The sequence below is a fragment of the Carettochelys insculpta genome, chromosome 1 (assembly GCF_033958435.1).
Source record: "Carettochelys insculpta isolate YL-2023 chromosome 1, ASM3395843v1, whole genome shotgun sequence".
Classification (NCBI taxonomy): domain Eukaryota; kingdom Metazoa; phylum Chordata; order Testudines; family Carettochelyidae; genus Carettochelys; species Carettochelys insculpta.
The window spans coordinates 32,271,324-32,339,335 of record NC_134137.1 but is presented as its reverse complement, the minus strand read 5'-3'; the positions used below and the strand labels follow the sequence as shown (position 1 = coordinate 32,339,335).

Genomic DNA, 68,012 nt, shown 5'->3' with positions numbered 1-68,012 from the left:
GGCTGGCAGGATGGGGACCCACCGGCAGGGCCCAGAGGCAGGGAGCAATGGGGAGGGGGTGGGGCCGTGACCTGCTGGCTGGGCACGTGGGTGTTTGTGGTAAGATTGGGACCCATTAGCTGGGCACACTGCAGAGCAGTGGCAGGATTGGGACCTGCTGGCTGCGCACACTGGGCAGGGAGGCAAGGCAACAAGATTGGCATTGGCTGGCCAGACAGAGCATGGGGCGGGGTTGTGGGAGAAATGGGACCCACTGGCTAGGCACAGGGGCAGGGAATGGTGGCAGGATTGGGACCTGCTGGCTGAGCGCAGGGGGGATGAGGGGTTGTGGCAGGATTGGGACCTGTTGGCTGGGCACACAGAGGAGAGTGGTGGCTGGATTGGGATCTGCTGGCTGAGCATGCAAGTGGGAATGCCGACAGCAGTGGTCCCACATAGGAGTGTCTGAGGCCAATATCTGACCCATATCCTAGAACATCCCCTAGAGCTCTAAATTAGATAAGAAACTTCTGGGTTGATGGTATGAGGACCTCCCAGCTCCCTGCCTCCACCCAAACCATATCGTGGAACTTTCTCCTTGTGGTTATGAGGATGAGGGCTTTTCTGTGGCTCATCTACTGGAGAAAATGTGTGCATGTAGAAAGAAGCAGCAGCAGAAGCCAATGGACATCCTCTAGCCACATTTGTTTAAACCAGTGTGTTGCCTCTGATTTCGGTGGAGTTACTCTTGACTTCTGACAATGTGAGCCGAGGAAGGAGGCAGAGATCTCATGTGACTAATCTTCCACAGATAAACTGTGGTAGCCCCCACTGTGTTTAGGCCAAAGCACTAAGCTGAGTAGAGGGGCTATTCCAGTGCTTAATTTGTTCCAGGGGTTGCTAGTGCTGAGCCCTAGCACCTCTAGGCATGGCAGTTCATGGCTCCTTCACCTCTGGACTTGCATCAGTTAGACCCAGCATCTTTCAGTACAGGTTGAACCTTTCTAGTTCAATGCCCTCGAGACCTGACTGGTGCTGAATGGGAGAATGTGTCGGACCATGGGAGGTCAATATTCTCTAGCAGCATTACCATCACTTCCACTGCTTCCTGGGCTCTCAGAAGACATTAGGGGTAAATTATGGCTAAATAACAGCACAGAACACCCAGAGAGCCAGGACTGATGACTGTGAACAAACTTTATTGGGACCACAGGAAACCTGACCATACCCATACTAAGTGGTCATCAGGCTAACTAAAATCATGGAGGATTATAGATGTTGCCAGACAACAATGTGCTGGACTAGAGAAGTTTAACCTATACAAATTAAGCCCTGGCTTACTTTCAGTGCTGCTTACAAGTTGCAACCTGTATCTGTACTGCCAACAGGCTGCTCTCTAGGCTGTAATACTAAAGGGAAACAGTCCTTGTAATGTGTGAGATAATCTGCAGATTGCCAAGGGAGATGTGTGAACTGGAGTTCATGCTCAAATTTGATACGTTAACACTTGGTCTCAATAGAGATAGCAATTATCTCACGTGCTACAAGAACTCTTTCCTTTGGTATTCATAGTGATCTCAGGCAAGCCTATTAGTATCTCTCTCCCCCCTCATCCCCCTCCGCTTCATTTCCATATATCTGATTTGTCAGTCTTTATTTCTTTTTTATTTTATTTATTTATTTTTTGAACCTCTGTGGTATACAACTGTCAGTCTGTACTGGAAATGCTATTGATCTGAAGAAGTGGGTCTGTCCCTTTGAAAGCTCATCATCTAATAATTATTTTGTTAGTCTTTAAAGTGCTACAAGACTTCTAGTTTGTTTTGTTAGAATACAGACTAACAGGGCTACCTGTCTTACTATTCAACTGAAGTGGCACACAAGAGCCTAACAAGACAGTTAACCAACTTTCCTAGTCAACATAGGATTGTAGCATCTACTAGGACTCAGAGGCAGAGATTATGTCTGATCCTGCCTTTGTTTGGAAAGAGCCTGGTACATTTTGGACTGCAGGCATTACCTCTAGCTAAACAACAAATAGGTAAATAAATATTCTCCCATTCAGCTGTTAATTATTTGGTCAGAGGGGCTTCTTGCTAGGGAGATTAGTCTGCAGTCTGACAGACCTTGTTAAGACATTTTCCTGATATTCAGCCTAAAATTGAAGGTACAGTGAAATATGTTGTCCTGGATGGCTTTTTTGGGATTTGCACCTAAAATAAGAAAACTACGCTGTTTCAACAAAGCTGCAGAAAATTGTAGCAGTAAGCTACCTGTTGCTAGATGCAGTACCAAAATTAATAAACAGACTCTGCCACAAAAAACAATATATCTAAGCATCTGGTGAGAGAGAACAAATAAGCACAGAAGAAGGCCGGGGAAGGACAAAGTAACAGTAAAATTGTTACATTTGGTATGCTAAACACCAGGAAGCTTTGCAGTGATGTTTAAGACATTTTGGAATATCCCATCTGTGTTCTACAGCCACCCAATTAAAATAAAAAGAAAAGAACAGTCAGAAGGTTCATACAAATGGTAAACTTTTTATTATTAATACATTAAATCCTTGATTCTCAGACTTTCTCAATTGGTGACCCCTTTCACACAGCAAGCCTTTGAGTGCACCCTCTCCCTTATAAATTAAAAACACAATTTTTATATTTAACATTTTAAATGCTACATTAATAGCCCTTGTGTTTAAAATGAATTTTTCTTTCCTCACCACTTTTAAACTGAGAATAAAACATTTTATTTAATTATGATGATAAGAAGAAAAATTTTAAATAGTTACTGTTTAATATGGAGGAAGCATGAAGCAATTTGGTCAATATCACCTATCACAGCAGTGAAGTGAATTACTTTCTTTTTGCTAGTCTAAGTGTTCTGATTGGTCTGCAGTTTAATGCAGCAGCTGCTGAACAATCAAGCTCTCCAATGTTGTCTCATTCCCACCTTTTTAGTCTCAAGACAACAAATCTGCATGCACAATACTACAGTCCCCAGAGTTCCATTTCCTGAAAGCAGTTGATAATTCAGTACACATTTTGTTTCAGAAGAGCTGCTGCATCATACATTCGCAGTGCTTTTTGAAGTAAACACACTACATTGCAAAGAAAAGGCACTGTAATTTTCTAAAACATTAAAGTTATATGTTTTATAGCAATTTCTCTGTTTTGTGCTTGTATTCATGACCCACACGTAATGACTGTAACCCTTTGAGAACAAGTGTATTAAAAGGCTACTATTTAGATGTTTTATTATTCTGTCTTAAACATTAAATACATATGGAAAACAGAAATCAGTTACCTAAATGATGTTGGTTTATTTATGGTGCATGATGGGTGAAAGCCGTAACTGTCGTTGTAGCAAGCATTCTGGATATGAATAGTATTTAACAAAGAACAGTAGACCTCAATGTTAGTGGATATGTAGTGGAAAGAAACTACTGTTTACAATGTCTGTGATTCCCTGAATGGTATTAAGTTTAGCCAGCTATGAAAGCAGGAGTGTTTTTGGCGCAGTGTTATTGACACCCTAATTCTGAGCCCAATTCTGCCACTCAAATTCACATAAGTTGATGTTCTTGAAGGACTTCTTGCATGAGGAATGCTTGCAAGGTGAGGCCTTTTATCTAGAATTATTTTTTAGTTTGCTTTTTAAAAAACAGAAGAAAGCAAAAGAAGCAAGGAAACACGGAGAAACACCCACACCTCAAGGATTTTGTTTTTAACATATTTTATCTTTAGGCCATCTGCATATTAATCCAGAACATCAGTAACCTACATTCAAAGTGTTTGTCAGTAAAGTTCCCTAAAGCCACAGCATGTTTTTAAATACAGAAGAGAAAAAGTGATGTTAGGCACCAACTTGAATTTACATTGAAAATCAAACTCAGATAACTTATTTCACATATGAAAGATTGCTCTAGTTTTGGAGTTCATCCACAATGTTTGCAGGTGACACGACTATCTCTCTTTCTGCCACACCACCCCCACAAACTTGATACAGTTCTGTGGCGATCTGGAAGCCTTCTTTCACCATCTACGACTCAAGGAATACTTCCAACATGACACTGAACAGTGCACTGACCCACAGGTAGCCTCCCATCTATGGTACAAGAAAAAGAATTCCTCATGGACTCCCCCTGATGGCCGAAATGACAAACTGGACCTATACGTAGAATGTTTCCACCGGCGTGCACAGGCAGAAATTGTGGAAAAGCAGCATCACTTACCCTGTAACCGCAGCTGTGCAGAACACAATGCCATCAACAGCCTCAGGAACAACTCTGACATTGTCATCCAAGAGGCCAACAAGGGAGGCACTGTTGTCATCATGAATAGGACAGACTACCAAAAGGAGGCTGCCAGGCAACTCTCCAATACCACATTCTACAGGCCTCTGTCCGAGGATCCCACTGAGGAATACACAAAAGAAACTACAGCACCTGCTCAAGACCGTCCCTATGAAAACACAGGAACAGATTTACACAGACACACCCCTTGTACCCAAACCAGGTTTATTCTACCTGCTACGCAAGATCCACAAACCTGGAAATCCCAGATGCCCCATCAGCTCAGCCACTGGCACCCTCACCACAGGATTGTCTGGGTATGTGGACTCTCTACTTAGACCCTATGGTACCAGCACCCCCAGCTTTCTTCGAGATACCACCGACTTCCTCAGGAAACTACAATTCATTGGTGACCTTCCTGAAAACACCATCCTGGCCACCATGGATGTAGAGGCCCTTTACACCAATATCCCTCATGAAGATGGACTCCAAGCTGTGAGGAACATTATTCCTGATGAGACCGAGGCACAAATGGTGGCGGAGCTTTGTGACTTTGTCCTCACCCACAACTATTTCAGATTTGGGGACAAATTATACCTTCAAATCAGTGGCACTGCTATGGGCACCCGCATGGCCCCACAGTAGGCCAACATTTTTATGGCTGACCTGGAACAACACTTTCTCAGTTCTCATCCCCTAGTGCCCCTCCTCTACCTGCGCTACACTGATGACATCTTCATCATCTGGACCCATGGGAAGGAGGCTCTTTAAGAGTTCACTGTGATTTCAACAGTTTTCACCCCACCATCAACCTTAGCCTGGACCAGTTCACACAAAAAATTCACTTCCTGGACACTACTGTGCATATAAGCAACGATCATATAAATACCACCCTATACCAGAAACCCACGGACCGCTACGCTTATCTGCACGCCTCCAGCTTCCATCCAGGGCATACTACATGATCCATTGTTTACAACCAGGCACTGTATGTGCTCTGATTCATCAGACAGAGACAAACATCTACAAGACCTTTACCAAGCTACAATACCCAGCTAAGGAAGTGAGGAAACAGATTGATAGAGCCAGACGGGTACCCAGAAGCCATCTGCTACAAGACAGGCCTCAAGAGGAACACAAGAGATCACCACTGACCATCACACACAGCTCCCACCTAAGGCCTCTCCAGCACATCATCAGTGATCCGCAACCCATCCTGAACAGTGATCTTTCACTCTCACAGACCCTGGGAGGCAGGCCTGTCCTCGCCTATAGACAGCCTGCCAACCTTAAACAAATCCTCACCAGCCACTACGAATCACAAACCAGTGCCTCTAGGCCTGCAACCAGCCCCTGCAACAGTCCTTGCTGCCAACTCTGCTCACATATCTACACCAGTGACAACATCACAGGACCTAACACCAACTATACCATCAGGGGCTCCTTTACCTGCACATCTACTAATATAATATATGCCATAATGTGCCAGAGTTTGATGTCTGTCCAAAATACAAAGCATCTGGGCATTGTTAGCCCATGATGGCATGTATGATGTTAGCTGAGGAACATGAGAATGTGCCCATGATTCTGTGAAAAACCTGGTTAGGTCCAGTGATGGTATCTCCAGAATAGATATGTGGGCAAAGTGGGCAGCGGGCTTTAATTCGACACATTAACACGTGGTTTGAACCAGGATGGGAAATTTCTGGGTCATTATAGGTTCTGATTTGCATACTGGCTTAATCTAATTCTTGACCCCCACCCCCTTCTGTCCCTCTACTCTCTGATTTGCTCACCTTGATAATTTTTTTTTCTGATTTGTCCACCTTGATTACTATTTTTGGTTCTCTGTGCCTTAAATATTGAGTCTGTTCTGGTATGGCTATGGTCTGAAGAAGTGGGTCTGTCCCACGAAAGCTCATCACCTAATAATTTTGTTAGTCTTTAAAGTGCTACTTGACTGCTTTTTTGTTTTGATAGTATATAGACTAGCACAGCTTTCTCTTTGTTACTATGTAAACATTTAAGTATCACCAAGGGCCATGCATAGGGGGCACAAAGGGTCACGTGTGCCTGCAAAGCCACGAGTGTGAGGGGTAAGTGGCTGGCCAGCAAACAGCAGTGCCAGAGTCCCCAGGCATCCAGCAGTACTAGGGGGCCAGAGGGGACTGGCACCAGCAGCAGGGGTTTGCCCTCACTCCCCCACACACCCCCATCAACATTAGTGGAGGAAGCAGCTCCATTTGCTCTCAGGGAAAGGCAGCACTGCCCCCCACACTAATCTGTGGGAAGTGGAAAAGGGCAGCTTCGGGGAGCAGAGTGAGCTGAGGTCACATTGCTCCACTTCCCCTGCTGCTTCTGGTGAGTGTGAGGGGGCCGGAGCTTTGCTGCTGGCACCAGAGCCCCAGCCTGGTTATTTCTCCTGGCAGCATAGAGGTTGGAAGGGGGCAGAGTGGGGGCAGGGAGAGGCAGGGTCTAGGGTGGAGGCGGGGTTCTCCCAGCCCTTCCCCGAGTTTGGGGGGGTGGGTAACATGGCCCATGGTCTCCTGGGTCCTGCCACACCAGTCACTCCTGAGTATCATTAATTGGGCCTGCCTGATTCTACCACCCTTAGGCACACTGAGTATGTACTTGACTTCCTGAGCAGTCTCATTGAAATCAGGGAGTAAACTACTGCTAAAGTAAGTAAGCATCACAGAATCAGACCCACAATAAGCAGTAGTTATAAAGCTAGATGGCTTTCTTTTTAGTAACCCAAGGCCAGATATTTTGCTGTATGGGCGGGGGCACAGAATTTTAAAGACATGAGGCAACTAAAGATGCAAATAGGCACTTTGGTGCCTAATTCAATAGGAATTAGGCCTCAAGGGTTTTTTTTTAAAAAAAAACATCAAAAGTGTCTATCTGCATCATTAGGTGCCTAAATACCTTTAACATTTTGGACCTCCAAACACTGCAATCTCATTTAATGGGAAAAGACAAGAACTCTTCAAACTTTTGGTAGGTTCATTGGGCCAGATTCTGTTCACAGATTGCTAATCTGAAGAAGATGCAAAATGAATCAATGGATTTTTTCCTAGATTTAAACTAGCACATGCAAAATCTGGTGCACTGAAAACAGCCCAACACGGCATTACCCATTGGAGCTTTAGTTATGCAAGTGTTTTATCACAGAAACCAAAAGGGCCAAATTCTGCCTTCATATATACCAGGGTTTGGTAACCCCAAGCACTTGTGCCACTTTTGGCATGCAAGCCAACTGAGAGTGGCACATGGGGGGAGCTGTGGCCCTGCTCCTCCTCTCCCCATGCAGCGTGGGAGGGGGCAGGAGCACAGGGCTGGGGCAGAGTCCCTGCCATGGCATGGGGCTGGGGCTGGAACCCTGCTGTGGCATAGGGCCAAAGCTGGAGCCAGGACCCCTGCTGGAGCATGGGGCAGTACCCCCAGGAGCATGGGCTCATAGCCAGACTTTAAAAAGCATCATCTGCACTTGGACCATACACAGAGGTCAAAAGGTCAAATTTCAGCATTCCAACTCAGAAGGGTTACTGACCCCTAATATACACCCACAGAAACCCACTGCACTCAGTGGAAACTATGATGTACTGAACTCAAAGGCATAATTTGGTCCTGTGTATCATCTTAGCTGCAAAATTCTGTTAAAATCCCTTTAAAGCCAATGGGTTTGTATAGTAAACTCTTTCATATCGAGCAGCCCATGAACCTGGATTGCTAGATAGTCAAGTACTCTGGATAATAAAGTGATATGCCTAGCAATGCATAAGACTAAAGAAAAGATTAGATATTAAGAAACAAACAAAAATGTATGCAAAGTACTTTACCAACAACAGTGATATTGTACATTGTAAACTTACACTGTATTTGCTGTAATCATTTGTATTTACTTTCACTATATTGTACTTATGGAAAACGTAACTAACATTTACTTATGGTTAAAATGCAGTTATCTGAGAGTTCCAGATGCTAGAATGCCAGCTATCAAAGAGTTTACTGCACACGTATTTAGAAGTGATTCACAATTAGAGCTGTGTGAAACAAAAGCTATGTAAAACTTGCCTTACCTGGTTTGGGTTCATTAAGGGTTACAGTTGTGACCTGATCCAAAGCCACTTAAGTCAATAAGAGTCTTTACATTACCTTCTGTGGGCTTTGGATCAGGGCCCTCTTCCTGTTAACTTCACAATAAAATACAGGGAAAGCCCAGTGTGCCCTACAAAGTTAACCCATGTGAGTCAACATGTTCACAGAAGAAAAGGTCTGGACACACTCTGCTGAGTTTAACATGGGCCCAGACATAACCCAAGTCAAAATCAGCAATAATATTGATTGATTACAGTATTAAAAGAACCAGAACCTAATGCGTTTTATCAGCTGTGAAAGCCAAATCTTGCTTGCCTAACTCCAGTGAGCAATCTCATTGGCATCAGTGGGGCCACATGAATATGATGGGGCCCACTCCATTGAATTTAATGGTGTAACTCCCACTGACTTCAGCAGAGCAGAATCAGGCAGTACAGATCAGCAGGATATGGTGATCAGGGCATAAGCCTGCAGCCTGCACCACACCTACATTGCCTCAATTATACCAACAATCTACAAAGAAATCCAACACAGCTCTGTATAATCCCCAAAACAGAGTTTTACAAGGAATCAGTTGGGAGTGCGCACTTGGGTTGTGCAGTCCGGTAATAATATGTCCTTTTTCTCTGGCAAGTAATGTGAATGATGAGAATTACTACTGTGCCCAGAAGAACTAATCCAATGGAAAAAAGGGCTATGAGCACTGAGCCAGCTTCTCCTGCACCCAGAGCTCTGCCTAAGAATTTGATACCTTCTTGGTCACCACCTGTCAAAAGGAGAAATGGCATATCAGAAATCTGTGTATCCATCTGCTGAAGTTTATATTACTTAAATAAAAGAGATCCATACCCTTTACAGGAGCACTGTGTTTTACAGTAATTGTGTCATATGCTGTGCTTGTTACTCCTCCTAAAGGAACTTTTTTGTCTGTGTATAAAAATAAATAAAGCTGACTTAGGCTGAAAACTGTACAAAGAAGAAGATTTCATAGTCTGAGAAAACTGTGAATGTATGATTTATTCTACCTGGGTAAATAAAAATTCTGATTAGGCCAACAAAGTTTTGTGCAGATTGCCAGGAGATCAAACATAGTTCTAAGGGCAAAATTTCCCTTTCTCATAAATGGCAGAGATCTCTTTTGCATTTGGACTTCATGCTTTCACGCATTCCATACCCAGAATAAGTGCAAGTTTCAAAACGGATTCACACTGAACAGTGAACGAGAGTTTCAGCTTATCCCTATGACTGCAATGGGTGAAATACATAATGCAGCAGGCCAGGAATGTGCTGGAGCTGCTGTGGAGCAGCTGGTCAAGGGAGGCTTTCTTTCTCTGTCCCCTGTGGATATTCCTGGAGCACAGTGCTATTACCTCAGCTGCAGGCATGGTTTGCCCGATAAACATGTTTCCATGCAAAATTGTGGCCTCTGGAAAAAAGCTTATAAACTGTCCTTTTGCCGGAAATGAAATGAAAATGTTCTCTGCATATAAAATTTCCAAAGGACTTGATGGGAAAAGCTCTCAAGCACAACACAAATTAAATGGACTTGCTTTTGCACTAGCTGTGTGCTCACAATTCCTACTGGAGCCAATGTGTGCTGTTCACTGGCAGCACTGGGTCCAATGTCAGTGTCTAATCTTCTTCACCCTCCCTAGGAGTTATCCCAACTCGTAATATAGCCTTTTGCTTCACTTTTTCTCTAATTTTCCATTGTATTAAGAAGCCTTTGAACAGCAGATAAGATTTTTTTCAGGGCTATATTTTCAGAGCAGCTCAATACTTGAGCTTGTTGGAAAATACTTGCTTTCTCCCCTTACCCTCTCTCCCCACGCCCGCCTCCCCAGTGGTGAGTTTCAATTTTGGGGCAAGTAACTTGATACTCATTTGTCCCTACACCAAAATATTTCAATTCTAAAATGCCCCTGCAATGCCTCATCTTCTTGTTGTCCATTGGCTGGCCTCCTTGGTTGGACTACATATTCCATAATGCATCTTGGCCTTCTAGGTGAGGGGAAGTAGTAACTCATGGGTCACATTGTCATGGTACAACTTGGTAGATGAAGTCTGGCAGGGGAACCAGCGCATAGAGGACATGAGTTTGAAGCACCTGCTAGAGTACTATGTCCATGAGGCAGCACAACAGCATTTCAGAATAAAAATATTTTGTGTTTGGTTGTGTTTGTCACCAGAAAAAAGAGGAAATTTCTCTATGAAGAAACTGACATTTCACAAATTAATTTAGTCAAAAGCCTAATTTTCCATCAAAAATCAGTTTTGACACTAAATTTTCAATCGCCATGGTAAACATGCAACAGATCCCATTTAGCACCTATTCTACAGTATAGTTCTCTTTGTGTTTAAACTGAAGTTCACAGTCTAGCCACAACTCTACGAGCTTAACATTTCCTAAAAGATGATTCCAAAAATCACAAATGATGCAAACAGTAAAACATCAACGTTTCTATGTGAGAAGAGCCCAGGCCAGCACCTGATGAACTGGTACCACACCTTATGGGAGCTTGATAGGATTGACATTTAGACTTCATTTTCCAGGTGTGGTCAACATTCCAGAACCATCACTTGTGTAATAAGCTGTGACAATTATTTATGAATATACGTCATTCATGTGAAGATGCACTGTACAAGAAAATGTGGCTAGAGCAGAAGTACAATGTTTGAAGCTGCGCCTCCTCCCACTTGATGTAACAATACTGCTGTGCACTTATACACATGGTCTTTCATCAGTCCCAAAAGACTTCAGTTACTAAGGACCAGATTCTGCCAGCCCTACTCCCAGGGGCTGTGGCCACACTAGCCCCGTCCTTTCAGAAGGGTCATGGTAATGAGGGATTTTGGCAGATGCTAATGAGGCGCCGCCATGAATATGCAGTGCGTCATTAGCATAATGGCAGCTTTGCATGATTCAAATGTGCCGCTTTCTAAACATATGCTGCCTGTGTAGCTAGGGGCCTTTCAAAAGGCCCCTGTGATTTCAAAAGCCCCTTTTTCCCATTTTATTTTGGGAAGAAGGGGCTTTTGAAATCGGGGTCCTTTCAAAAGGCCCCCTGCTACACAGGGGGCATGCATTTTGAAAGCGGCACTTTCGACTTAAGCATGGCCACCATTATGCTAATAAGGCACTGTATATTCATGTCAGCGCCTCATTAACATCTGCCAAAATCCCTCATTACCATACCCCCTCCAAAAGGAGCGGGCTAGTGTGGCCACAGCCAGGGAGTAGTAACTTACTCTGATAATCCTCTGCTATAGATAAAGAGCCACAGTCAAGCCAGTGTAAAATACACCCTAAGTTAAGGGCTGCTGTTGTGCTTAAATTGTTATGTGACCATTAATTTTTGGTGCCTCTGCTTGTGGGAGCCCAACATGAGACGTCTAGGCTCAGATCCATGAATGTATTTAAGATCCTCATTTCCACTTATTTCAATGGATGCTAGGCATCAAAATACCTTTTGTGCATCTGGGGCCTTGTGCCTGATTTTAGGTGCTGGCCACCCACATCTCTAGTGACTTCAGTGGAAACTGACGGAGCTCACTTGGTTATAATGGTGAATTTTAGATCTCACTTTTTCATGGCCTAATAAATCTTGTTCATCTCTAATTTATATAACTCTAGGTGCCATATTCAGTAGTTGCTTATCTGGTTTAAGCTTGCAGAAACTCGTGTGATAATTCGTGGTGGCAAGACTTTCTGAAGGAATGACAAAGCATGTACAAAACTTCAGTTCCACTGAAAGGAGAGGTAAGGACCTGCACACTCCAAAGAATGGTTCACTCCAAGCAGCACCCATTCTTGTGGCACTCCAAAACAAGACGTTTAAAATCTGCAGAGCCCAGCAGTAATCATAGTCCCTGTTTGGACTATAAGGTAGATCCACTCCCTGGCACCAGACATTGGTGGGACATGGAAGTATGAAATAATTTAAATATCCCTGCACCAGCAGCACTGACTCTACCCTTACGTTTCTTCCCATCTGCCATTTATCTGAATGGCCGTAATACAATTATACCATCATAAAATGGAATTTTCAAATACTATACCTGATCTGGTGATGGTGAAAGTTGTTTCCATGCCAGCATGAATGTGGTCAGCTACGTGACAATGCAGAAGCCAAGTTCCAGGATTATCTGCTATAAGTTCGATTGTTTGAAACGTTCCAGGAAAAAGATCATACACATCTGCTCTGTGATTGTTATCTGTCTGGGGTAGGACAAAACAGCATCCTGAAGACTTCCATTATGACCTGAGAACAACTCATTCATGTTCCTACTAAGCTGTAAGCTTTTCGGACCAGGGCCTTTTCCTTGTTAGATGCTTGTATAATGCCTAGTCCAACAGGGATGAGGTCGTGGGTCTATACAAATTAAAACAGATGATTTTAGGTGCTACATCTGCGATGTCAACAATGCCCTAAAACACCACTCAGTGTTATTTGTTTTAAACCAACCTCTTTCAACATAAAGGTATAGAAAATGGGGTTTAATTGGAGCCTAGAGTAAGCAGGTGAAATTCCCACTGACTTCAATTTGTGTAAGCAATTGTTTAATTGCCCTGCAGTACAAATACACCTTAGCTATTAATATTCACTTATATTTCAGCCTACAAAGTCAGATGAAACATGAGCTTTACAAAATTCTAACTAATTCTGCAACATTCACAAGCACAACTCCCCTTGATGACAGTATATGCAGGTTTTGAAAGGCTGTGAGATCATACTGAAAACTAGATGTCTTACCAAAAATTTCCCATCAAAATGTGAAGATATTACTTTGTTTTCACCAACCTTGAAGATGAATGTCTCTCCATGAAAATGGACTGTGTGGATGTCAATTTCATTTCCCATTCCTATCAAGTACCAGTTTGTATTTGCACCTTCTTTCATCGTTAGCCCCTGGAGATTGTCATAGACCCTCCCATTAATTGCTGAAAGAATTACAAAGTGACAGTGATTCACACTAGTGAACTACATGCACGCAGTAAAGAAATAGGATGCTGAGGATAAACACCACAGCCAGTGACCTTTGTTTTCACTTTCTCTATACAGTGACCAAGGACTACATTTTGCATTGCCATGGCTACGTCTACATGAGCCCCAAACTTCAAAATGGCCACGCAAATGGCCATTTCGAAGTTTACTAATGAAGCGCTGAAATGCATATTCAGCGCTTCATTAGCATGCGGGCGGCAGCGGCACTTCGAAATTGGTGCGGCTCGCCGCCGCGCGTCTCATCCAGACGGGGCTCCTTTTCGAAAGGACCCCACCTACTTCGAAGTCCCCTTATTCCCATGGGGAATAAGTCCCATGGGATAAGGGGACTTCGAAGTAGGCGGGGTCCTTTCGAAAAGGAGCCCCGTCTGGAGAAGACGTGCGGCGGCGAGCCGCACCAATTTCGAAGTGCCGCTGCCGCCCGCATGCTAATGAAGCGCTGAATATGCATTTCAGCGCTTCATTAGTAAACTTCGAAATGGCCATTTCGAAGTTTGGGGCTCGTGTAGACATGGCCCATGTGTCATTATTTACGTCTATGCAAAATGAATAAAAACTGGAAGAAAAACATTACCAAATCAGACTCCTACCCTGGTTTAGGTCTCTGGCAGAGTTTGACACCCACTTTCCATTCTCTGGGCCTAGTTCACCACTGCATCGCTCCAGTGTTATACCAATATAAGTTTATGATTTAGTTGGGATTGGTCCTGCTTTGAGAAGAGGGTTGAACTTGATGACTTCCTGAGGTCTCCTCCAATCCTATGGTTCTATTAAGAACATTAATATGGCCATACTGAGTCAGACCAAAGGTCCATCTAGCCCAGTGTCTTGTCTTCCAACAGTGGCCAAAGCCAGAGGCCCCAGAGGAAATCAACAAAACAGGTGATCTCTTGCCCGTCATCCATAGGGCGACCATATCTCCCTGTCGCATACATGAGACAGGAAGATATGTGGGGGGAGGGTCGGCTGCTCCTGGCTCCACCAAGCCCCGGGGAGCTGGGAAGGAGACGGCAGCCCCCAGCCCCAGGGAAGCCACAGCCCCCAACACTCAGGAAGGGGCAACTGCTGGCCCTGCCCCAGAGCCCTGGGGAAGCGGCAGCCGTCAGCCTTCCCCCAGAGCCCCAGGGAAGCATCAGCTGCCGGCCTTCCCCCAGAGCCCTGGGGAAGCAGCAGCCCCCGCCGTTCCCTGGGCCCCAGGGACATGGCAGGGACACAGAAGGCACCCACACTTCCCCCGCTTCCCCGAGGCTCAGGTAAGTGACTCCAGTCAGCAGGTGCGCCTGCGCAGCAGCTGGCAGAAAAGGTCGGGGAGGGAGGGCCCAAATATGGCACAATTTGTTCTCTGCTCCACCCCAAGCTTTGACCAGTGTGTTCTTGCCCTTTGGCTCCCATTCCTAAGTTTCATAATTACACAAAGTGTGCCAACATGCAGCACAATTCTGCAGTGACAAGAGGTTGTAGAATGGTCTTTTCCCATGAACTGCTAGTATGGCTGATTTTTCTGCCTTGTGCTCTCACACAAGGGTGCTGGAGGAGGATTTGGCCTTTAAACAAGAGCTACAAAGTACAGTGACCCAAGACCAGAAATATACGCTGAATGCTCCAGTCATCAGAATCCTGAGCCATTCTGCACATAAACGAAATCTAAACTCTTAAGTCAATTAGACTGTCTTCTTAAAAGATTATATTAGAATAAAAGAATCATTCATCTTTTGTATAAATGGCTGCTGCCACCACCGACATACCATGCATGGAGTTACTCTCCAGAAAATCCTCGGTGTTATTGAAGTCATCAGGAAATTTATGGAGATACATTTCAATGTTTTCATTCAAATACCAGGACTCATTTTCATCAAAGACCATGAACAGAAGAGCAAATTCATGATCAGTATCGCTCCGTAAACCCTTTTCATTTAGTATGCCTTTTCGGCAAATTACTAGAGGCCCAACCAAACCACTGTGTGTGTCCTGAAATTAGATTAAAAAAGAGACATTAGACACAGTACATGACATTGCTGTTACCCATAACATAGAGCTATGATTAAATTAATAATTGTTCATAGTTCACATAACATAACTAAGAAATAAATACAGATATAATATACAGTCATTAGAGATGAAGTTTATATTTTCCCATAAAATAAAGAATTAATGACTGCCAGTTGTTATGCTTCTTCGGTACAGGCATTATATGTCACAGACAGTCAGTATTGCGACAGTTTTCTACTACACACTCAAACTTCCAACTTATCTTAACTTTATAAAGCCTTTTAAATAATAGATATAAAAATAATTATTCCAACTGAAGGAGTTGTAGCAGCCACCATGTTGTAAGAAGTTAATGACACATTTTCGGAATGTTTTCATTCCTCACACCCAAAGTGGATCATAAGTTTTTGTATTTCCCAGTTTTTACTATTCAGTTTTGTTTCAATTCAATGTGTAAACGTTAGAGCCAAACAAGAATGCATGTTGACATCTATATGCAGCACGTATATCAGTTCAGAACATTAAAGGTCTACATTACACTGCTATCAGTACTGTGACTACAGCACACTTAGCTGCACTAGAACAAGCTAGCTCCAATAACAATTGCAGTGAACCTGTGGCAGCTTGAGAGCTGTACAAGCCCACCGGGAACACGGAATGCATACTTGAGTGGGTAGTCGGTGCTGCTGTAGCTTTGCTACTATTGGCATTTGATCCAGCCAGGTTACAGTTAACTCGGGGATGTCTACACATATTGCAGTCATGCTTCTGACGTAGACACACCCAAAGAAGCAGAATTTCAGAAATGCGTTGGGAGATGGTGAGTTCAAAGGCCCTTCATCAGATGCAGCCACTTCATCAAATGGAAGCTGAGCTCTTTTGAAAATATGACCACAGCCATGCAAGAGGCTTTTGGTCTAAGTACGGGAAGTAGAATGGGGATTGTCTGTACTGGGACTCCAAACACACTGCCATCTGATTAGCAGTCCATAAATTAGAACCCCTTCTGCCTCAGAGATTCACATATTCTGTGTGCTATTTATGCCTGTCTGATGCTGTATTTGCCCCCGGTATTTGGCATGATGGATGGTTCGAATAGGAGAGGCAGACCCCACAGAGAATGGGCAGATGATATACTAGATTGGTGCGCAGCTAGTCTACAGAAACTAAGCCACTCTCCAATTTACAGGGTAAAATGGAATGAAATAGTGAGGGAGGCATCAGACACCAACGGGCACTGAGCCCATGGTTGTTGTTGATGATAATAATGATGCATTTAGTCACTCACACAGTAACAATGACCTTTTAGCTTTTCGTGCAGTCAAGCAAAATCCCACCCGGAATCAAACTGCCCTAAAGTTTTCTAGGGACAAAATTCAGTCTTGGCATATCTCCCTTGATTTCAATGGGCTACACTAGGGAACGAACGTGGCCTTACTTATGTATCATCAGCCATCATCTACAAAAGCGTGAATTACTAAGCCCTTTAAACCCTTTGTCATGCCAGCAGTCATCACACAAGAAGTGAGTAGAAATTTGTAGGATGTAGCCGCAGTTTAGGAAACCACACGTAAAATAACATAACCTTTGGTTACTATTTCCCAGTTACCTTGACAAAATTCACGGTTGAATAATAAACCCAACTAATGCAGTTTGGATCAGATGTTCCTGGACCTGACCTTTCTGGGACATTCCATCTGTATGTATTTATTTCCCCTAAAATGGTAGAGAGAAAACAATTTTACCAATAATTGGATGTTATGTACTTTTAAAATATAATTCAGGTCTAATGGCATCATAATCAGAAATGTAAAGAATCAAATGTGCAGCATATGTATTGAGGAGAAGCTGTGTTATCATGGGATGAGGTCCATGGAAATGAACTCTGATAATGATGCTAAACATTTGTTTGTTTTTTATTGTTGGCTACAGAGAAACTGGAAGATTCTTACAATGATTATGTAGCATGAGATTATTAAAAACTGTACTAGTATGAGATTAGTGTTTGCAGCTGCATGCTGGTCCTTGATTTTACAAAACAAAATTTGATTGTGGACATTGTTTTGGTCACATTAAATTCTTTATCTTTTAAAAAGAGAGCAGATTAATGTGCTATCTGCACTGCTGTTTTTATTAATATTATTTAATATTTGTTTTTTCATAGCACCTGGGAGCCCCAGTTATGTACTAGGATCCCTCTGTGCTAGGTGCTGTACAAATACAGGCTGTAAAGAGGCTCCATGGCCCAGAGAACTTACACTCTATGTATAAGATAAGAGTCAACATATTGGTACGGTAAAGAGATGGGGGAAGCACAAGAAAACAATGAGACAGTACTGGTCAGCCTAATAGGCTGTGATCTCAGCACATCACAATATCAAGATTATCAGTAGGTGTTATGTGACTGGATTTTATATGTATAGGAAAACCATTTTTTGTGACCATTTTATCTATTGGCACCAAATATTGTATCAAGGGGGTCATATGAGGTGTCTAATTAAAGCTAATGATGGGCTGAATTTATGTACATGGCTTATATGTCTGTATCATGCTTGTACATAAAGTTATAGATTTTTAGCTTTGCAGCTGTATTAGAAATATTTCAGTGCTGAGGTTCACAATGGGAGGTGGATCTCCACCCCAGCCAGGACAAAGGCCCAGACAGCCAACACCCATTTTGTGATGGTGGGGTTTTCCTTGTGGACTGCAATGAATGGTAACAGAGCACAGAGACCCACTGGGTCAGGTGATGGGTCAAGACCTACTGGCAGAAGAATGGAATTTTCCCTGCACATATGAAAACTATAAGATGGGCCGTGGCAGGTACTTTCTTTGTTCTTCAGCCCTCATGAGTTAACCTATCTGGACTAGGGGCCCATCCTTCAAAAGAATGTCTGCAAAGACTTTCAGGAATCAGCAGATAACATTGCTGGCCTGCATTAGTGACTGGAATTAATGTATGTAAAGTATTGCTTTAACTATTTCTTTCTCACCCTGTTCTTTCTTTTTTATTAATAAACCCTTAGATATTAGATCTAAGGATCTGGCTCTGGCATGGTGATTTGGGTAAGATCCAAGTATATATTGACCAGGGGCTGTGGCTGGGCCCTTTGGGATCTGGAAGAATCTGTGGGGTGTTGGGTAAAACAGGAGTAATAACTGTTCACCTGAACTTGGGGGTTGTTGGTCCAGGATGGTATAGTGGCTGAGAAGTTTGTGGGTTTGCTTGTGTTGTTTCTGTCTGGCCAGAAGGCTGGCAGAGGTGCTATTGAGGCTGGTTTGATTTGCCTTAGTGAGAAGGAAATCCCAGCCTGGGGCAGTAAATAGCCAAAATTTTAAGCAAAGGTACCCTGGATTTATTTCTCTAGCTGTGCCCAGCAACCCTGTCCCATCACAATAGGCATCACAGCAAAGGACAGTTTTAAAAGTGTCAAGATTTGTTCAGTATGTGGTTCGGGTATGAGCAAACAGCGACCCCATTTACTACTATGTTTAGTTGTACATTTTTATAATAATTAACGTACACTAAAAATAGTGAATCGCAAACATGGCTCCAACCTTTGTGGATGTTGCCAAATGCTACATTACCACTACAGTTTTAATTTATGGGGCAAAACCTTGCTGTTCATTACAGTATTGACTTTTTTATTGGGGCAATGCCCACTGAGGCTTTTAAAGGCTTTTTTCCTGGATGTGGAAGTGGATGTGGAGCTCCAGGAGCAGTGGGACGCATTCTGCCCCGACACATTCAGGCAAAATGATTCTATGAAACAAATTTTAGTGGGTTTTGTCAGAACAATGCAGCTGTATGCTTGTCAGTACAATGCATGGGGTAGAAATGATGCAAGTCAGTCTTTACTGCTGCAAGCGGTGTCTGAATGAGCACTCTCCTGACATCCAACAATGAACTGGGCGAAAAGACTTCAGGAACAGACCGTGTTTACATCGGTACTATGCTGACTCACCTCAATGCAGAGCATGATGGCACAGCTTTGCCAAAAAGCTCACTTTTGGCTGTTGTTGGGTTACAAATCACTGAGTGTAGCAGCAGTAGTAAAATGTTGTTATTAAGGCCGTTAATTAATCACAGTTAACTCACACAAAAAACGCAAAAATTAACAGTGATTAAGAAATGAACTGTGATTAGTCATAATGTTAAACAATAGTATAACAATTGAAATTAATTAAATATTCATACATGGTTTTCTACTTTTTCAACTTAACTGATTTCTGTTACAACATAGCGCCTACAAGTCTATTCAGTCCTGCTTCTTGGTCAGCCAGTTGCTAAGACAAACAAGTTTGTTTATATTTACAGGAGATAATTCTGCCAATTTCTCACTTACAATGTCACCTGAAAGTGAGAACATGTGTTCGCATGGCACTTTTGATGCTGTTATTGCAAAGTACTTATGTGTCGGATATGCTAAACATTTGTATACACCTTCATGCATTGCCCACCATTAAATTCATGATTGAACTACTTGGGGGAGAACTGTTTGTCTCCTGTTCTCTTTTACTCAGATTTTGACATATATTTTCCTGATATAGCAGCCTCAGATAATGAACCAGCACAGTTAATAATACTTCACAGAATATTTGACACAATGCAAGGGCTGTGTAAAATCTGAGATGGATGAATTGAGGGACATGCTTTCAAAAGTCTCTAAAGAGCAACACTCTGATGTGGAAACTACAGAACCTGAACCACAAAAATGAAAATCAGCCTTCTGCTGGTGGCACCTCAGATGTTGAAAAAGAACAAGGATTGGTCTCTTCTGCTTTGGACTGTTATATAAGGTGAACCCATCATTAGTATGGACAAGTCCTCTGGAATTGTGGTCGAAGCATGAAGGGACACGTGAATCTTTAGCACATTTGGCAAGTTTCTTGTAGCACAGGATGCTATAGTCCCGCCATGCAAATATGTGTTCTCACTTTCAGGTGACCGTAAAAAAGAGTTGGGCAGGTGAGTGTTTGGCTGAAAAAGAAGTAGGACTAAGTGACATGGTAAGCTCTAAAGCTTTACATTGTTTTATTTCTGTATACAGTTTTTTGTACATAACTCTATATTTCTATGTCCAACTTTCATGATAAATAGATCAGACAACAGTACTTGTTATTAAGTAAATTGAAAAACAATGTATCTTTTGTTTTTACATTTCAAATGTTTGTAATCAAAAATATAAAGTGAGCACCGTGCACTTTGTATTCTGTTGTAATTAAAAGCAACATATTTGAAAATGTAGAAAACATACAAACATATTAGAATGCCATTTATGTACTCATTGTTTAACAGTATCAGAGAGGTAGCCATGTTAGTCTGTATCTTCAAGAACAACAAGAAGTCCTGTGGCACCTTAAAGACTAACCTTTCCCAGGCAACACACCTGGGCTGCGTCTACACGTGCACGCTACTTCGAAGTAGCGGCAGTAACTTCGAAATAGCGCCCGTCACGTCTACACGTGTTGGGCGCTATTTCGAAGTTGAAATCGACGTTAGGCGGCGAGACGTCGAAGTCGCTAACCCCATGAGCGGATGGGAATAGCGCCCTACTTCGACGTTCAACATCGAAGTAGGGACGTGTAGACGATCCGCGTCCCGCAACATCGAAATAGCGGGGTCCTCCATGGCGGCCATCAGCTGGGGGGTTGAGAGATACTCTCTCTCCAGCCCTTGCGGGGCTCTGTGGTCACCGTGGGCAGCAGCCCTTAGCCCAGGGCTTCTGGCTGCTGCTGCTGCAGCTGGGGGTCCGTGCTGCATATACAGGGTCTGCAACTAGTTCTTGGCTCTGTGTATCTTGCACTGTTTAATGAAAGTGTGTCTGGGAGGGGCCCTTTAAGGGAGCGGCTTGCTGTTGAGTCCGCCCCGTGACCCTGTCTGCAGCTGTGCCTGGCTCCCTTATTTCGATGTGTGCTACTTTGGCGTGTAGACGTTCCCTCGCTGCGCCTATTTCGATGTTGGGCTGAGCAACGTCGAAGTTGAACATCGACGTTGCCAGCCCTGGAGGACGTGTAGACGTTATTCATCGAAATAGCCTATTTCGATGTCGCAACATCGAAATAAGCTATTTCGAAGTTGGGTGCACGTGTAGACGTAGCCCTGGTGGCTTTGCACCTAATCCAAAATTCACTTAAGTCAATAGGAGATCTTTATATTGACGTCACTGGGGTTTAGATTATATTCCTGTTTAAGTAAATGGATAGACTCCTACTGATTTCAGTGGGAGTTGGATCAAGCCCTTTTTGATTTCAATGTGAGTTTGCCTGAGCGTCGGATCAAGAGAAAACAGAAATATATTGTATACTAATTCCTATATGTTCAAGAGATCTCTTCTATTCAAGCCTATTGTTTCTGACGGCATTTTCAGTTCTGTTTGCTTAAAGTAAAGTTGCTAAATCTACAGGTACATAAAGTTTGAGCCGTTAGTACTATTATCTATTGTTTCTGACTGTCCAGATGTGCCATAGAAACAAGTGAAGACACATCCTTGCCCTTACCAGCTTACACAAACTAGAGCAGTGATGGGCAACCAAAAAAAGGGAGTGGGCCTCATGAGGGGCCCTCCTTCACTTCAGTGGGCTTCAGCAACCCATGGCCCACTGGGTTTTAACCGTGGACTCTGTGTGTCCCTTTCCCCCACATGCCTCTTGCACACTGGGACACTGGACCCCCACCCTTCCTACTCCACCCTCTCCCTCCCAGCATTTTCACAGTGCCACAAATCCACCAATTTGTGCTCTATTTCTGCATTTCCCTCTCCCTCCCAAAGGTGGAAAGTCACAGGATGCCCACCACTGATCTGAGCCCACTAATGGAGAAGTTAGACAGACATACAGACCGATAAATGTGGAATTTATTGTGCCCAGAAAAGACATGTGCCTATCAGAAAGTTTGAAAAAGAACAATCCTTTGATTTTTAAAATAACTTCCTCATAGAAGATTTAAGGACTCATGTGTTGCTTATACATAAGTCATCATACTCACCTGGCATAGTGATTAGTGTTCCAGGTCTTTCTCCACTACCCACTTCTTCTATGCCATGTGCAGTTATTGAATAGGGCCTGATAGCTTTATTCTTAAATATAACCAGTATGGAGTCACCGACCTCTGCATGGATTAAGGGCCCTGAACAACAACAAGAAGAAACAGTGATTAATGTTGCTTTTTTAAAATAAAGACAACTGAACTTTTTCCAGAGGTCAGCTCAGAAATGGATATTTAATATTATTATTACAAGTTGTAGAATTTGCTAGTGTTTAATTTGCAAGTTTATTTTTGTGGCATGTCACTGCTACTCATAATGAAAGTAAAGCAAAGTGAGTATCAATCCACATCCCAAATGCTGTGAGACCAAAGCTGGGAAGAGCAGTGCTAACAGCCCCTTCACTGATTGCTAAGGATGAACAATCATGCAGGCTTAGCAACTGATAGCATGGGCACATAAGCTGTGTCTATTCTAGAGATCTTACAGTGGCACAGCTGTATGGCTGCAGCTGCGTAGCTGTACCATTGCTGATGTAGCTGCTCTCCCTTCAACATAATTAAACCACACCATTGAAGGCTTGGTTACTCTAAGCAGAAGGCAGATGCTTCTGCAGTCAATCTTCTGGGGTCCAATTTAGTACACTTAGTAGCAACACACGAAACCATGCCCCGAGGACACCCCGGCTGACCGCAGAAAGGAAAACTGAAGGGATAAACTCTCCCATTGACCTCCCGCTGCTCCAGAAATTTCACTAAGGTGTGTCAACTGCAGCTACACAAGTCTCATAGCTGGAGCCACATATTGTAGGTCAAATTTCTTTTCGTAGTATAGATCTGGCCTGAGCAACATGTGTTAGTATAGACATGGCCTTAGAAAAACAATATTCTCCCTCAGAGCCCCTCAGAGGTGCTCAGATTCCATCAGCCTCCAAGGACAAGCCATCAAAACAGGTCCCTAAATCCAGCAGATAAGGAGTATACCAAAGATGACCAGTCAAAAGTCAGGTTTTTTTCCAGTGACAAATGGCTATCATCTTTTGTTGGTGGTGTTCTTTTTAAACAAATGAAAATGTTAATGGGAAAAAAATTCAGAAACAGAAAACTGATTATTTCTCATGGTTTAATAATTAAAACTTTTTTTTTTGTTCTCAGTTTTTCATTGGGAAAGAAAAGGGAAGTTTCCATGAACCGTTTTTAAAAAAAGGAATTGTTTTCATTAGTTTCCAGAATGCTCAAAGAAAATCCACAGCATTTTATGACCAGCTCTTGTGCCAGGTCTGAACCCCATGAGGCAATGATCATTCATAGAACAAAAGTAACATTTCCAATTCTCCAAACCCTAATCCCAACCCAAAGACCTAATACCCAGTCTAACCTGTCTGCCCACAAGAACATTGCAAAAAAACACTGTGCACACAAAGTTAAGATGGATACTGGAAATGTCTGAGTTTATCCATCCTAGCTGTGTGCACTTGCTACCAGAGACAGGCTCTGGGATAGTTTTATGAAACTTAGTATCCAGCAAACACACACACACAATTTGAACTCTGCCATACTCCATTGCTGCCACCACACCCTGCATCCCAGAGCTCTTTTCATGGGCCTGTCGAGCAGATCTTTCATCTTTAAACCAGGGCTGAGGACCCTTTTCTTGGTCAGGGACCACTGACCCACAGGAAACAAAAAGCAAACTCCGATACTCATTTGCTTCCAAGTAAGAAGTAAAAATAAAATACAATAAAACCTTTACGACTCATCTGCTTCCGAAGCAACCAAGGTGGGAAGGCAGGAATCAAAAGCATTCCTCACTCACACTTAACTTGGCACATGCTGTGCTTTAGCACTGCAGGGGAGAGGGGAAGCACCAAGGGTCCGGGCTTCTGGCCCATGGCATGGAGTGTTGCCTCAGGCCAGATCAAATTAAGCCAGAGAATGGATCTGACTGTAGGTTCCCCACCCCTGCTTTAAAGGGATGAGTAAATCTTAAGACTTGCACTCTTGTGTATGCTACATACTTCCAATAATCTTCTTCCGTGTTGGAAATACCTATATCACCATAATTAGAAGACTGTGTTTACTGAACTGATTTTGTGTGGAAAACTACTGAAAAATCTAGGCAGATACTTTTACAATAAAACTGAAACAACCTATGTGGTTTTGGAAAGAAATGCTCTTTTACGTTCGGTAACTTTGCGAGTTACAAGAGGTACTGACCTAGGATTGCTAAGTGTTCCTCCTCTTTTGATCTCACTTTGTGCTCTGTAAATTCTCCATTTGTGTACTCTCTGTAAACCACTTTCTTGTACTGTGAACCAATCCGATCTTCCCCTTTAGTTACAAATATTTTCCCGTAACTGCAAATTAAACAGACAAAATTTAAAGTACAAAACACTTAATTATCTAAAGTATTAATAAAAAAAAATTGCTTTATCATTACTTACTGAAGAACACCTCTTCAGCATTCAGCTTAAGGCTTTTACTTTCTACGGCCGTGTCTACACGAGCCCCAAACTTCAAAATGGCCATGTAAATGGCCATTTCTAAGTTTACTTATGAAGTGCTGAAATACATATTCAGCACCTCATTAGCATGCGGGCGGCTGCGGCACTTCGAAATTGACACGGCTCAACGCCGCGCGGCTTGTCCTGACGGGGCTCCTTTTCGAAAGGACCCCGCCTACTTCGAAGTCCCCTTATTCCCATCTGCTCATAGGAATAAGGGGACTTCGAAGTAGGCGGGGTCCTTTCGAAAAGGAGCCCCGTTGGGACGAGCCGCGTCAATTTTGAAGTGCTGCGGCTGCCCGCATGCTAATGAGGCACTGAATATGTATTTCAGCACTTCATTAGTAAACTTCGAAATGGCCATTTACATGGCCATTTTGAAGTTTGGGGCTAGTGTAGACATAGCCTAGATGTGACAGATCTATGGCCATTTAGGACTTAACAGCAACAGTAAGGTGGTATCTCTGAGTCTTTTACTGAAACAGCTTTACCTAACCAATATTGGAGCCTGTGACACACAAAAAGCAGTTCTGATTCCACCAGAAGATATCCATTAGCCACTGGTGCTTACTATATATTTCACATTTCTTGCCCTGACCATAATGCCAGTACACAAATTCTCCGTCTGGGAATACTAATTATACAGTCCTCCTACTCCAGGTTGACACAGTCACTCTGCTTCCCCCATATCCGCCATTTTGGACCAAAAGGGAAAAAGGTGGATTAGCCAATTGGAGCCCTCAAAAACAAACAGGAGACTGTTTCCAATCGCTTCTGTAAGCATTGTCCTTTCATTGTAGTGTCTCCTCCAGGATGCATGCTGGAAGGAGCATCTCTAGATTTGCTCACAGCATACTTTTGCAAAATAAAAGCAGAAAATGTGGCAACTTTTATACTTTGTATGGATGTACAAGATCAATTGTTTAGCAACATTATTTGAAATCAATCGCCTTGTTCATTGTTAAGAGAAAGTGACTGTCTGGAGAATTCCTCCTCACTTTACATAACAGATTGCCAATGATTCTCAACACATCTCTTTTTGTTGGCTTTCTCTCTCTCTCTCTCTCTTTCTCTCTCTCTTTTTTTTTATGTAGGTACATCTTACTAGATGGGCACATGCTTCCGAAATGGCTAAGTTGCCAGGTTCAAACTTCCTTTCATGTTCTTAAGGAGGCTTGGAGGTAAATGAGTATTGCATATAGATGTGCATGTCAGAAGGCACAATATGGCCCCAAGCACACACACCCTGTACTGAACACATTTTCAGTTCCTTTCAGATTCCAAGTTTCCCTCCAGCAGGGCAGTTCGGGAGAACAGTTAAAATATGGTTTGGTTATGGCTATGTTGGAAGTCCAATATGTGTGTTTTAACCATGCAGGGGTCTGATATGCTACAGGGGGTTCATTCTGCAGTGGACAGGACCTGAACGTCTTCATCTTCAATAAGGTCTTTATTTCTAGGAGTGGCTGAGGGTTCTGACTTATCTGGGAGGTCAGAGTGCTCAACATCTTACAGAATAGAGCTCTAAGGAACCTGATCCAAAGCCACCTGACAACAACAGGAGTCCTTCCATAACTAGAATAGCAGTGGAATCTGGTCTTAACTGAGTGAGTAAAATACTGTTACCCAGTGCATGTTTTGTAAACAAGAGGGGGAAAAAAAAAGAAAGAGGTGCCAGTAATCAGCCAGCTCCCCACTCCTTCTCCCTCAGCCAGTCCCATGATGGGGTTGCTGAGGTGCTGGTACTCGGTATGGCAAGCCTTGGCACAAAAAAACCACTGCAGTTACCATCGCTGACCTTTCAAAAACGAGGACACTGCTGAGAGGAAGTGTCTCTGTGTCAGTATCTACCAACTCACGCTGTATTAATGTACTATATATACTGCAACGCATTAATACAATGTAAGTTGGTAGATACTGATACAGAGACGCTCCCTCTTTTTTATATTGTAACCCACAGTAAAATTATCAGATTACCCTGAATTCTCAAGCTTTTTAGCTCTAGTGCTGTGCCAGACTAACTTATCTGTCCAAGAGTATAAAGAACTGGGTAAAACAAAGTACGTACTGCAGCAAAACCAGCTTTAAAAGAAATTGTGAAAACAGTCTGCAGAAAATGTAAATATTTTTCTGATCCCTAAATGTAAAAAGAAAAGAAGAGACAAGACGGGCGGACCACTAAAAGATATTACCTGCCCCACTTTGTCTCTCGTATCCTGGGACCAAAACAGGCTATGATACTGAACAAAAAAGAAAAGGAGGCAGACAACTCACTCTGGTTTGAAAAGTTATTTTGCTTGCACTGTACCTGATTTCTGGTTAGCTGACAAAGTAAAGTATTAAGTAAGGTAAAGGGCATGCAACTTTACTCATCTGAGCAGTCTCACTGCATTCAGAGACCATGCTTACTCATGTGTGTACATGTTTGCAGGACAGGACCTTTAGACACCACTGACCCAAGCTAAATTGCACCCAGGAGCATCCACTTGACTTTAAAATTAGCATTTGTGCCAGACGTTCAGAATCTGCCCCCTAAATAGAGATAAAGGAACTCCATCCACTTAATAGTCACCCTTCTCACAGGTCTTGTAACAATGGCAAGTGACTTCTAAGGTCACTAAAATGGTGGGGGGGAAAGGAAAGAATGATCTTTTCTAAATTTTCAGTTGGTTGATTTGAGTTGGTGTCACTCTTTCTTACCCCCAGACTGTCACTCAGGTTAGCTGTTTTCCCCAGTTTGGGTGAATCTTTCACACAGCAACACGAGAGAGAAAAAAAACATTTGAACAATATGATTGTTAAAGACACAACCCCAAATTGGCAGGAGCTCCACAGGAAAGTTTAGTAACATTGCTTATGTGATCTTGGGTGAGCCTCGTAGGCTTCAGTTCAGCAAAATGTGAGTGCTTTCATCCCAGTGAATCATCCTGGAGTTGTTGGATTTCTGTGTTCAGGCTTCCCTACCTCCCATCTGTTTGGACCCATACAGAGCGGAGCATATGACTGTGTCCCCTTAGGCCAGATTTTCAAAGAGCCTGGCACGTCACAGGCTCTCATTAAGTCATATGTGACATGATCCCTTTGTGGCTAAATGTGATACTAGTGCTGTGGGCTTAATATCCTGCTGCATGATGTCACATTACTTCAATGAAGTGCTAGCTGGATAGACATGGAAATCAGCTTGCACACTGCCAGCTGCAGGAGCAGGGCCTTGAACTATAAGCTCTTCAGGGACTGTCTGATTCACATCTTTGCTCAGTTCATAGCACTGTGCAGCTTCAATCTTATGGTGTCTAACCACAAGTGAGCCAATACAATGAATAATAATAATGTGAAGACACCATACATTTGAAAAAAGGTTTATACATTTTAAGGCCAGAATGGACTGACCTACCACATCACACCAGTCTTAGAATGTCACCTAACAACTTCTGCATCAAGTCCGTAATTTCCGGTTGAGCTAAAGCCTCTCTTTTAAACAGCTATCCAATCACCAGAGCTCTCGTCTGTGCTGTACCTATAATAGGGTGACACTGTACCCTGGATCCACCTCTTTGCTACCCCAGCCCAACATTTTAGAAAAGTTCAGATAAGGATCTGAAAACAGTGTCTCATCCTCAGGTTATAATGCACTACAGTAGTAAACTCAGAAAGAAGATCTCATGTTTCCAATTTCAACCTGTGGAACTCCTTGCCAGAGTATATTGTGAAGGCAAGGACTTTAACAGGGTTCAAAAATAACTAGATAGATTCACCAAGGTTAGATCCATCAGTACTTATTAGCGAGTATCAGTAGTAATGGTGTCCTTAGCCTCTGTTTGTCAGAAGTTGGAAATAGAGGATGGGAGGGATCACTTGATGATTACCTGTTCTCTTCACTCCCTCTGGGACACCTGGCATTGGCCACTGTCAGAAGACAGGATACTGGGCTAGATGAACTTTTGGTCTGACCCAGTATAGTCGTTCTTATGTTATGTTCTTGTAGCAACCCTAAATGGCTAGGTACATTTTAATAGAACTTTGCATTCCTATGTATCTTGGTATCACCCTCTATTACCCTGTATCTTTTTAACAGGCCACAGACTTTTGTATTACTCTTTAGATTTGTTATTTTATATACTACTTCCTACCTTCATATTATCCCTTTATATTGGTTATTTTATATTCATAAGACTCTCTGTACTGGATTTCATATTGTACCTAAAACTCCATCTTACTCTTGTATAAAGCTGTAACATTTGTGCTGTCTGTGAGAATGGGTGTGTGTGAGAGCCGCCTGGAAGTGTGAATGTGGATGCTTAAAGAGTTACTCTCTGGAGCCAGCTTGTCCGGACAACAAAGACCTGGAGGCTGAAGAACAACAAGAACTGGACTCTACAGCAGTGACCCACCCGGAGAGGAAGATTAAGTCCCACCTGTAGGTGATGAGTCACACAGGCTACGTCTACACGTGAAGCCAACATCGAAATAGGCTATTTCGATGAATAACGTCTACACGTCCTCCAGGGCTGGCAACGTCGATGTTCAACTTCGACGTTGCGCGGCACCACATTGAAATAGGTGCTGCGAGGGTACGTCTACACGCCAAAGTAGCACACATCGAAATAAGGGTGCCAGGCACAGCTGCAGACAGGGTCACAGGGCGGACTCAACAGCAAGCCGCTCCCTTAAAGGGCCCCTCCCAGACACAGTTGCACTAAACAACACAAGATACACAGAGCTGACAACTGGTTGCAGACCCTGTGCCTGCAGCATGGATCCCCAGCTGCTGCAGAAGCAGCCAGAAGCCCTGGGCTAAGGGCTGCTGCCCACGGTGACCATAGAGCCCCGCAGGGGCTGGAGAGAGAGCATCTCTCAACCCCCCAGCTGATGGCCGCCATGGAGGACCCAGCAATTTCGACGTTGCGGGACGCGGATCGTCTACACGGTCCCTACTTCGACGTTGAACGTCGAAGTAGGGCGCTATTCCGATCCCCTCATGAGGTTAGCGACTTCGACGTCTCGCTGCCTAACGTCGAAGTTAACTTCGAAATAGTGCCCGACGCGTGTAGCCGTGACGGGCGCTATTTCGAAGTTAGTGCCGCTACTTCGAAGTAGCGTGCACGTGTAGACACAGCTACAGAAACTTGGGCCCTGGGAAAGGATCAAGCTCATTTGCCATCAACTGGTGACTCATCATGCCTGGGGCAGTGTGACAGAACCAGAACTATGGACTAAAAGCTATAAAAGATGTGTGCACCACTACAGAGCTGTGTTCCTCTTCTCGTCTTGTCAACATCAGAGCATTCTATAATTAAGGGGCTGGAGCATGACCTATGAAGAAAGGTTGAGGGAATCGGGTCTGTTTAGTTGGCAGAAGAGAAGACTGAGGGGGGATTTGATAATAGCTTTCAACTTACTGAAGGGAGGTTGCAAAGAGGCTGGAGAGAGGCTGTTCACACTAGTCACAGATGGCGGAACACGGAACAATGGTCTCAAGTTGCGATTGGAAAGGTCCAGGTTGGACATTAGGAAAAACTTTTTCACTAGGAGGGTGGTGAAGCATTGGAATGCTCTACCCAGGGAAGTAGTGGAGTCTCCATCCCTGGAGGTGCTTAAGTCTCACCTCAACGAAGCCCTGGCAGGGCTGATCTGATGGGTTTGGTCCTGCCTAGGGCAGGGGGCTGGACTTGATGGCTTTTTTAGGTCTCTTCCAGCTCTATTGTTCTATGATTCTATGATCTGGATCAACAGAACCTGGGTCCATGCTCACACCTAATCCATCTCGCCAATGGATTAGAGTGAGCAACCTTTGATAACTATAAGCAACCACAAGACAAGTGTGTGCATGTGTGTGTGTGTGTGTGTGTGTGTATGCCTCTGAGTAAACTATATATATAATATGCATAAAAGGGTGCTGCATTCTCAATAAACGCAACATTTTTGCCTTGTCCCTCTAAAAAGATCCCGTGTACTTCTTATAAGTATAACATTCTCATTTAGCCACCAGATGCCACTATTAAACCTTCTTGTCTGTGTCCATCTATCTACAGTCTCACTGGGTAGCCATGATAGCCTGTAGCTTCACAAAAAACAAGCAGTCCTATAGCACCTTTATTTATTTATTTACTTATTTACTTATTAGGTAAATGAGCTATTAGGTAATCCCTCTGTAACCCTGGAGACATCTGAATTGGAATTCATTTGCAAGTTTGACACATTTAACCTGGGGCTCAACAGAGATCCCAATTATCCGACGCATTACAAGGGCAATTTCCCCATCTTTGATAGTCACAGGAATGGCACCCATTCCGCTTAAATTAATTTACTTCTTCTCCTGGTCCTAGTAATGACAGGTGACCCCCCCACAAACACACTTTTTCCTTTCTCCTCCTTCTTCTTCTTCCCCCAGGCTCTTGCTATATTAGTCCTGGAGTCTAATTTCTGCTCAGATCTGATGAAGTGGGTCTTACCCACCAAAGCTCATTACCTATCTGTTTATAGCCTTACATAAAGGCCTCTGGAAACAGGAGAAGGGGCACAGAAAAGAGAATTCCAGGGCCAAAACATTGCCAGGGAATCTAAAAGCTCAGGAGCAACAGCTCACAAGGGAATGTCAGGCAGGGAACTGAGTTGTAATTTTATATCTAAAAATATGGGATAACATTTTCAAAAATGCTTTGGTGAATTAGGAAACTGAATTCCAGTTTCAAAAGTAACATAGGCACCTAATTCCTGTAGGCGTTATCTTTGAGGAGAAAAGCTAGGCACATAAATATGTTTTGATCTCAATCTTAGAAGCTTCATGGCACTGACTTTAAACCAGCCTTTGGTTCCTAAGTCACTTAAATACCTGTGAATTTTTTTCCCCTGAAACCACTTTATTCCGTACAACGTAATATTTTTATTATAATTTCTTTGTCGAAAATACCCATTTTAGCAAACATCTAACATGGGCAAAAAAGTACTAGCTAGCTTTTGTGAAACCCAAAACATGTTAGGTTTCCCCATCAGAGCATGTAACAATCGCACATTCAGGAATACACCCAGGAAGCTGTATTTCCCCAGGAATACACACAGCTGGCTGTGAATTTGACTTCAGTACCTTGCATCTTTGCCACTCAGAGCCCAGGTCTTATTAGGTGCATAATCCCATTCCACTTCTTCCGCAGCAAGGTAGTATGTTCTCATGGTTCCATAGGTCTGCCCAGGGTGAGCTGCACTGCTACAGCTATCCACTTCATACAGCTGTTTCATTCCAGCCACAAAGTGATCAAATGTTCTGCAAACCACTTGAAAAGTCCCTGCAAGAGAATGCATGGGGGATTTAGATCAAGGACAAAAATGACAGCATTAAAGATTAAAATCTCAAACTTCAGTAAGGTGGCCCTCGAGCAAATTAGACCTGCTGCAGCAGTGGGAGTTGCCTAGCCAGATACATGTTCTCACACAGAGCTCCACTGACACGTATGTTTTTCAGTGCACACCTAGTGAGTAAAATGGACATATATGGCTTACCTCCTTTTGTCACTGAGGCTATACTTAGACTTTGGATGCAATTTCGGGATACAAAGGTGTCCTGAAAGAGCAATGCCACGGCTTTTGGCAGAGCCCAGAATAGCACTTCTATTCCGGTTCCGCTACCCCTTGTCGCGAGAAGGGTAATGGAACTTTCAAAATAGCTCCTTATTTTGAACTTTGGTGCTGTTGGACCTCACCAAGTTGAAAATAAAGTATTTCAAAATAATTTATGCCATTTGCATTGCTCTAATTCAACGAGAAGTCCTGTGACACCGTATAGACAAATAGATTTTTTGGAGCATAAGCTTTCGTGGGAAAAGACCCACTTTGTCAGATGACTTGCATCTGTGGGAGAAGCTCTCTTGCCAACTTAGTGCAACTAGATTTTTGGATTGCAGATATGCATCTGACGAAATGGGTCTTTGCCCATGAAAGTTTATGCTCCAAAAAATCTGTTAGTCTATAAGGTGCCACAGGCCTTGTTGTTGTTTTTTCAGATACAGACTAACAGGGTTACCCCTCTGATAATTGCACTAACTGTGCTAATAATTTCAAAACAACAGAGCCATCTAAAGATAGGGAATATTCTGGAAGGCACTGTGTAACAGTGACTCCCAGAGCTCCTGTGAGCACAGCTACTATGCCATTCCTCAGGCTTGTCTCCACTACAGGTTCTGCTGGTATAACTTATGTCGCTCAGGTTGGGAGCAGGAATAAGCCACCCTTCTGAAGCTGGGTCTACACTGCAAAGTTCTGTCTACAAAAGTCACTGTCAACAGAGTTTTGCCAACAGAACCTCTGTCCACAGAACACGTCCACACCTAATACAGGTTTCCCCTATTAACACCGTCTGTCGACAGAGAGCGGCCAGACTGCTCAGCCTTCTGTCGATAGACCAGCCAACCAAAGCTCCACAAACAAGGCTTCTGGGTGAACTGGAAACCCTCTCTGTTCACAGAGGGCCCCCTGGAGCATCTACACTATTTTTCTGTTGACAGAATCTGTCTACAGAGGCACTAAGTCTCAAACTTTCAAGACATAACTCTGCCGGGGGAAAAAAAAAAGAAAAAAGGCTGCGTTCTGTCGACAGATTCTAGACAGAATGCATTTGTAGTGTGGATGTTCTCTTGTTTTGTTGACAGAAGTCCTCTTCTGCAGACAGAACTTTGTAGTGTAGACACAATTTAAGTGTTGTAAGTTACAGAGACCTAAGTGCTGGTGCAAACAGCGCTAAGCTGGCACGAGAGCTTCTCCCACAGACATAGCTGCCACCTCTTGTGGTTTTATTATGGTGATGGGAGAACCAAGCCCAAGCCCCACCACCTGGGATTGAAGCCCAAGCCCTTGGTGGCAGAGTTCAGGTTACAGGCCCCCTGTCTGGGGTTGAAGTCTTTGGGTTTTGGATTTGCCCCACTTTCTCTCCTCCTCTCCCTTCCGCCTGCCAGCTATGTCTATAGTTACACACAGCTGTGAGGGCTCAACCATTCAGGTATTGGAGCAGAAATCCAGTGGAGTTTCCTTGCCCAGGTTTGAATCAGAGGAGCGCTGTGTTTTAGTTAAGCACTTCATTAAACTGCCTAGGGAGGCCGTGGAAACCCCTTTCAATGGGGGTTAAGAGCAGGCTAGACAAACACCTGTCAGCAATAGTCTAGATAATGCTTAGTCCTGCCATGAATGCAGTGGTCTGCACTCAAAAACCTCAAGGTCTCTTCCATCTCCTATGAACATATGAGCAACAGGTATGATTCTCAGGTTCGTATTCACATACTCATGCGAGCTCCCATATAAATAGTAGCCTAGCCACCATTATGCTCTCAGGTCTGTAATGACACTACAGGAATTACACCAATGTAAAAGAAACCAAAACTGGAGCCTCTCTTGGGGCAGGATTTGTCCCACAGTATGAAAACATAACATGACTGGATGATTAATGGAGCAGCAGGAACATCTTTTATGTACACTTGGTAGGTGAAACTGGGCCCCACAAAGAGGCACAAGGCTAGGCCTTAGTTCAGTCCCACTTACACTCTTGCTTTAGATCTCAAGTGTCACGGGCTTTGTTCATGGGGATTGAATTTTATCTTTAATTAAAAATACTGTATTTGGCGTTACAGAATATTTTATGCTGATCCTATATCAATCTCTCTGTCTGTCTGTCCTGGCCCAGCCACGTGCGGGGCCTGTCTTTGGTTCCTTGGTGCACATACTTACTTGAATTTTAGCATCCCGGCAATAAAGAACTCTGAACTGAATTAAGGCTTTTAGATTCACAAGCAGTTGAGCTACATAAATAGGCTTTAATATAAGAGACAATCAAGCCCTTTGATTCCTGTGACCAGAGCAATACTGAGATAAACCTCACAAACATACCCACACGGTCTGGCTGCATAAGCACTGTCCCAGATGAGTGCGGAAACAAGGCCAGAGTGTCCCTGGTTGTCCCACTCAAACGGATGGTGTTTCCTTGGAAATGAACCCCATGCATGTCTGTGAAGGTGCCTAGGCCCATCATATGCCAAGAAACTTTGTCTTCCTTGCACATCACCAATCCTGGCAGATTACCGAACAAGTAGCCGTTCACAGCTGTAGGAGGAGAAGACAGTTATTCTAGTAAATTGTGCTGTAATTCTGCATATATTTACTAGCAGTGCCTTTTCTGTGAAAAAAAAAAAAGAGGAGCCGGTACTGAGCCAGCTGCCCATCCCCCATCTCCAACTAACCCAGCTGCTGGAGCTGCCAAGGTGCCAGTACTCAGTATCAGCACAAAAAAAGCACTGCTTGCTAGCATATCAAGTCAGGGAACCCTGACTATGCCACATTCGTTAATTGAGCGAGGTCGTCTACGCAGCACTGCACAGATGGTATCTGTCAACATCAAGTGCAGACAATTTATTTCCTTAATGCTGTTTCTCTAAACTTCTGTCCGGGTATCTGAACAACTTTTAGGTTTCTTGCTTGGTCTGTGCAATGGGGTCTCTTACTAATTCTTTGCACTGTGATGGCAACTTTCAAAGTGCTTTCCTAATATTAATTAAGCCTCACTGTTGTGCTATAAATTAAGCAAGTGTTATTGTACTGCTGGCTAAGGCAAAGAAGCGGGCATCAGGAGACCTAGGTGAGAGTCTCAGCCATGTTTGGGGCTTCCCGTATGACCTAGACCAAGTCACTTAACCTTAATTGCCTCCATTTCCCTTTTTAGATAATGAGGATAATAATCCCTCTTTATTCCCCAGGGGTGTTGCAGGGCTAACCTCAGAAAGATTTATAAAGCAGTCTGCAATACTCAGACAAAAAGTACCCTGTTGACATAATGAATTATTAAGATATACTGCCAGATACTGGAAGAATGATATATCATCAGCTGAATAAACCCATCTTTGAGTTTATAGGAAATTAATTGACAGGCATAATTAATCCAAAGTATCTGATGCTGATGGATATAATAAGCACAGTACTGCACAGTATTTCCTTTATAATTAATTGATGTAACATAAGCAGTTGACTGCATAGCTGTAATAGATTATTTTCATTTTACAGACAGGAAAACTGAGGGACTGACAGCTTAAGTGAGTTGATTAATATCACACAGCTAGCCAGTCAGAAAGTGGAATGCAGGCTAGTGTCTTGGGCCCCTCAGATTAGTGCTAAGAGGCATATTCTGATCCCCTTACACCTGCTGAGCTGCAGATTGAGATGTAGTTTTATTTACTCAAATGAAGCAAAAGTACTATTCATTGTGAGTTAGGGAATCAGAATCTGGCCCTACATCAGGATAGCCAGTCTCATCTTGCCCTCATAAAGTAAAGCATTATAACAGCAACAGTGAATGATGGCAAAATGTGATAAATTTTGCACATTCACTATTCAGCTTCTTATATATTTCTGGAAAGTCTTATTTAGAGATTCCATACCGTGCATTTTGTTGGATTCCTGGAAATCTTCATCTTCTTTGTTTACTTTTGAGGGGTCCCCACTAAACACCTTAATATTTTTGTCAAGATACCAGCTGAGATTCTCATCAAAGACTGTGAAGAGCAGATAAAATTCCTTATCTATTCCTTTCTGCAATCGGGGAGGAAGCAAATACATTAAAATGAAAGGTGGGCTGCAGAATTACCCATGTAAAGACTTTTTTTTCCCTCAAGAACCTGGTGATAGTATAATAAATATTCTGCTTCAGTGGTTCTTGCCTTTCTCCATACCAGTACCCCATGTCACACCAGGACCTACACCCTTCAGCCATAAAGAAAGGTAGGCTGTTCATGAACCCCAGATAGAGAACCTCTGTTCTACATCTGTCTGTATAGCTTCTGACACTGCACTCATCACCATGCTATCTGAATTACATGTTAAATGCTACACAGAGACCCACAGAGACTGGCACAAACCAAAGCCCGTGATCTGAATACCCAGGAACTATGATGAAGTTCAGATGTGGATCTGGATCCCAGCTTTGCACCTGGCCCCAATGTCAGTGTTGAGTCAAAACCCTTCCAACTATGGGGAAATTCAGAGCCAGATCAGAATCTCATAGCTTGGGTCCAGATCTAAGCTGTGTGACAATGACAGGAGCCAACAAATGTCATGTTTCAGAGAAAATGGAATGATCAAGTATACCATCATAATACACTTCGCTTAGTGGACAACGTCAATTTTCTCCTTCCTGACACCAGCTGGTGAGCCTCCACCCTGAAGAATGGAATTTATTTACCTTTCCCTATGTTTTATTAATTGGCCTTAGTCTACATTGTGCAATTCAGACATGGATGTGAGCTTCTCCACAGATCACCAAATCGTGATATTCAGGATAGTAAACATGTCAGAGTTAGTACCTGTGTTCCATCATGATTCAAAGTGTTTTTTTTACAAATGATTAAAGGTCCTACAAGGCCAGAGTTGGTATCCCTGATGGGATCAGATGCTGAGTAATATAGGTAGGTCAGGCATTGTGGATCGCTGGCAGTTGGGCCTACATTTTCAGGCACTCTCCATTTGTATGTGAAGGTTTCTGAGGGTTTAACATATGCTCCAAGCTTCCAGTGTCCTTAAAATACAAAACCAATTAAAACATCTCCTCAAAAATTACATTTTTCTGACATTTCCCAAAAAATAAGCAATAGTTGGAGGTCAAGCAAAGTCATTGATATCTGCGGACATGTTCTTCATTCTAAGCAAAAAAGCAGCACAAACACTGTCCAAACAGTCACTATCCTCTTCGAATGGCCTGGAAACGTCCTGCTCCCATTGAAAACATTGGACTTGTGGCTATTTAACAATTCAGGCTCAATTATCTGTTTATTTCTGGTTCTGCAATAGCACACCAGAACCTTTGTTATGTTCTTAGGAGTGTTGCTTGCTGCTTGTATGTTGTGACTTTTTGCAAGAGTATATTATCATGCAAAGATTTGGTGTGTTGTCATTCACCACAAACTTAGGGACAACGTTAAACTACGTACACACCTATTATGGAAAATGTCAGTACTACTGAGTGAAGATGCACAAAAGGGACTTTCTTGGCTGATTAGAAAAAAGGAATTGATTCTGTGCTCTTCAAACACAACGGTACAACATCAACTGGCTTCAGTGTGAGCAAGACTGGGCCAAAAATGTGCTTTAAGATTGCAGAAATCATGGATTGGGCTGGTTCTCTCACTGCCATTAAATGTGTCTGTCACTGGCAAGCTGTGTCCTTTTTATTCTCTGTGTATCACATTTGTTTCAGTAGGGGTCCCAAAATATTTCATAGGACCTTGGAGGACACATTTGAAGGCTTAGATGGACTATGAATGAGCAGACAGATGTTATTACTTGTGATTATAATATGTGCTACAAACCACACTCCATAGCATCCAAAAGTAGAGGTTTATAGTGAAAGATGAAAAAGAGCCAACAAAATAGCATTGCTTTGGAGATAAATAACCTTCAGCGACAGAACAGGAGTGAGCTGCAGGATGAAAGAATATGAATAGACATCATAACAAAAATTGCACCCAAGGTACAGTTAACAGTAGCAGGGTCTGTATCAATAACATCAAGGCTGGCTTCAGGGTGCTCTGGTTTCAGAGGCACAACATTGCTGGATGCCCATATTATATGCTGAAAGACCAGTAATTGAAAGTGTAACAGCATGTGCTGCTACTGCTGTTTGTATCAATCTCATTAGTTTGTTTACATTTTCTTTTTACTTGCTCTCTACTGGAAATGTCCTGTGCATTAGTTCTCAGCACTGACAGGGCAATCAAAACAAGGCCGTTCAGCCAACAAGCAATATGCCCTTCCGCTGAATGCTTTAAATGAGCCAACGAGCTTTATAAAGACTATGTGGTAATATGCATAAAGATCATTCAGGCTACATTTATACTGTGGGAGATTTCATATCAACATTTATGAATTTACAAGGATTATCTCCTTTGCTGTTTTCCAGTTACATAAGGCAAAAGGTACATACACTACTGCCCCATGTTCCATGTGTATGTACCGCAATATGCCATTCTGACCAGAACATCAGAATATCGAAACAATGCTATTGTTACAGGTAGGGTGGGATTATAGGAGGGCAGAAATGAAGTAGCTCAGATCAGAGCTTAAATTATCAACAGCAATACCCTAAAGAACAGCAATATTTCAAATGCGAGACAAGCAAATAGATATGGTACCGGATTCTAAAAGCAGTTATTCTGGTGCAAATACAATGTAGCTCCATTGACTATAGTTGACTTATTCTAGAATTCCACTAGTATAACTGAGACCATAATATAGCCCTTGATTTTCATGTGACATTATAGGATGGGAAAATATCTATTAGTCTCCAATGCATTGTCTAGTGCAAATCCAAGCAGAGAATCCAATCTAGGCATAACCGAATATATTTCTATGGCCGATGTTTTACAGAAAATTATATCAGATGAGTTAAGGATCCTTCTGGCCTTAAAAATCTATGAATATAGGAAATAGACAAAACTATACTGCTAAACATGAGGAAAATTAGTGTCATGTAAACCAGATCACAACAATCCTACCTTCATCACCCACATAGCAGAAACTCACCATCTAAATAGGGCTCTCCTTCTGATTGCTTGCTATAGCTCACACCATGTGGCATAATGCTATAGTTCTTGTCAGCTTTGTTGAAAAAAGTAATCAACAAAGTATCTCCCACTTCAGCCTTGATAACTGGACCTTGAAAACAGAGCAGGAAAAGAGTCGCTTAGAAAAGCAGCAAAGCATAAAAATATTGCTCCTTCTACAGAATGGGGCTGATAAACTGTTAGCACAGAATTCCATGGCCATGGATTGGAATTGCATGCTTACAAATGATAAAGTTAAAGGACCTGAAAATATTTATTGTACCAAGTATTCCAAGGTGCTTTGTAGCCTCAGTTTGATTCTTCTTTCGGGTAAACTTGTCATCCATGTATTCCACATATTGAACTTTCCAATATTGCCCTCCTATTCTATCAATCCCTTGTGCAAAGAATGGTTCAGACTCACTGTGAAATAAACAAATCAGACTTACTACATAGTAGCATGTACGTTCATAACACTTCATTTAGGGGAAGAATCATTATCCCAGATGAGACAGGGTGAAATCTAGGTGCAAGGCTGGGCCACGTACCTGCCGGTGCTATTCAAAGCCTGCCCTGTGAATTGATCACTGCCCTTAGGGCCGTAATTCCAAAGCACGGCTTCAGCAGCAATAAAATATCTTCGCTCCTGACCAGTCAACAATGGCTGAGACACATTTTTAAGGCAGGTCTGAACATTATACAGCCCCGTCATGCCAGCTAAAGTGGAGACAGAATCCACAAACAGTTCTTATGACAGTGAAAGTTTCACAGTTTCACCACAGGGGCGGTAGATGAACCTAGGAGGTCCCGTCCCTGCCGCCTGAGGCCCCATGAAAGCCGAGCAGGTTAGCCCTCCCCCCAGTGGGTGCTGCAGCTTGGGAGCATGGGGGGAAGGGAAGATAATAGGCAGTGCATGGCCCTAGCTCTCCCTGGCCCCAGCTGGAGCTAAGTGGGGAGGGATGGCGGCATAGCCCCAGCCTCAGTGGAGCTGAAGCCCAAACAGCCCCAGGAGACTGGGGTTGGGGGGAGATGCACTGACGGTGGGGATGGGGCTGAGGGGGAAAGTGGACAGAGCCAAGCTGGCAGTTTGGGAAGGCATTGCCTTCCCCTGCCTCTCACACCTGCCACCCATGAATTTAGGAGTCTGTATTGGTGCAAAGTTAAGGTACATTAGTTTCACTAGAGGAAACTCCATGGACTGGGAAAAATTACTTGGATTGTTTGGACAAATTTATACTTGTAAAGAGATACCCAGTTTATCTGGGGTTGAATTCTGCCCCCCCTTCCACTTTTTAGCATGGCACATTATTTCACAAGTAACACCTCTGAAGTCAAAGAGGTATCTGTGTTAGTCTATCTTCAAAAACAGCAAGAAGTCCTGTGACAACTTACAGACTAACAGATATTTTGGAACACAAGCTTTTGTGGGTGACAAAGTGGGTCTTTGCCCACGAAAGTTTATGCTCCAAAATATCTGCTAGTCTATAAGATGCCACAGGGCTTCTTGTTGTTTCTGAAATCAGAGGGAATACTCCTGGAGAAGTCCAGTCAAAAGGCCAGATATTCAAATACATTTCTGCCCCTCACTCCCATTGATTTCACTAAGGATGGCAGAATCTGGCCTTTACAGTCTGATCTTCTGAGGCCCTGAGCACCACCTGGGAGGTATGAGGTATCCTGACCTCTGGCTGACTTCAGAAGGAGTGTAGAGAGGTGGGCAGCACCTCGAGGAGGCACTCAGCAGCTTGCAAAATCCAGCTTTATTTGCCTGATCCAAAGGTCAGTGAAGTCAGTTTTTGGAACAGGGAGTCTCTCTTCTCTCAGACTGTCTATACAGGGTTGGGACAATGAGACTCAGAGCCCATTTGGTGCTTGTGGGCTCTAGTGTTATACAACCAATACTTAATGCTAAATTCTTTCACGCAAGAGTCTCTAGAAACACAGGCCATTGTTAAACAGATTGCTTTAGCCAGAAGAGTATTAAATATTTCACCTGCAATGACTTTTTTAATATGTAAAACAGTCTATATTGTTCATACAAAGGGCCTGATGCTGCATTCACTGCCCACCAAAAGCCCCAATATATACAAAAAAGTACCTGTTAGGGCTAGTTCCAGCCACCCCTTCTTATGTGAACCATCCTCACTTACATAAATCACTGAAATCATTCATACTTCCTGATGACGTGAACCCTCTTTCTTTTTGTCCGTGACTGAAATCAGACTCATGAGACTTATTTTATAAAACAAGCAAGCTGACGATGTTAATGAACTGGGGAAATATAGGCCCCTAATCCTTTTCCTGCTCCTTAAGTTCTCTGCTCTAGTCTGATGTCTGTACTATAGAATATCTAACTTGGCATCTTCCTGGATGGCTTTGCCCGGTCTGTATCACTGTACCTTGTAAATGTTCATTTACTTGACAGGTTAACAGCCACTTCCCAAGGTTCCCTGCAACCATTTCCACTGTAGCAAAGGTCGCTGGGAACAGGTTGACGACATCTGCCCTGTGGCCTTTGTTAATGATGGTGTGGCCATAGAAATGTGCAGAGTGGATGTCTATTTCGTTACCCATTCCAATCAAATACCAGGACACGGATTCACCAGCACACATCTCCAAGGCAGGGAGATTTCCAAAAATGTAACCATTAATAGCTAAAAGTAAAACAAAACACAACCTATGAGATATACAGGGGAAGCAAACTGCTAGTGACTCATTTAAAGAACGTAAAATCATATTCCTTAAAATAAGCTTTCAGGATGTCCATGCTGAATCCGTATCCATGTTAGGCCCACCTCAAAACCCTCTCCTTTTCCATTATACTTTTAAAATACTCTGCTACTGGCCCCTAGTTTGTAGACCACATGCTGACCAAATTGTCTATTTCTTTGTGACTTCCCATCTGCATCCATCTCTTTTTATTTCCTATGCAGGTTGAACCTCTCTAATCCCGAACTCTCTTGTCAGGTGAAATCCATAATCTGGCATGATTTTAGTTAGCTGGATGACCACTTATCATAGGTGTGGTCAAGTTTCTCATGGTCCCATAAAGTTTGTTGCCAGCCACCAGTCCTGGCTCTCTGTTCTGTGGTGTTATTTACCTGTAACTTACCAATAGATGTCTTCTAAGAGCCCAGGAAGAAGTGCAAACAGTGGTAACGCAGCTAGACAATATTGACCTCCTGTGGTTCAGCAAATTCTCTGTTCCAGCACCAGTCCAGTCCGGAGGGTGCTGGACTAGGAGAGGTTCAATGTATACTTAGATTGGTACATTCTTTGGTTTATGTTTGTGCAGTACCTAGCACATTGGAATCCTGGTCCATGATTAGTTGCTATGATATGGATTCTAATACTATTTTCTATACACTTCCTGGATGATCTTGGGAAGTCACTTAGGACAATTTGTCACTGAAATCTGAATTTCAGTACCTAAATAAAAGGCTTGATTTTTCAAATTAATGGACACCCCAGATACTCAGCATATCTGAACATCATAAATTCACAGATCTATAAAGCTGAACAGGACCTTGAGAGGTCCCCAGTCTAGTGGTTCTCAACACTTCCAGACCACTGTACCCTTTCAGGACTCTGGTTTGTTTTGTCTACCCCCAGTTTCACCTTGTTTAAAAATTACTTGCTTATAAAATCAGACATAAAAATATAGAAGTGTCACAGCTACTCTCACTGAAAAATTGCTTACATTCTCATTTTTTCTGTAATCTTAAAAATAAATTACCTGAAATATAAATATTGTATTTACATTTCAGGGTGACACTTGAGCATATTTTTCACTTGTGAGCCTTGTCTGAAGTCCAAGCCCTCAGAGACTGGGCCTTCAGGGGCCTGCGTGGCATAGACCACCAGGCAACTGCCCTGCTTGTCACCCCCTAATGCTGGCCCTTAACTTGCAACCCCCTAAACCTGTTTCATGACCCCACTGGGAGCTGCAGCCCCTAGATTGTTACACACTGATCTGGATGAACTGAGGACGGGAACACCTCTTGAGTACCTCAGAGGTATATGTAAGACTGGTTGAGAACCACTAATCTAGTCCACCCCACCCTGCCCGGGCTCAGAAAGAACTAATCTAATTTGTTCTTAAAAGCCAGTAGTGATGGGGATTCCATAAGTCCATTAACTCGTAATCCAGCCACTTATGTATGTATGTAAATATGGATTTAAGTGCTTAACAATAGGCACTCAGATTTGAAAACGATTATGTTACTCTCTTTATGTCAGCTTCTCCATATACAAAGAGACTACAGTGCCACTGCTTACACTGCAGGGAGCTAAGAGACTAACTTCCTTCAACCAGATCTTCTGCTGATGCAAAGGGCTGTAGCTCCATTGACTGCAACAGGGCAATGCCAGTTTATACCACCTGAGGATCTGGCCCATTATTTCTATAGCACTTTCGAGCCTCAGACACTGACCACTTCCAGGCATGTCCTTCAGCAGCACATATCACAATGGTTCACGAAAGGTCAGTCTCCTCATTTCTCATTTGCAGATGGGGAAACTGAGGCACGACAGCATTAACAATTTGCAAAGGTTCAAATAGCAAGAGATGGGCATCAGGAGCCAGGCTTCCTTCCACCAGACCCTGTCCCCTACATATAGACTTGAAGAAAGGTCATCCTTAGGCATACACAGATTATGCAACTGCATAGGGCAACACGAAAGTTGAGACACCAGGTGTTCCAAATTCAGAAGTGCCCAAGTCAGCTGCCTGCTAAGTACGTGTAGGGCCACTGCCACCAGGACAGGACAATAAGGCACAAGCAGCACTGGTTCCAGCAGCTAGCCCCATCCCCAGGAGCCCCTGTGGACTACGTCCAGACCCTACTCACCTACTCAGCCTCGCTAGGGCCAGTAGCAAGGCCACCTCTCCAGGAGGGGAGACCTGGACAGGCCTGGGAGCTGAGGCTGGGGGGCAAGCATGAGGCTGGGAGTGGAGCCCCTGGCCTGGAAGCAGCCAGGATCCTGGGTGCAGGGCCAGCAGCAGAGCCCTGGGCAGCAGCCAGGACTGCAGGCATAGGGCCGGCAGCAGAGCCCCATGTGGCAGCTGGGAACCCATGTAAAATGTGAGAGTGCTCCAGCATCCCCTAGTTGGTGCACTTTTGTCTCCCTGCCCTCCTCCTGCCCCTGCAACCCTCAGTGCACTTCCCCCATCATAGAGCTGCCACACACCTCCCCTCCCCATCCCCACTCCCTTTGTGTAGGGCAACATAAACCTTAAGGACAGTCCTGACCTGAGGGGCATCTAGTACAACGGGTTAATAGTCTGGCCCAGGCTCAGCCTATGCTTTCATTTCTTGCCAGTTAACAAAGAAGGGAAAAATATCTAACATGTCTCTATAAAGCACAACAGTATATTACAGACAGGAGAGCAATGTAGTCACTATTGCATGACAAGGGTTGTGGCTGCTCACCATGCATTTTGTTGCTGTTCTTGAAACCTTCATCCTCTTTGTCAACTGTGGCTGGGTCCAAGCAGAAAGCATTCATGTTTTCATCAATGTACCAGCTGAGATTTTCATCGACAGTGCTATACATCAGGGCAAAGCCTTTAGCAGCATCGGTACTCTGTATCAAGGAGTCCTCTGAGCTGCCTAAACAGCAAACAAACAGGAAAGTACTAAAAATAAACACAGAGTTAATTCAGTGCAAACGTGTCCTCTCACAGTAAGTCTGAAGGTACAATATTTCTCAAGTACTTAAGCTGCAAGACTTTTACAGGCCAATTTAAGGATTGTTATTTGAAGGACCATGCTGGGAATTTTAATTCAGCGTCATATACGCAGGCAGATGTGAAGACATCAGGCTCCACTCTGAAGAATGAGTCATAGAATCATAGAATTCTAGGGCTGGAAGGGATCTCAGGAGGTCATCTAGTCCAGCCCCCTGTCTAAAGCAGGATGAACCCCAACTAAATCATCCCAGCCATGACTATGTCAAGCCGGGACTTAAAAACCTGTAGGGATGGAGATTCCACCACCTCTCTCAATAGCCGTGTCTACACGTGCACGCTACTTCGAAGTAGCGGCACTAACTTTGAAATAGCGCCCGTCACGGCTACACGCGTTGGGCGCTATTTCGAAGTTAACTTCGACGTTAGGCGGTGAGACGTCGAAGCCGCTAACCCCATGAGGGGATAGGAATAGCATCCTACTTCGACGTCGAAGTAGGGACCGTGTAGTCGTTGCGCGTCCCGCAACTTCGAAATAGCGGGGTCCACCATGGCGGCCATCAGCTGAGGGGTTGAGAGACGCTCTCTCTCCAGCCCCTGCGGGGCTCTATGGTCACCGTGGGCAGCAGCCCTTAGCCCAGGGCTTCTGGCTGCTGCTGCGGCAGCTGGGGATCCATGCTGCAGGCACAGGGTCTGCAACCAGTTGTCGGCTCTGTGGATCTTGCATTGTTTAGTGCAACTGTGTCTGGGAGGGGCCCTTTAAGGGAGCGGCTTGCTGTTGAGTCCGCCCTGTGACCTTGTCTGCAGCTGTGCCTGGCACCCTTATTTCGATGTGTGCTACTTTGGCGTGTAGACGTTCCCTCGCAGCGCCTATTTTGATGTTGTGCTGCACAATGTCGAAGTTGAACATCGACGTTGCCAGCCCTGGAGGACGTGTAGACGTGTTGCTACATCGAAATAAGCTATTTCGATGTAGGCTTCACGTGTAGACGTAGCCAATAACTCATTCCAGTGCTTCATCACCCTCCTGGTGAGTTTGTCCTAATATCCAACCTACATCTCTCCCTCCGTAACTTCAGACCATTGCCATCTGTCACCATTCAGAACAGTCTCTCTTCATCCTCTTTAGAGCCCCCTTTCGGGAAGTTGAAGACTGCTAACCAACTGCCACTCAGTCTTCTCTTCTGCAAACTAAATAAGCCCAAATCTCTCAGCCTCTCCTCATAGGTCATGTGCTCCAGCCCCCTTAATCATTTTCGCTGCCCTCCACTGAAGCCGCTTCAATGCGTCCACATCCTTTCTGTACCACGGGCCCAAACCTGGATGCAGTACTCCAGATGTGGCCTCACCAGTGCCAAGTAGAGGGGAATAATCACTTCTTTAGATCTGCTGGAAATGCTTCTCCCAATACACCCCAATATGCTGTTAGCCTTCTTGGCTACAAGGGCACACTGCTGACCCATATCCAACCTCTCATCCACTGTAATCCCCAGGTCCTTTCTGCTGCATTGCTGCTTAGCCAGTCAGTCCCCAGCCTGTAACAATACCTGGGATTCTTCTGACCCAAGTGCCGGGCTCTGCACTTGTCCTTGTTTAACCTCAGATTTCTTTTGGCCCAATCCTCCAATTTGTCTAGGTCACTCTGGACCCTATCCTTACTTTCCATTGCATCTACTTGTACCCCTAGCTTGGTGTCATCTGCAAATTTGCTGAGGGTGCAATCCATCCCTTCATCCAGGTCATTAATAAAGATGTTGGAGAATACTGGCCCTAGAACCAATCCTTGGAGCACTCCACTTGAAACTGATCACCAACCAGACACAGAGCTGTTGATCACTATCCATTGGGCCTGACCATCTAGCCAGCTTTCTATCCACCTTACAGTCCATGTGTCCAATCCATACTTCCTAAATCTATGGGCAAGAGTCTGAGGCACCCAAATGATGTAGGCTGCGTTTGAGATTAGATTAGCCTCTTTTATAGCAAAGCCTCATTCCTCCCCAGGAAATACAAAGGCTGCCCAGAGGAAGGTATACATTTGGGCTGTGAAATACATAGGCCAGCTTATCATTTCAGAAGTGCATAGCACATTCCATGCACTGAAAATGTGACATCTTTGACCACATAAAGACGTATTCCATACAAAAGAACATGCCTTGGAAGAACACTGAGGTTTCTAACTGAAGCATTTACAAATCTGTAAATGGCAATGTTAAGGTCGCCTGCAAAACTTTAACACTTGTCCCTTATACAAGAGTCTTTCATGACATGATCACATAATATTTTTTCACAGAACCACTGCCCTGCTCAGCTGGCAGACGGGATGGTGCTCTGTGAATGAGGCGTCTACTTAGTAACTTTTGTCCTCGCATTCTGGTGTGTGGTCTCATCACCATGCAACCCCTGCCCTAACTGAGGCAAGGCTCCTGTGGAGGGGATAGGCTGGTCACAAATTTCTGTCCTCTGGAGCAAGGGAGAAGCAGAAGGGAATCATACCTGAGTCACTCTTCCTAGCCTAAGGTGGCACAGCTATAAACTGCCCCTTACTATGAGCCATGTACGAACATAAGCATGCCCACAATATTTACGCCTGTTAATAAAGGCTTGTTAAGATGCCAGAACACATAAAGGCTTTCTCCATATTTTCAGCTCTGTACCTTTTTTACAAACCAGCAATGGTCCAATTAACCCAGAATTGATATCTCGAGGTGTATCAATGTGCGAATGGTAGATCCAGGTCAGGCAGGTTGGATCTGCCACAGTGGGGGCATATTCCTTCTTCACTGGCCATGTATATGTATAATTTCCATCAGGAACAACAAAATCATCTTCTTTGCTTTTGCCACTCGTTCCATCTGGGTAGAGTGCTCCTAATGTGTAAAAGAAAAAAGGGCTGTAAATTCAGAAAATTCCCATCCCGGTTCAAATCACGTGTTAATGTGTTGAATTTGAATATAAAAGAGAGTTCAGCAGCCTGTCTTTCAAGAGTGTTGTGAAAATTCCTCTTCAGTAAGATGCAAACTTTTAAGTCATTAACAGAATGGCCCCCTCCATTAAAATGCTGGCTGACCAGTGTGTGCATTAGGAGTGTTTTTATGTCTGTTTTGTGCCCATTAACTCTTTGTCTAAGAAAGTTTGAAGTCTGTCTAATATTGAGGAAATTTGAGTAATAAAGAGGAATTTTCATAACACTCTTGAAAGAGAGGCTGCTGAACTCTCTTTTATATTCAAATTTGACACATTAACACATGGTTTGAACTGGGATGGGAATTTTCTGGGTCATTATAGGGGCTCTTTTGCAAACTTGGCTTACTCTAATTCTTGACACCCCCCTCTGCCCTTCTGCCCCTCCACTCTCTGATTTGCTCACCTCGATAATTTTCTTTCTGATCTGTTCACCTTGATTACTGTTTTTAGTTCTCTGTGCCTTAAACATTGAGTCTGTTCTGGTCTGGCTATGGTCTGAAGAAGTGGGTCTGTCCCACAAAAGCTCACCTAATAAATTATTTTGTTAGTCTTTAAAGTGCTACTTGACTGCTTTTTTGTTTTGATAGTATATAGACTAGCACAGCTTTCTCTCTGTTACTATTTTTGCTTCCATGTTAGTTTCATTCCACTAGCTGTGCCTGCTGCTAGCCTAAAAATCTGCACAGGCTACCTGAGACATCTCTGATGGCATCTCCTCCGCTGACAGGCAGACTAACCAGTGTGCCTGGCTCCCACATCAAGGTGAATGCATATGCTCCCAGGAAGCATTCTGTTCCTGGTTGTTTAATTTTGGGGGGGAGGTATTTAAATCTGGGGACTTGATAGGGTTGCCAACTGTCTAATCACATGAACTCAAACATCTTTGCCCCATGCACCACTCTGCCCCTTCTCTGAGTTCCTGTTCTGCTCTCTCTAGCCCCTACCCATCATTTGCTCTCCCTTACTGTCCCTCACTCACTTTTACTGGGGTGGTTGAGGTGTGAGAGGTGGTGCAGGCTCTGGGAGGGAGTTTGTGTGTGGGAGTGGGCTTAAGGCTGGGGTAGGGGATTTGTGTGTGGGAGCGGCTGGGGATGAGAACTGCAGCCAGGTGGTGCTTACCTCTGGTGGCATCTGGTTGGTGGTGCAGAGGGGCTAAGGAAGGCTGCCTTGTCTCTGCACCCTTCCCAGAAGCAGCCAGCATGTCCCTGCAGTCGCAAGGGGTTGGGAGCCAGGTGGTTCCATATGCTGTTCCTATTTGCAGGCACTGTCCTCGCAGCTCCTATTGGCTGCAGTTCCCAGCTAATGGGAGCTGAAGAGTCATTGCTCAGGGAGGGGGCAGCATGCGGAATCCACCTGCCTTTTCCCCACGCCACCTCGGGGCCACAGGGAGGGGTATCTTACAGGAGTGGTGTGGGACTAGAGCAGGAAGGTACCACCTTAATCCCACTGTTCTGCCAGGCTTTTAGTAACCCATTTCCCGGTTTGGCTTCAGAAGCCTCCTGGGGAATCAAGCCCGATTTCAGGAGACTCCTGGTAAAACTGGGAGCGATGGCAACCCTAGGTTTTGGCCTGTTATGCAGATGTAATTTACCAAGGCATAATCCAGACTAACAAATAGCAGTGTAACCTAGGATGCACTCTAAAAGTAATGGTCCATCAGCCTTGTTTACACCTGGCTGAGCTGTCAGCCTCCCCTTTGTCCCTGAGAAATTGGTTTGGTCATTCCCTAGATTTATGTGGAAAATGTCGCTAGTCACACCAGTTTATGCTTATAACTTTCCACGTACAATGCTGCTGCGCATTTTGCCATGGTACTACTGATCAGCAAATTATGAACTGATGTCACATTGCCCACCCCTGGGCTAAGGTGTGCAATAATTTTTGAGCGCAGGGAGAGAGGTCTCCAAGATTTTTGTAACACCAACAGACCCAGGTTGCTGGCAGTAGGGACTGAACCTGCAATCAGAGGAGCTAAAGCCCTGTGCTCTACCACATGAGCTAAAGGCAAGCTGGCTCTTAGCCAAGCCTGTAAAGCAGTGACTTTACTCACCCTAGTATGAAGTCTCAGTGCCCCGGGGCACTTCATTTTGATAAATGATCAAGGGCTTCGCTTTTCCTGTGGAAGAGGTGTGGAGTCTGGGGGACAGTTGGGTGCAGAAGGGAGCTCAGGGTAGGGCTTGGAGTGTAGGAGAGAGTGGGGGGGTGGGGTCTGAGAGGGAGTTTGAATGAAGGAGGGGGTTGCGACCTGGGGTAGGGGATTGGGGTACAAGGTCTTGAAGAGGATATAGGTGCAGGAGAGGATTCTGGCCTGGGGGAGGCAGAGAGGAATGCCTGGTCTGGGAAGACGTTGTGACCTGGGATGGAGTTGTTACAACTAGGGATTGCACTTTGCTGGCCTCACAATTTTTGAAAATGTTGGTTCTGAAAATGGACACAGCATGTAATTTTGCATTTAAATCAATATTCCTCCTTGTGCAAATGAGTCCATGCATTATGGCCCTGCAAGGGCTACAAAAGCCTGTTCATTTGCCCACAGGTGATGTGTTTATGTAGAGAAAACACATAGCTGAGCCAAGATCTCTCATATGGACTAGAACCAAGAATTTAGAGAGTCTCATATATTTACTAAGTAAAGCAAGCAAGGCAGGAAGAAGCTAATTTTCTTAAAAATGAGATAATGAGAATGTTCCTTTTTTTTAACTGTTTAATGACACTGATTAATTTATTAGGAACTGATACAAAATTCATTAAGGTCAATAGAAAGAAGCTCATTCACTTAAATCCGCCTTGGACCAGGCCCTTATCTAGTTTTGTTCATCACAAAGGGAAAGGAGTCAAAAAAGAACAGAAATATTTATTTATTATTTGCATTAGTGTTAACACTTAGAAAGCACATGGACCATTGTGCTTGGTGCTGTACAAACACAGGACAAAGGGATAGCCCATGATGCACCCAGCTTGCATTTTAGCTGTAAGAAATAAGCAATTGCCTACGGACAGGAGAGGAATACAAGTAAACAATGAGACAACACTGCCAAATTAGGCAGGGCAGAAGGAGTATAACACACCAAAAGAGTGAATAATACAGTGGTGGCAGCCCAATAAGGTTAGTGCCACAGGCTTTTGGGGATGAGGCAGGAATGGAGGTTACGTAAAAAGACATCTGCTAAATAGAAAGAAGGAGGAAAAGAGCAAAGAGGACTGGGCAAGGGGGGAGACGGAAGAAGGGCAGGTGTGGCAGGAAGCTGAGGACTGGTTTTTACCTTCAGAATCTTTGTCATAGAAGAGACCATGTGGATGCAGCGAATATGGATGGGATGCAAAGTTTTTTAAGTGAACAACAAAGATATCCTCTTCATGAGCCTTCATGACTGGACCAAGGAACCCCAGCCAGGGTGGCTTGGGGATTTCCTGCGTGTAGGTGCCATCTGTGAACTGTTTGTAAATAGCTTTCTTGTAAATACGTCCTATCCTGTTGGCTCCTCTCGTCACAAACTCACTTGAATGTCTACAGCATGGAGGGAAAAGCAGTTTAAAGACAGAAATACTCTTTTTTGAAGTTATGCCAAGGTCAGAGCTTAACACTCATGCAAGTGGTCCCACTGTACTCAACGGGACAAGCCACAGAGCAATTCAATTTAAATAAAGGCTGAAAAGTCAGGTCCTTCACTACCGTACTACACTGACAAAGGCACAGGTGCTGGCTTTCCCTCTAGCTAAAGGGTACGCAACTCCCTCTCTGCACCAAGTCCCTTCCCTGCTCTGCCCCCACTCCACCCATTTCACCCAACAATCCAAATTCTCAAGGAAAATTATGTAATATTTGTCCAGTGCTAGTCAGTTTCATTACAGAAATCTAAGTATATTGTGTCAACTCAGCCACTCGTTGTCAACCAAAAATGATAGGTATATTTAACAACATTTATTTTCCACAAAATCTGGTAGTGTCCCCATCCTGCGATTTTTCAGTTAGTACATGGGACATAGACATTTCAGATCCTGTAATTCCCAACTGTCAGTAATTCTCATGCCTGGAATGGCATCTTTAAAGTATCACCACATCTCTTCTAACCCCTCTATCCTTTACAAGTAGAAAATATCTAGTGATTTTGACATCTCAGTCTTGTGAATGATCCCACCAGATTTCAGTGACCAGCTTTATCAAATTTCTTTTCATAAATTTGTATTTTAATTCCTCTTTTCATTATTTATTATTCTAACTTTGACATGTAGTCAACTAAAGAATTTCTTCTCCTTATATCCCTTGATTCTTTACTTTCATGTTATGCTCAGTATGAATTTTATGTCTGAGTGAACCAACTGTTTTTGTCCTTAGCATTCTCTCCTATAGATGCCCATTTAAATTTTTCCTACCTACTCTAGCTGGCCTGTGACCCAGAATATTGTTTCCCCTTTTCTTCAGATGGAGATCGTTCAAGTCACATATCCTCCCCTCCCTACAGGTAGACTGATGTTCCATAGAACTAAGACTGCTCTATTTTATGTCCTGTACTTAGCCAACAGTCTATGTTCAGCATCTTCTCGATGTCTATCTTCTCTCATTCACAGGACAGCAGGAATCCCTGAAAAGATCATCTGACCTTTCCTGGCCTTGCTAAGATCCTTAGCAGTTTTGATTCTCCATGAGATGTCTCCTGAGGCAGTATCATTCATGCCAATATAACATTATAACCAACAGACCCTTGCCCTCAGTCCTCAGAATCCCATCCAGGTTTTCAGCGATATGTATTGTCTTCACTGCAAGATGATAGCAGACCATCTCTCTGTCCTTCTGTCCCCTTCAGAATGTTTTGTCCATTTCTCACCTTAATATCAAGTCCTCTGAGAGGTTAGTCTGTCTTCTTTGGAAAGTCTGTGGTATTCATTTGGGTAAGCTTGACATTCTCAGCAGTTCAACAGAGCACCCATCCTCAAGCATGTCCCATGCACACCCTTCTTCTTGCCCTTCTGCTGAATATTCTTTGTAGCTATTGCACAAAGTGCCTGGAAGCTGTCAGATAGCTCTACAAGCATTGGATTTTGCTTTGTCCTGTTTCTTCTGGTGGACGCAGGTTGCCCATCTGCTTCTGCTCCTAGCTGTGTAATACATCCCCTACATCTCTTGTTTTGCAGGATCACAAACAGCTAATCCTCTGTTTTCCACTCTCACCTGTTTGTCAGCACTCAGCTCATTCTACAAGTAGGTCTGCAGTGATGCTGCCTGAATCTGCCTGCCCAAAAGTTGCTTTGCTCCTCTGAGAAGAAAGAGGCACAACAGCTGCTTTTCATGACCTCAAACCTTTTCCACCCATACAGCCATCAACCTTCACTTTCTGCAGAGGACATCTTCATCTTCAGGCAGGATCACAACATTCCATGACTGGTGATCCCTTGTTGAGTATTTAGAGCTGCAGCTGCCCCTGTAGAAAAAAATTCCTATCCTCCCTGAAGAAAAGATGCTACAGTCCCTCCTGCAAACATCCTATTAGCCTCTCCTGTTTGCCTTCCACTTTTGCAAGGGGGTTGGTCTTAAAGCTGGTTTCTGAAGTAGAACACCCAATCACCCTTTCTGACTCTTCTCCCCACACCAGACTTCTAACTGGGGAGGCTTTTAAAGGCCTCCAACAGGCCTCTGGAAGCCCTAAGTGGAGTCAGCTGGCTCCAGTCTGCCTGGCCTAGCTCCCTGCCAGCTGCTCCTAATTGTCCTGCAGCCCTCCATCACCAATTAACAGTTCTTTTACCCTTTTGTGGCTGCCTTTTCCCTACTCTGTAGCAGCATTCTGGCCTGACCTAGTCACACCAGTTAACCATTAAAATCCTTACTTGAAATCCTTAACAAAAAGTTTCTCTGTCTATGAAGTAGCTATGTGAAGTAATGTCACTGAGCTTAAGGTACATGCAACCAAATTCAGAGAGTGCTGAGCGTGAATGAGCATCCTGTTCCAACCAGCAACTGCCCGGCTTAGTACTCAGATAATTCAAAGGCCAGTCAGCGAAAAAAACACAACAAAAAATCAAAACTAACCACTATAAGCTTCTGCAGAAGAGGCACAAACACTTCCTGTGTGAAAGAATTACATCTACACCCCATCTGAAGTTAAATTCCTTTCCCTGGAGTTCTTCCATTTTCGGAATGAGAGAAGGGAAGTAATCCTCTGCCATCTTGAGCAGGGAAGTGAGAAATTCCAATATGTAACACAATTGCAGTAGTCTTCCCAGTAAAAGATTTGACTGCCCTACCTCTTTGCACAAAACAAACTCAGGCTACGTCTACACTAGACATAGAAGTCAACTGCCGATATGCAAATTTAGCTATGCCAATTACGTAGTTAAAATCAATTTATCCACAGTCGACTTCCATGTCTGTCCACATGGCAGAAGGTCGACCTTCCTTCGAACTTCCTTATTCCTCACCTCTCGTGAAGAATACAGGGGACGATGATGAGCAGGTCGATCTTCCACTGTAGTGCGGCTCTAAGCTCAGAAATACATTCCCATGCTGAGAACAAACCATCATCGTACATTCTAGGTATGTGTAATGACTCTCTTGATGTCTCTCGGTAACAAATCCTGAGACGTCCTGACCTAATTGCACAACCTTTCCATTTGTACAAAAAGTTAAAGTCCTTTCTTGCCTCACCATTGCAACACACTTATATTATTTATGCGTCAGTCACAGAAAGGGAAAATGTGACAATCAACAGCAGAGTGCACATGCAAAGCTCATGTGAAACTAGTATAAAACCTCATTGTGGTTCCCAAATATTTAAGCCTATGAGCTGAATGGGGTGAAATGGCTGCGATTCAGTTCTCAATACTCAAAATCTGAACATTTAGCTGCTAAATCAAAACTGGCCAAGTCTTCTCAAAATGGTCACAGGAACATGGGACCATTTTCAGTTCTATGAGCCTCGCATTATTGTTATTCTTCTCACTGAAATGTCAGCCATTTTCTGAATGAAAAAGAGCCCACTTTTCAGTGAAGTTGTTCTGTGAAACCATGCGCAGTTTTACAGTTTTGCAGTCAAACTACTGTGATATAAATAAAAAATCCTGCCAAAAGGTAAGATATCTGGGTGTATTTGGGTGATCTGAACATTTTTTTTACAAGTTTCAGCAGCTCCATTCATTAATCATGGCTCTTTTACCAGAAATAGCGGTTATATAATGTTACGCCATTTTTTTCCCACTCCTTCTGCATAACCATCACATCCAAGCTAAAACAAAAAATGAGAAGTCCATTTTTTCTTCTGCCTAATACTACATTTTTGGTACTTTTATGGTAAGTAGCTGTAAAATTGCACACGGCCTCCACAAAGTTATTTAAAAATATTTTTTTTATATTGCTTGTGACTTTTCAGACTATGATAAACATATCAGTAGGATGCAGGGAACAATCCTGCATTGGCTTGGCATTGCCTAGATAACGATAGATTTTTTCCATCAGTAACTTCTAGGAGAAGGCAAAGTTCTGAACCTGCAACAGGATCTGCTAGTGTGGACTCCTGAACCTTAGTACTGTCCTATTTTCTCCCAAACTCTACAGGACTTGGGAAATCAGGACTCCTACACTTGATCTCTAGAGCAAGGGGAACGTCCCTTAATTTTCGAAATAAAACTAAAAATTTTAAAATGCCCCTATATGAGCTTCAAACACACAGCATTCAAAAGTATAGCAGGTGTGCCAGTTCCCATAGATACAGGAATGCCTACTTCTCTAGAGAGCTTGATGCATAATCAAGTTTAGCTGCATGTTTAAGAAGAATCTACATACACGTCACAACACTATGGTCATAGTGCAGCAAGGTGCTCAGGCACATGCTTAAATTTAAGCACGTAGACATAAGCGGAAACAAATTGTACTTAAATTTAAGCACAGACTTCTGTAGCTCCAAGAACTGAGGCCTAAATGTGTAATATACAGTATGTTTGGTCATCTTCTCATGCCACTTGTACATATTATGTGTATTTGAATCTTGATTAAGTTTTCCCCATCTCTAATTTCTGTGGTTGCACATAGGATCATAAAAATGTAGAGCTGGAAGGCACCTTGAGAAGTCACTGAGTCCAGCTTTCTGCACTCAGCCAACATGAAATACATCTATACCATTCCTGACAGGTGTTTGTCCAACTGTACTTAAAATCTTACAATAACAAGAACTTCATAGCATCCCTGGGGAGCCCATTCCAGATTTCAACTACCCGTATAGTTAGAAATTTCTTTCCTAATATGTAGTCTAAATCTGCCCTGCTGCAGACTATGCCCATTATTTCTTGTCCTTCTTCCAGTGGATGTGGAGAACAATTGATCATTGTCTTCTTTATAATAGCCATTAACATATGTAAAGGCTTTTATCATGTCTTTCCTCGGCTGTCTTTTCTCAGGAGTTAAAATGTGCAGCTTTTTAACTTTTCCTCACAGATCAGGTTTCTGACCTTCCATAATTTCTGTTGCTCTCCTCTGGAATCTCTCCAATTTGTCCACAGATTTCCTAAAGTGTAATTCCCATAACTGGATACAATATTCCAGCTGAGGCCTCACCTGTGCCTTGCCTCATGTTTCTTTCTTATCACACCCCTGTTAATACACTCCAGAATGACATTAGCTTTCTGTGCAACTGCATCACATTGTTAATTCATATTCACCTAGTGATCCACTGTAACTCCCAAATCCTTTCAACAGCAGTAGTATCACTGAGGTTGTCATGTGTCCAGTTTTTGACTGGAACCCACAGATGAAAAGGGGCCTTAGTGGCTCTGGTCAGCACCATTGACCGTCCATTATAAGTCTACTTGCTGCAGGACTGGCTAGTTCCATTCTTGGCTCTGTGTGGTCCCCAGAAGCAGCGACACGTCCCTTGGCTGCTAGGTGGAGGGACAGTCACAGGGGCGACGTGCTGCCCACAGCCCACCCCAACAGCCAGCTTTGCAGCTTTTATTGGCTGGGAACCCAGCCAGTTGGAGCTGTGAGGCTGGTTCTTGTGGGAGGAGGCAGCAGATGGAGCTGCCTGGCCACACCTCCACATGCTGCCACTTGCAGGGGGCTGCCTGAGGTAAGCACCACCCAGAGCCTGCACCCCAACTCCTCTCCCTCAGCCCAACCTAGACCTGAGCCCCTTTGCAGGCCCAAACTCTCCCCTGGAGCCTTCACCCCAAAACCTCTCTCTCCTGTGTTCCAACCTCCTGCACCAGCTCAGAGCCCACTCCTGAACCCAAAACCCCTCATCCCCAGTCCCATCCCAGAGCCCACAACCCTCACCCACTGTGCACCCCAACCTCCTGTCCCAGCCCAGATCTCTCCTTACACCAAATCCCTCTTTTCTGGCCTCACCCCAGATCCAACACCCCCATCCCAGAAACTGTACTCCCTTCCTTACCACAACCCCCTGCCTCAGCCCAGAACCCCCACCCACACTCTGAACCCTCCACCTCATCATCTAACCTGGAGCCCCCTCTTGCACACTAAACCCCTCATCCCCAGCCTACCACAAAGTCTTCATCCCCAGTCAATGTCCTCACCTTCTTCTGCATGCCAACCTCCTGCCCCAGCCTGGTGAAAATAAGTGAGTGAGTGAAGGGTGGTGGAGAGCTAACAGAAGGAGGGAGGATGGAGTGAGTGGGCAGGGCTCCAGAAAGGGGCAAGGAGTGGGGTGGGGGCATGGCTATTTGGTTTTGTGCCATTAGAAAGCTGGCAACCATAACTGCCTCCTAACCAATTATTCTCCATGTTGTAGTGGTGCATCTGCCCCCCTGCCACCTTTCCAGCAACACTTTGCATTTGTCCTTATTAATTTCAGACCAGGTTTCCAATTCATAATCCATGAATTTTCACCAGTTTACGAAAGATTCTTCAGTTTCCATTGTGAAAAACTGTGCTCAGAGGTGGCAAACAAACCATGACCTCACCTTGGCCCTGCACCTAGAGACACAGCTGATTTTCCACATGATTCCTTGTCAAGCAAAGTTGGAATTAAAAAAACCTTTTCATCCTTTTTGAGATCTATCAACACCTGAATTTAACCCTTCAATAAACGTCATCTCAAGTATTCAGAACCTGCTCCACTACTGTATCACAAATAAGGGAGAGAAAATATTTTAGACAACAGCAGAGGCCAAATCAAACTCCCTCTCCAGACCAATAATGGGACATTTCCACCCTGACTGTATAGACCTTCTCAGCTCTGGCCCTCCCCTTCACTGAGATTTCCTCTTTAAATCCTCTGAACCCCCCCTCCACTCATGCATCTGATGAAGAGGGTCTTCGCCCACGAAGGCTTATGCTCCAAAATATCTGTTAGTCTGTAAGGTGCCGCAGGACTTCTTGTTGTTTTTAAAGATAGAGACTAACACGGCTACCTCTCTGATGCTCTCAAGTCAGCGAAGTCATATCTAGCCTTAAATATGTATTGCAATCATACTAGCAAAAGAGTTTGTTTGTTTGAACTAAAGTCCAGTGACAGCACAAACTTAGAAACAGAGAGGAAGCCGTGCTAGTCTATATACTATCAAAACAAAAAGCAGTCAAGTAGCACTTTAAAGACTAGCAAAATGGTTTATTAGGTGAGCTTTCATGGGACAGACCCACTTCTTCAGACCATAGCTGGTCTGGCTATGGTCTGAAGAAGTGGGTCTGTCCCACAAATGCTCACTTAATAAACTATTTTGCTAGTCTTTAAAGTGCTACTTGACTCCTTTTTGTTTTCACAAACTTAGAGAACAAGAAGAAGTCTTGTGGCACCTTATAGACTAACAGATATTTTGGAGCCTAAGCTTTTGTGGGCAAAGACCTGCTTCATCAGATGCATGAATGGGGGGTGGTGGTTTCAGAGAGGTATTTAAAGAATGGGGTCCCAGTAAAAGGGAGGGCCAGACCTGACAAAGTCTATTCAGCAAGGTGGACCTTGTCAGCTCTGGCCCTCCCTTTTACTGGGACTCCATTCTTTAAATACCTCTCTGAAACCACTCCCCCACTCATGCATCTGATGAAGTGGATTTTTGCCCACAAAAGCTTATGCTCCAAAATATCTGTTAGCCTATAAGGTGCTACAAGACTTCTTGTTGTTCTTGAAGCTACAGACTAACACAGCTACCTCTCTGATACTTGTCACCTTGCAAAGCACAAACTTAGACATTTTAAGACAATACTGGTGACCTAAGGATTTTTCTCTTGATTTATCAGAAACATGAGGGACTTACTCATCTTCTGTGAGGATCTGTCCTGTAATCAGATTCTTCCCAGTTGGTGCATAGTCCCAGTTTTCTTCCACAATCCCAACATAATAAATTCTGGTTGTTGCTTCTATTAACACAAACAGCCAAAGGAATTTAAGAGCCAGAAAGCAGCCACCGTGCAGCACAGAAGGCATTTGTAGGTGTAATTGCAAATCAGGCATGCAGCACAGATGGCTCACCCTTCCCACCCCTTAGCTCTCAACAAGTTATAACTAAGGAAGGGACAAAGCAAAGCTCCTCCTGTTCAGCAGTTTGGGGCCTGGGATAGGCAAGAAAGGTTGTGCAAGCAAAGCAGGCCCATGGAGGGGGTTGCTATGGTGACAGGATTTCTGCCAGCCCTTCAATGAATGTGTGACTGGCTTATTTTTATTTGCCTTTCAGCCTACAACCAATCAGTGTTTTGGGGAGTTTGGAGGTTTGTTAGTCCTTCTTCCTCTTTTACCAGAAAATGTGGTTTGTAATGTTAGGCTTGGTATTCTTGGTCTGCATGACATCCATGTATTTTTTTAAACATTTGCCTTTCGTCATTTATTTAGACCTTTCAAGCTAGACTCTTTGCTTAGTATTTTTAAGTCACTAGGAACTCCAGTGACCAGGTAGCCAGTGGGAAAAATCAGGATGAGTGTGACAGAATAATAGGGAAAGCCCCGGATGTCGGGCATGTCTCTACAAAACGGAACATTTGGTCTCCCTGCTCGTCACTTCACAGTGTTGAGAACAATCCTGCGCTGGCGAGGAGGCTTAAAGGATTCACAGATAGCTTTGATGTATCTTTACTTTCCAGTACTTTCTGACACTGTATAAGACAGTCATTTTTGAAAATAACTAGTGATTTGGTGTGCCTTGTTACTTGGGAGCCCAGCGTGAGAGACTTCAAAGGAGTTACATTTTTATAGGATGGTTGTGCAGCACCTTCCCAAACTCAGGAACCTTTCAATTCTTTCCAGTTGGACACCTGAAGAGCTGAGGCATCCAACATCATTAATCCCTTTTGACAATCCAGGCCTAATTGTCTATACAAGGAGAAGACATGTAATTATTTATTACAAACACAAACTATGTTAAAGGAACATTGTTAAGATGGCAAAGTCAAGCACTCAAGTTAGGAAATGTCAGAATTAAGTTGTCTGTTTTACTTTAACTCAGACCCGTTTGCATATCCTTTGTGATTCAGTCCTTAATTACCTGATTTCCTGTTTTCCATAGCTCTGTGCACTGTTCAGTGTGCAGGACAAAAGCCGTGTAATATGTTGTTTTCCCCCATTATCTGGTTTGCAGTACCATGTCTTATTTACTGCACACTATTCAAACTCTCTCCTGAAGACAGCTCTTAAATTCCTCCTGGATTTTTCAGTAGTACTCAATGTCAGAGTATCTGAGTGTTTTACTAACATTTATGAATCTATTTTTACAACATTCCTGTGAGGTGAGGATGGTCTTACTATCCCCATTTTACAGATAGGGAACTGAAGTACAGAAAAAAAATAAAGCCAAAAGTATTAGCTAATTTTGGATGTCCTATCTGGGATTGCCAAGACCTGATTTTTCAGAAGATTTATATAGTATTTTATAAGTTCAAAGTACAGTTACGGGCATAGTACTCAGCACTTCTACAAATCAGGCCCAAAGGTCTCAAGTTGAGCAGCCAGAAAATAAGGAACATGCAATGAAAAAATTAAGTGACTGGCCCAGCTTTACATCTAGAACTCTGGGGCAGATACAGGAATAGAATACAGTTCTCCAGGTCAGCATCCAACTGCCCTACCCATCAAATCATCCTTTTTATCCTTAAAGTCACCTTCCTTATTCACTACACACCTTCAGACAGATGTATCAAAATGAAACATAAGTGATTCTATAGACAACTGTCCTCAACCACACAACCTGAGTCATAACTAGAGCAGGTCTATCCTTTACTGAATGAGGCATGAAGGCACCAAAAGTATAGGAGGAGATGGGCATATGTACAGCATTGCCAACACTGTGTTTCCAAAATAAAGGAACATTTTCTTAAAACCCCATTTTAGCCTTCCCACTGATATGAGAATAAATTAATAAGTACCAATAAATAAAACACAACAACACAATTAGTATTCATCGGGGTATTTCCTTCTGCCTTTTACAGCACTCAGCAACTCCCACTGTTGTACAAATGAACATAAAGAGACATTCCTTGTAATTAGGGGACTCTTGGCAACCCTTAGGGCTCCACTGGCAAGATGCACCCATAGGTATTGGCCCCTTGCTGTTGAAATACCGGATCAGAGCTGTCCTGTGCTGATAGGCAATTTTCTATTTAAATAAGGGATGTCCCTTATAATATAAAGCTGTTTGCAACCATGTAATTAAAGACTGGATCCCAAAGCACACATGCCAAAGAGCTAAAGTTAAGGTTGCACAAACTGCCTGAGATCTGACATATCCTTACTGCTGAGTGCTTGACTTCACTGCCCTACTAGTGTTCCTTTAATGTGGTTTTTGTGCATGCGTATAATTTCCTAGGCTTTAAAAAAAGCAAACTGAAAAACCAGAAATTCTCTTATGTGGCATCATATTGACACCAGAATGGTTCATGAACAAGTTTGGGACATTTTAGACCCACCACATAGATCTCTGCCACTTGAGCTAGTGAGGTAACAGATAGCAATAGTAAGTTGTCATCTTCCATGGGGACCCGCACTAGTAGGCACTGAACCATGTGGGTTTGACAGTGGGTTTCACAGAGAGTTGGTGACAGTGGAGAGACAAATGGTGAGACTCAGGAATCTTGAATTCCATTCCCTGCTTGATACGGTGGGAGCAGTTTTTTCCAAAGGTTACAGACTCTGGCCATTCTCCCCAAATGCGACCTCTTCTGCCCCATTTCCTCTGACCTGTCCCTGTCTCATTCTCTTCACCTAACTATTCCCATGCTCCAATCCTCAGACTTCATCCCACTCCCAGTTCATTTGCCCAGCCAATCCCAGTTCTCCTCCTGCACCTTAGCTCCTCATCAGATTTGTGTCTCCCCCATCCAATCTCCCTTCCAGACAAAGTCCCCCTGAGGCAGACACGTGGCATGTAGAACTTCAGTCCAAACAGTTAAAAACAGGCAAAATTATAAACAAGAGAAAACAGGGTCTGATCATGGGAAGTTTTGTGCAACCTTAATAACTGGTGCTGCAAGCCTCACCTATAATATATTGTCCCCAGTCCTGCTCTGATTTACAACATGTACAACCCCAAAGACAGGACAGAACTTGGCCCTTTTATAGTCTGTTTACTGCTTTGTATATATGATACATATGTGAACCTTCAGTTAACGTTAGTTTTTATGTAAACTAAATTACAACTGTTTATCTATGCACATACACAGGGACCAATGGTCCCAGATTTATCTGCAATGCTCATGTATAGTCTGGTCTATCTAGCCATTCATTCTCAAACTTGTTAGCTCAGGCCTCCTTCTTTGTGTCCATAGGGTTTATGCCTCTTTCCCTGTCACACAAGTACATATACTGATTGAAAAATCAACCTGCAATTCTCACTAAATATTAAAAAGAGCATGGTATTGATTCAAGCATATAGTAATGTAAATAGTGAGATACTGCTTATGGGCATTGTATTGTTACCTGTGTGATGGGTTTGCCTGTTTTTGGAGTAGAGTGATTTCATGAATCACACAAATGAAGAAGCAATGATCCATTGTTACAAAAGCAAAAGCAAAATGGTGACTGAGGTAAAAGCTTACAATTAAATGCATACACTGCATAGCAGCAAACAGATTAATGTTCAGATGACAATGAGATTGCATAATGGATAATGCAATGCAAGCTTAACAGAAAACCTTCAAAATGCACAGCACCACCTGAGGACCAGATGTGTCTGGAGGAATTAGATTTGTTAGTTATTCCCTGCTGCAGGTAAAATATGCACAGTATTTTTTTCTAAAATTCCTCATATCTCCCCTTCTTTCAGATACACTCCATGCCCCTCCGGGGGTGAGGCACCCCTCAGTGTGAGAATGCTTGATCTACAGACATAAGTAAGCCCCCATAACCTTTGAAATCTCCCAAACATTATCCTCGCAACAGAACTTTGAGATGGGAAATATTTTGTCCATTTTACAGATAAGGGAACTGAGGCACAGAGAGAGTATTATTCACTAAGTGACAAAAGGAAATCTAGGTGAGAGACAGGAACTGAGCATTTAAATCCCAGTCTCCAAATAATCAGCCCGGTTTGTTCTAGAAGGATTTATAAGTGGCTGTTTTCAAAAAGTGAGTTTTCAAAAGTGCCCAGGCACTTAATTACTCTTGATTTCTGTCCCACAAGGTACCTATTTGTATCTCCAACCACCTAAATACCTTTTAAAACTGGCCTTAGGAGCACAAGCCCCATTGACTTTGAATGGACACTTGTGTACCTGATCACTTATGCTCTTCTGAAAATCTCGTCCTTAATACTTAGCCTGTTTAACCTTTGTCTGCTCTAGGTAACAATCCTGTGCTGGCTAGGGGGATTATATGGCTTAAAAGGCCTTTTCCATCTTTAATGTCTGTGCTTCTCCAAATCAGCAACGGAGCAACTGAAAAAAAAAGTTAGCCACACCCCAACCTAGTTTCAGAGTACTTGAGCAAAACTGGCCTCTTGTAACACAGAAACAATGCAGAAGCAGCTTTATGAGTTTCTTTATGTTAAACATTCCTATCCACAATGCAGATGATACCAACCTAGGAGGGGTCGCAAGTGCTTTGGAGGATAGGGTCAAAATTCAAAATGATCTGGACAAATTGGAGAAATGGTCTGAAGTAAACAGGATGAAGTTTAATAAAGACAAATGCAAAGTGCTCCATTTAGGAGGAACAATACAGAACGGGAAGCGACTGTCTAGGACAGAGTATGGCAGAAGGGGATCTAGGGGTTATAGTGGACCACAACCTAAATATGAGTCAACAGTGTGATGCTGTTGCAAAAAAAGCAAACATGATTCTGGGATGCATGAGCAGGTGTGTTGTGAACGAGACACAAGAAGTCATGCTTCTGCTCTGCTCTGTGTTGGTTAGGCCTCATTTGGAGTATTGTGTCCAGTTCTGGGCATTGCATTTGTGGAAATGAGGAAAGAAAGATGTGGAGAAATTGGAAAGAGTCCAGAAAAGAGCAACAAGAATGATCAAAGGTCTAGAGAACATGACCTATGAAGAAAGGCTGAAAGAACTGGGCTTGTTTAGTTTGGAAAAAAGAAGATTAAGGGGGGACATGATAGCAGTTTTCAAATGTCTAAAAGGGTGTCATAAGGAGGAGGGAGAAAACTTCTTCTTGACCTCTGAGGCTAGAACAAGAAACAATGGGCTTAAACTGAAGCAAGGGAGGTTTAGGTTGGACATTGGGAAAAAGTTTCTAACTGTCAGGGTGATCAAAAACTGGAATAAATTGCCTTGGGATGTTGCGGAATCTCCATCTCTGGAGATATTTAAGATATTTAAGAACAGGTTAGATAAATGTCTGTCAGGGGTGGTCTACACCAGGCATGTCCAACCCGCAGCCCGCGGGCCGCATGCGGCCCTGGACAGCTAGTAATGTGGCCCCACAAGATCGTAAACTTTTAACATTATTATGTGATTTATATACATTAACTATATTATATATTTTATATGCAGCCCAAGACAATTCCTCTTCACTCAGTGCAGTCCAGGCAAGCCAAAAGGTTGGACACCCATGGTCTACACAGTATTTGGTCCTGCCATGTGGGCAGGGGGCTGGACTCGATGACCTCTCAAGGTCCCTTCCACTCCTAGCATGCTATGATTCTGTGATTCTATGATATCTACGGTATCTTTACCATAATCTCTGAAACTGAAGAGACACACTTAAGTCCCAGAAGAGTGAGAGTTAAAAATACAAGTGATAAGAGGAGGACAAAGGCAGGGGTGAGGTAAGGTGGGAAAGATGAATAATCTCAGAGGGGTAATTATCTTACGCATTACAAGGACAATTTCCCTACCTTTGATATTCACAGCAATGGCAGCCATCTGACTTAACTTAATTTACTCTTCCCAGAGGTCCTCTTAAAGATAGGTGACTCCCTTCCTCCCTTCCCTCCCCCAGCTTTTTTTCTTTTCTATTTTTCACTCTTTCTTCCACCCCTTCTTCTTTCCCCACTCCCTGCTTTATATTTCCCTGATTGCCTATTTTTACTCCATAAATCTGAAGAAGTGGGTCTTACCCACAAAAGCTCATTATCTAATAAATAAAATTGTTAATCTTTAAGGAGCTATAGGACTGCTTGGGTTTTGTTTTGTTTTGTTTTTGGCAGGGAAGGAAAGGGTGAGTTGGGCCTTCTCTTGTTTTCAAGCTCAGACAATGCTCCCTCTTACTTTCCCTGCGACCACTTTTGATTCAGAGCTGCTGCTCTGGTTCAATGGTTAGCCATCAGCAGCGCTCTGCACAATAGAAATGAAGCACACTCCCACAATCAGTTACATTCTCCATATTGCTATTGTTTGTTAGTGATAAGGTCATAAGGGTTGTGCAAACACATGGCTTGACCCTGAGAGTTGAGGAGCATCCACAAGTCGCATTTCTATCCTAACTGCCTTGTTGTCTTTTCGACTTCAAAGATTTTGTCTCTGGCTTCCTTCCTAGCATCAAAATTCATTCTATGCCATCTGGTGTTAATCATCATCTCCCTTTTCCATTGCTTAAACCCCATCACTCAGCTATTCAAACACTCTCAATTTACATTACTGTATATCTAGCATTCATTATTAGAAAGAAAAAAATGGGGAGGGGCAGAATGGAGATGAAAACAATCAGAAAATTAACCAAAGGCTGTTACATTCAAATTTATCAAAGCAAGATAAACAGGAAGACTAGTCCATGATCAAGCAAATCCCTACTCTCATCACAAAACAAAAAGCAGTCATGTAGCACTTAAAAGACTAGCACAATGATTTTATTAGGTGAGGAGCTTTTGTGGGGCAGACCTACTTCTTCAGATCTGGAAACAGATTTCTTAAATCACATCTATTTGCAGAAAAGCCCCAGATTTTTGAATTGCCAAAACCCAGACCTTGATTTCCTAAATGTCATCCTCATATTTCTGTGATTTACTTTATTCAATCCACTAAGTGACTTGCAAATTTAAGTGCCCATCAGTTTCCCCTCAAAAATATGAGATGTTTTTGTTTTAAAAGAGTATTTTTAGAAGAGCTTCATCTTTTTTTCTTTTATGCTTCTGAAAAAGAGAGTTCAAAAACAGCATTCCATTGTAATAGGTGTTTCACATACCCATGGTAAGGGATGGTTCCTGGCTTGAGAAGATTACAATGTAAATAGAAAAGATAAATAGAGGGAGAAAGGAACAATCATAATTCACCGCTTAAAGAATAAGAATTTAGGAAGATAAAGCTTGTGATTTGCTCACAGTCACATATAAAGCTTGTGTCAGAGTCGGAAACTGAACCAGTATGTTCCAAATCTTAACTGCAAGATCATCCTTCCATCTGTTTTCACAGGCATAAACATGCTAACCAACATCCGTTACATTGATTAAAAACTTCACTCACAATATTTAATTTTAATTAATGTTTGAGGGACAGGCTTTACTGTCAGCAGGCAAACTTCAATACGTTCTGAGTTCAGATCCCCTTTGTAGGCTGGGATGCTCATTTGAATTATTCCAACCTTTTCAAGTCCACAAAATTTAACTAGAAATTCTGCAAAACCAGACATTCTCACAAGCATTCCAGCACTTCTACTTTTAATCCTAGATCAAACTTCTGTAACAAAACCTTTTCTTGTAGTATATGGCTATTTCTAGCTCTAGTCCCTGATTGAACCTGGCAGCTCAAAGCTTACAGGGACCAAATGGTTAATGCAAAAGAAGTGTCAGAAGTGCCGCATGAGCATATCAGACTCACAAATAGTAATCCTTAAACTCTTCCATAAAAGACTTCAAAACGCTCTACATCAGAAGGTAACGTAACTCCATGTTATAGATGACAAGTATCAGAGAGGTAGCCATGTTAGTCTGTGTCTTCAAAAACAACAAGAAGTCCTGTGGCACCTTGTAGACTAACAGATATTTTGGAGCATAAGCTTTCGTGGGCAAAGACCCGCTTTGTCTGGGATGGGTCTGGGGATGAGAGGTTAAGTGCGCGGGCTGGCCCAGGGAGAGAGGACTACCCCAGCCCTCCCTCAGAATAGCAGCTTGGGGCCAGGTCAGAAGCACATCTCCATGGCCTCTGCTGCACCAGTGGGCACACTTGGGAGAGGGGTGCATATCTCCTGGCTGGTGCAGATCCAGGTTCATCTGCCCCCTGCGCTCCCCAGCCAGAGTGAGAAATGCAGCAAACTGTTCACTTTCCCCTCAAGCCCTGACCAAGGGGAACATCCAGTAAAGTTCCCACATGCATCGTGGGGTGGGGGGAGCTTCAGCCAACCCCCCCAACCCTCCGAAAAGGCTGCCTGGGGAGTGGGAGACCTGGGGCTGGGGCAGTCCCAGACAGTGAGGGGGCAGCTCCTTTCAGCTGCCTGGTGATTTTGTCTCTTTTCTGCTTGGTTTTATGAGAAGCAGTCCCATTCCAGGCACATCCCTTTTCCTGGCACAACCAAACCCTTATCTTGCTTCAAGTTATAAGAGAAAACTGCATTGCAAATTTGGTGGTCCGAATTCTTACCCTTTAGAAGGAATTTTTGAACAAAAAGACAGACAGACA

At 43.4% G+C, this 68,012-nt stretch overlaps 1 protein-coding gene across 1 annotated transcript; it reads right to left on the bottom strand.

The window, feature by feature from the left end:
* Positions 1 to 7,976: 7,976 nt before the first annotated feature.
* Positions 7,977 to 59,447, bottom strand: HEPHL1 (hephaestin like 1). The gene is made up of 20 exons (XM_074981559.1): positions 59,278 to 59,447; positions 51,345 to 51,589; positions 47,772 to 47,984; positions 44,858 to 45,037; positions 41,825 to 42,079; positions 39,974 to 40,142; positions 39,709 to 39,848; positions 39,406 to 39,537; positions 37,191 to 37,402; positions 36,270 to 36,420; positions 34,729 to 34,941; positions 31,943 to 32,141; positions 24,572 to 24,711; positions 22,358 to 22,498; positions 16,979 to 17,085; positions 15,126 to 15,348; positions 13,177 to 13,316; positions 12,434 to 12,593; positions 9,224 to 9,301; positions 7,977 to 9,140 (listed from the first exon to the last, which is right to left on the bottom strand). The coding sequence occupies exons 1-20, from the start codon at positions 59,445 to 59,447 to the stop codon at positions 8,935 to 8,937; spliced, it is 3,474 nt and encodes a 1,157-aa protein (XP_074837660.1). The 3' UTR covers positions 7,977 to 8,934.
* Positions 59,448 to 68,012: the final 8,565 nt, after the last annotated feature.

Coding starts and splice junctions, on each gene's coding strand:
- HEPHL1 (XM_074981559.1), bottom strand. CDS start 59,447: ATGCCTTCTGTGCTGCACGGTGGCTGCTTTCTGGCTCTTAAATTCCTT. Junction 39,849..39,973: donor GCTTTGAATAGCACCGGCAG/GTACGTGGCCCA, acceptor TTTATTTCACAG/TGAGTCTGAACCATTCTTTG. Junction 12,594..13,176: donor GAGAGACATTCATCTTCAAG/GTTGGTGAAAAC, acceptor GTCCTACCCCAG/ACAGATAACAATCACAGAGC.